General features: G+C 38.0%; 1 protein-coding gene and 1 long non-coding RNA gene across 4 annotated transcripts; one reads left to right on the top strand and one right to left on the bottom strand.

The window, feature by feature from the left end:
- Window positions 1–13,734: 13,734 nt before the first annotated feature.
- On the bottom strand, window positions 13,735–54,068 carry MKRN1 (makorin ring finger protein 1). 3 transcript variants are annotated; one of them, XM_074193553.1, is made up of 8 exons: window positions 53,744–54,068; window positions 26,316–26,444; window positions 17,711–17,940; window positions 17,010–17,233; window positions 16,183–16,397; window positions 15,255–15,365; window positions 14,529–14,667; window positions 13,735–14,184 (listed from the first exon to the last, which is right to left on the bottom strand). In XM_074193553.1, the coding sequence occupies exons 1-8, from the start codon at window positions 53,914–53,916 to the stop codon at window positions 13,972–13,974; spliced, it is 1,434 nt and encodes a 477-aa protein (XP_074049654.1). In that variant the 5' UTR covers window positions 53,917–54,068; the 3' UTR covers window positions 13,735–13,971. The 3 variants fall into 3 exon arrangements, with proteins under 3 accessions (XP_074049654.1, XP_074049655.1, XP_074049653.1); XM_074193554.1 differs by having other exon boundaries at window positions 13,735–14,057; window positions 17,010–17,236; window positions 53,744–54,067; XM_074193552.1 differs by having other exon boundaries at window positions 17,010–17,236; window positions 53,744–54,066.
- A 23-nt stretch (window positions 54,069–54,091) lies between these two features.
- LOC141492863 (uncharacterized) lies at window positions 54,092–56,332 on the top strand. The gene is made up of 2 exons (XR_012470066.1): window positions 54,092–54,698; window positions 56,169–56,332. It is a non-coding gene; the product is annotated as an uncharacterized LOC141492863 (long non-coding RNA).
- The last annotated feature ends 15,757 nt before the right edge of the window (window positions 56,333–72,089 follow it).

Raw genomic sequence — 72,089 nt, 5'->3', positions numbered from 1 at the left:
TGGCCTGCTTCTGTTTCCTGGATCTGGGCCACATGGCCACTGCTGCTTACTGAGTGCCCTGAGGGCTGGACTTCCTGGGCTTGTTCTGGCAGAGGTCCCCCGACTGATTCTCCAAGTTGTGCCCCGTGCTCCCAGGGATATAGGTCAGGAATCTGCCCCACAGCCATGAGCCATGGCTCCCAGGCACCCTGGGGTTGCCTCTGGGAGGTTGAAGTTCCTTCACTCTGGCAGGTCACCCCTCTAACCCTGTGGAGCAGAGCTTTTCCACTATTTTCCAGGTTACCTTGGTCTGGAGAATTGCCTCACTGGATCCTTCTGTGGGTTCAGTCTCTTGAAAATTTAGTTGAGTCATAATTTTATTATTTTTGACATATTATGGAGAGAACACCTAAGAGAGGCTCTTCTCCCATCACCATCTTGGCTCCACCCCCATGGGCTGGACATATTGTTAGAATGCCAGACATATACTTGCCAAAAACTATTTTACGGAGAACTCACACAGGGCAAGCACTCACAAGGGGGTCAGAAGAAGCACTACTGGGACAACCTGAAGGTCTCATTGAAGTACTTTAGAATTGATTATACAGCTTGGGAGACACTGGCACAGGACCACCCAAGCATGACGTGGCCTCACCAGTGAGGATGCTGCACTCTATGAGGAAGGCTGAACTGAAGTAGTTCAAAGGAAATATGACATTCGTAAATATAGAGTACCCACCCCAGGTGTTCCTATGGACTATTTGTGCCCAGCCTGTGGTAAAGCATTCTGAACTATATTGGTCAGATCAGTCACAGTTGTACACTGTAATTTGTCTCAAATATAGTGGTCATTTTGGTCTTCTTCAGTAATGAAGGACAAGAACCAGACATTGACACTTGTCCATGGCAAATTATTTACCTCTGAAAAAATTATCTACCAAAGAGCCTTTTTTTAAAAAAATGTTTTATTAATACCTCTTGTCTTTACATCACAGTCATTTTCTATCATTTCCCCCTCCCCATCAAAACCCTTCCTTGCAACAAGGAAAAACAATTAAGAAAAAATAATTCATACAATGGTCTGTCCTAATAGTCCCCATCCTGTCTAGAAGGTTGAAGTATGTTTCATTCTCTTCCCCAGAACCTTGTCTGGTTTTTTCTATTAGAGTTAAATTTTCTTTAAATAATATGTTCATTTATAAATACTATTTCATTTATATATTATTATAACTATTGAATCTATTGCTTTTTTATGATTTTGCTTATTTTAATTCCAGTGGTCATGTGATTTTTTCCATGTGTCAATATATTAAGATACACCCTGTTTTCCAAAGATAAAGCCCAGTACTAGAACTTAGTGTAACAGCAATCTTTTGTGCTTTCCCACTGGATGATCTCATTCTCTGGAAAAATAATGCAATTATTGTATTTCTTTGATCAGCTCAGATGAGCACTGGACAAGTACCCATGTTCTTGTCATGAAGCCCTTCTATGAATCAAATTTGCCTCATTGTTACTGTTACCTCTTGTTAATGGTTACAATTCACTTTGCAACCAATTGAGAATCTAAGAAGATTCTTAATACTTTGGTTTAAGTATTGAGAATCTCCACACTGTCTCAAGTCCCCCCCTTTGAGGTGGGGGCCCCAGCACATTTGTCTAGAACCCTTCTTGTATGCTAGCCATTTGCTTTACTTAGAAACCATACTTCTGCTTGATTCCTGACTCTCCTGTCTAGCTTGCTTTGTTCTGCTCTGATCATCCACAGGTTAGATGTTGATTTGGTCCAGGTGACACATTTCTCTGAATTCTACATATTCATTATTTTTATTGTGGAAGAATATTCCATTGCATTCATATACCATAGTTCTTCCAGACATTCCTCAGTTGATAGCACCACACTTTGTTTTACAGTTCTTTTCTACCTGCCACAAAGAAGGCTGATCTGAATTTTATTTAGATCTTTTCTTTTTTTACTGTCATTCATTTCCTTGGAATATTTGACCACTAATGATTGCTGGACGAAAAAGTTTAATAGCTTTTCTTGAGTGAGGGTAGGATTTATTGAATCAATCCCCCCCCCATTCACTTAAAAGTAAGTAAAAAGATACAGTAATACTTTAGCTAGGTGAGAATATCTTACTGAGTCAAATACTTTAGACTGTAAAAAATTCTTGAAAGTCATTGGATGAGCTAGGAAGACATTGTATATCAAAAAAGGTTTAGATTTGCTAAAGAAAATGGTCACACCCTATGGGTCACCTAGAAAATACCAAGCAAATTCAAGAATCAAAGGAACAGCAAAGTGGCAAGTCAGGAACCAAACAGTTTCAGTCAAACCATCAAGGAGTCAATTTAGTGAAAGGAGACTTCACCCTCTCTCCCTCCCCTCCCCCAATCAACTTCCTTGGCCAGAAAGATGTGAAGAAAGGCCCCTCTATTGCAATGCCATTGTAAACTTACATAAGTAGTCTAACCTGATGCCCATGCTTCCAAGACTGAGCTCTCATTGTCCAGTTCCCATTATATGAAAATAATTCCAAATTAAAATATAGAATTGATAGACCACTTCACAAATAGGGCATAATTGTGCCTATCCTACCATAACCCCTATCGAAACCCTTTCTACTCAAAGGAAAATCCAAAAAAAAAAAAAAAATGAACTGATTGCTCTTTTTCCTTACATCTAGATTTTCCTAGTTCCAATTTCCAGCTCTCATTGTCCCAATCCCTGATCCATTAACTGCTAAAAACTGCTCTACTGAGACTGTAGGAAGCAGAAAAGTCCAAAAGAGAAATTTTAGATATTACTGGTCCACAAATAGCTTGTTTTGGGAAACACTGCTAAAAATTTAAGTATTCTATCCAGACTATGGAGGAAAAGATAATTTTGAATTAGGGGGTGATAAGGATAAGGGTTGGCTTTATGAAAAAAGTAAAGTTTGATCTAGATCTTCTGAAATCGATAGGACTTACAAAAGATTGTATTTTTAAAATATATTTATTTTTTCATACATAATCTCTCCCTTCTACTACCCTCATTTAACTTAATAATAAATTTGAAAAGAAAAATTCCTCATAACAAAAATATAATTCAGCAAAACAAATTCCCACTTTGCCATTTCCTGTCTCTCTGTTTTAAGTTCCTCACCTCTCTTGAAAAAGATTAAGTGGAGGGGTGGCTTAGGTGGCATAATGGATAAAGCACCAGCCTTGGAGTCAGGAGTACCTGGGTTCAAATCTGGTCTCAGACACTTAATAATTACCTAGCTGTGTGGCCTTGGGCAAGCCACTTAACCCTATTTGCCTCGCAAAAAAAAAAAAAAAAAGATTAAGTGGCATATTTTATTCAGACTTTTGGATTTAATTGTTGCATTTATCAGAGTCTAAATTTAGTTTTTCAGCTTTTTTTTCTCTGTAAACATAGTATGAAACAGGTCTCCTAGTTCTGCTTGTCTTGCTTTGCATTATTTCATAATTATCTTTGTGACTTCTTGTGAAATATCCCATTTCATAATTTCCTATAAAACAATAATATTGCATTACATTTATTTATTTAGTCATTCACCGAAAGAAAACACTCTCTTGGTTTCGAATTTTTTGGCTACTACTGAAAGATCTAATTTATTTCTACAAAAATATATAAATTCATTACATATTTTATACAAGTCCTTTTCGTTATAGGCCTAGTAGGGATCAAATAGTATTCACAGCTCACAAACTTTAGGGGTAAAGTTCCAAATTACTTTCAAAATGGCCAGACCAATTCATAGCTCCACTAACAGTGCACTAGTGTCTGTTTCAGGATGAGTAAAATTTAAAAGACACATTTAAGATTCATAGAAATGTGTAGGTAAAGGCAGAGAAGTAGGGGAGTTTAAGAAATGTCTAGAAAATCAGGAATAGTAAAGTATAAAGTGTAAGTGGATGGCATTAGTATAAGATGAAGTTGGAAAAGTAATATGATGTCAAATTATGGATGGCCTTGGACAACAGACTAAAGATTTTAGACTGTATTTTATATAAAGGAAAGAGAGTCTTAAGTTAAGGAAGATCAAAATCAGATCTCTGAACAGTAACTTAATTTGGCAACAGCAGAAGGCTGGTTGAGGGAAAAGGGGGACTGGAGAATTTCAGACATGGCTGAAACAAAATCATTCTATTCTGGAGAATCACATGTAGAAGAACATTATTTTCCCAAAAAAGGTGCTGGGTCCAGAGAAAAGTGAAAACTTAAAAATGAATAGAGGATTGAAAAGTAAAATTTAGTGAGTCTCTAGGAATTCCATAACAAGAAGGCAATATGGAAGGGACATGGGACCTTTTGAATTTTGGTTCTGCCATTACTAATCACGTAAATTCATGTTCACTTAACTTCCCTGGGTTTGTTTCTTCAATTGTATAAGGAGTATAAGGAGTACTTGGATAAATTTTTAAAGAAGTGGTGCAGCCAGATATGGTGGCACATGTCTTTAGTCTCAGCTTCTGGGGAGACTGATGCTAGTAGATTTCTTGCATTCCAGAGTTCTGAGAAGTATTGGGTAGAATCAATAGGAAACAGGGGACTAGTTTAAGGAAGAGAGAACAGTACAAGTGGAAAATAAGTCATCTCATTGAAGATCAGAATGATCAGGCAATGAGTAGCCCCTGAACTTGCCTGAGTAAGATGGGGAGATCCAGGGTTTTTTTTAAAGTTTTTATATCTTTAAGGCAATGGGATTAAGTGACTTACCCAAGGACACACAGGCAATTATTAAGTGTCTGAGGCCAAATTTGAACTAAGGTCCTCCTGACTCCAGGGCCAGTGTTCTATCCATTGTGCCACCTAGTTGCCCCAGAGATTGTTTTAAAAAACAATTGGATAAATAGAAAAATAAATAAATAGATGAATGAATGGCTACATGGATAAATAACAAGCAAATAAATGAATGAATGTAAATTAAGAGACATGTTATAGAAAACTGAATTTGGATTGAGGAAGAATTGAATGCAAATTCTGCTTCTGACTCTGATATTATGAATGGGTAAGTCACCGAACCTAAATTCACATTTTCTCTGGAAAAAATGGAGATGATATTTTTCTTACACAGCTTACTGGACTGTTTTTAGGCTCAAAGGAGACAATATGGGCATAGCATTTTGCAAATCTTAAAAAGTTGTATAAATGTTGGTTATCACTATTGCTAAGCACAGACCTCAGATCAATCTTTGTGGGTCTACAGAACTGTCAACAGAGAGAAGTTTTGCTTGGCAGTTATAACCATCACATCAACTAGGATTTAGGATAGTGCTGAAGTCAGCAAGATTTGAGTTGGAAGCCCAATCCCAGACATAAAGTAGCTATGTGAACCTGGGAAAGTTACTTTAGTTTCCTTCATTGTAAAATAAGAGCAATATCTATCTTATAGAATTGCTGGGGGGAGGGGTATATGTGTGTCAAAAAACATAACATTTATAGAGCTCTGTGCAAACCTTAAAGGACTACCTAAATATTAGCTGATATGTTGTGTAATAAAATGAAACCTGAGATATCTTATTTTCTCCATGGAAATTTCAAGAATTTCAGGGCAACCATGTGTGAGTTAGGAGTAAGAATGCACATTTTGTATAGTGTTTGTATGTGTGAGAATTTTAGGTTTCCCTCCTTTCCCACTGCAATCCAAACCGGCCTTTTGCTGTTCCTCATACAAAGAACTCATGCTACCCCTTCAAACTGACCAACAAGAGACCACAGGCGCCATAACCTCACTCAGTAAAAATAAGAGCCTGGATAACCAGATCCTGAAGTCATAAGGTAAGGGAGTTTGTCAACTAAAAAACTGACGTTACTCTACATAACCAAATCAACAAGCATTTATTGAATAGTTATTAGGGGCCAGGCACTGCTTTGAACACGTGGGTTGGGAGAATACTACTGAGCTAGTAGTAGGTAACAGATATGGCAGCCACAATCTACCTGTTATCAGGAATACATCAGCCACTTGAGTTCATCCTAGCTGACAATGGGAAAAAGCCCTGGGGCACCATAGTACAAGTAACTGTTAAGAAGTGAAGCCATATCCAACATAAAATTAGAGTCAATGGAACCAGCCATTACAGTGAAGAATCCAAGACAAAGTTCGGTACAGTTGGAGTCATAGAGTCAACTGTCACTTTCTCCTCCATCCCTGAACTAGATAGATTTACCTGTTAAGAACTCACTGACATTTGGGATCAATTTGGATTTTGCAGAATAATGATCAAGAGTCATTCCAGAGCTGAGACACTTTGGCAGGACTTGTAAGACTTCCACTCTGGCTCCTGGGAATCCCTGTATCAGCTGGCCCTTTGTGTAAATTTGAGTATCCCTCTGGTTCATTGCTTTAAGCTTTAGCACAAGAGATAAATGCCCTTCCCTGTGTTTTCAGGAAATCAGGGACCTTAAGGGGGTCGGATTGCTAAATTCCATCTGTCTGCTGATCAGTGAATTAAAATCCTTGGATGTTACTGCCTTTCTTAAGGAAGTTGTAAGCTCATATGTGCCTGGTCTGTTAATCATTGAATTAAAGCCCTCAGGTATTAAATACTTGCCAAAAGTAAGTTGGACATCTGCAAACAAACCCCATCCTAACTTAACCAGAATCATAGGATCAAAGATTCAAAGCTTAAAGGGATCATTGACGTTTTACTCTTTCCAGTTTCCTCATTTTATAGATGATGGAACTCAGGCCCAAGAGAGGTTTGGTAACTCTCAAAATCACATGAGAAATAATTTGAAGAAACTGGGTTTGAACACAGGACCTGATTGTTAATCCAAATCCATTTCAACACACTGCCAGAATCCTGGAATTTCTATTTTCTCAACAATAAGAGGAAGGTACCACCATAGGGTGGCACAGTAAATAGAGAGTTGGTTTCAGAGTCTCTGGACACTAGTCTCAGGATGCCTCTTACATTCTGACTCCATACCCCCAATAGGGCCCTTAATCTCTTAGTGCCATAGTAATCTCTCTAAGATTATACACTGCAAAGAAGGTACTGCTCCCAAAGGTGGAAACTCCTTTGGGAGTTGCCACAGACAATAAAATCATAGGTTCAATCCCCCATTCCTTTGATAATAGGCTTGAGCTGGGAGCCTGCTGGCAAATTGTTAACTTTTCAGTGTAAGCATTTAGACCATGGAAATGGGCAAATCAGGGCTTGATTTATTGTTTATTGATTGTCTAAAGCAGTAGTGTGAAACTCAAATAGAAACAGAGCTGCTAATCCATATATAAGGATCCCTTTGGGCAGCATATTGACTTGGTTTTAAAATGTAATCTTATCTATATTTTATTGCATTTTTACTTATTTTGTCTAATAACTCCCAATTATATTTTAATCAGGTTTAGGTTAACCTTGAGTGTTAATAGCAGTATGAGGCCTGCAGGCCATGGGTTTGACACCTCTGGTCGAGACTAAAGAAAGTAATGGAGAAAATAAATAATTCAAATTTAACTATATAGTATATCTAAGTACATCCTCCCTACCCCCCCAAACCAGTTGTTAAATATTTACCAGTATATTATTAGACAGATACCACAGTTACATTCTTAGGTAAGGGACCATTTAGCTTCAGCTGAAGCAGGTTCTCATTCTCTACATCACCTTCAATAACCTGACCAATTCAGGCCAAATTGGCAGTTTTTCCCCACCTCAGCAGAGACAAAGGTTGATCTTTTTCTGAAAACAAGTTTAAGAGAAATAAGGTATGTGGTATGTGGAGGAGGGGACCTGGGAGAATAAAAAGAAATAAAGTTTTAACAAGGCAGCTAAGAACACCACCCTAAAACCAGACTAAATTTAAGCGCAGTTCTACAAGCTCTGACTAGAGTGGGGCAAAACTGCCTAGCATTTTGCACTCCAGAAAAGCCTTTCTGGTGTACAAAATCTTTAAGACATTGCCCAATCCATTAGTCTACTGTATATGAACTAACAGAATTGACTAATGGCCAACAGGCAGAAGATCTAAATTAAAATTCTGATAAGGGGAAAAGTTTCGGGGTATCTGAGTTTATCTGAGATTCAGGGTAGTCAGGAGACCTAAGGGAATCTAAAAAAGATTCTGTCTAGACAGAGGTGGGGGACTTTTTTCTATCCAAGGGCCATGTGGATAGTTGTAACATCATTTGTAGGCCATACAAAATTTTCAATGTAAAAATTAGCTTGATATATTTGGTCCAACATTTAATTAATCTCTAAAAAGCTCCTAGATTTACTGAATTTGGAGTCTGCCTGTGGCCGCCACGGCAGCATCAGATCCCAGACCCTGGTCTAGACAGAGGGTTAGGCTGAATCCAGAAGTGGAGTTATTCTTGCCTGTTAGTGCCTTACATTTGGAAGCCACTGGTAATTAGACGGCTCATGACTGGAGGCTCTAATAATAAGTATGAGCTATCCAAGAGCTCAGGATTAAGGATAAAGACCAGTGAAGATAGGGATACTAAGGGTACAGAACTGACTGAAAGTAATATTTAAAATGTCAGCACCATGCCAGCAATAACCAGGTTGCCTTACACGTTTCCAGGAATAATTAAGAGAAAGAATTGCAGATATAAAGCGAAAATAAGCATTGATGAAAATGCGCATTAATGGCTAGTATCCTCAACCTTTAATGTTGTATGCTTCAGGTAATCTAATTATTGGTTCTAGCATATGGATCTCTAATGTGGATGTCATGCCCAATGATTCTTCCTATGATCTACTACACTATTTCCCCTAGCTCCCCTCCTCCACAGACATACCTTATTTCTTTTCAACTCGCTTTCAAAAAGATTGACCTTTGTCTCTGATAAGGTGGGAAAAACTGTACTATCTATTCAGTACATTATGAGTTTTATGTATTTGCTTAGTCTATCCAAGATGCAACTTGCAGCTAGGTAGCACTCTGGATAGATTACTGGGCCCAGAGTTGAGAAGGCAAGTGTTTACATCCAGAATCAGACACTGGGCAAGTCAACTTAACCTCTTTCCTGCTTCCCAGGGTTCTGGTGAGGATCAAATAAGATATTTGTAAAATAGCTCAGTATTATAGCAGATACTTAATACTAAAGGATTGCTCCCTTCACTCCCACATTATGCACTGTTGGTAGCACACAGTCCTAATGAGAGGGATAAGGTACCATCAAGTGTACTGTTTATTTAGGAGAACTGTCTATTACTACTTTACATACTGGTGAATGTTTATGATCTATTTTTCAGTAGTGCCTGTGTATCCCGTATAATTTGCAGGGACTGGAACTCAGGTACTTCTGACTCCAAGGCCAGTGCTCTATCCACTGCGCCACCTAGCCGCCCCAACTGTTTGTTTTTAATTCGAGGGAGGTGGAAAAGAGGGGAGGTGAGAATCACATCCTCCATGAATATTCAACAGTTATTGCTGTCCTAGCATAGGTCATGGCTGGCTGAGTATATGCAGCATTCCTGATGGGAGACTAGAACATGGGAAGATCCAAGAGGATGTCAGGGAGGGCTCAAGATATTGACATTGTCCCCAAACTACTGCTGCCTGTGAGAAGACCAGGGTTTAGCCCATCATCTCTCCCCTCATCTAATTCTCAACAGGGACTAATATTCCCTAAAGGACAACAAAATTGTCTCACAATTTGACTTGAAGGATGTCTAAATACCTATGTGAGTTACCATGTCCAGCCTTGGTGGTAAGTAGTATTCTCATACAGACACATCTATAGGAACTGAATTTAAAAAGAACTCTAGCGCTAGCACATAAAGGTTGCAAAGCTCCTGCCAGCCTCCGCTCCAATTCTACAAGATTTCAGTGCATTGCAGAGCCAGGATGATGCCTTTTAGACTCTGAAGCTACGTTGAATCAGTGGCCAGATACCTTCCACCTTTTGACATCACATAAACTGTAGTGCTGATTCATGATAGAGCAGTTTGGTGGGTGTAAAATGTCTTCTTATTCTACCTTAACATGTCAAATTTCATACTCTTGGTGGAAGCAGGACCTATGTTCTTTCCAAGTATAAATGATAGTTTGGAAAATGGATGACCTGGGCAGCACTTGATTTCTCTTCCTTGCCATGCCTTGCAGGCAGTTGACATTGCCACCTCATATCACACTAGTAGATGATTGTTTCCAGTGGAAAAATGGGAATTTATAAATATGTGACATTAAAGAATTCAACTCTCAAAGTCCCTTAGTCTTTGCTAGTCTAGCTAACTATCCTTAGGCTGGTTCAATCTCTCCTTTTTCTGTCTTGGGGTGGGGTACCAACTTATCACTCTGCCTGATTTGCTGATGATTTTTGCACTTCTATTATTTAATTAGAACATGATGAAATTGGTTTGTACCTACCATAATACATACCCCCAAAATAACCTCAGGAAGAATGTTATTTCAATTCATACAGATATAGGAATTCTGGAGGAGGCATACAAACTGACAAGAATAAAGAAAGCAAAATTTGAACTGGGTATTGTAAATAGGCAGAAATGGAGGACTCTAATAATTTCTCATCCTCAGCCTCTAAACTCTGGATAAATTCCACAGTAACAGTACAACTGGCAACTTTCCTTTAAGAGGATTGCTGTGATACTTGTGCAATGAGACAAGACTTAACCAATCTCATGGACAATGTGTGTATGGAATCATTAAGGATAATTTCTCACCTAAAGTCACTAAGGGGTGAGTTGGGATTTATGTTCATGTCCTTTGAGGAGAATTGGTCTACGCCTTAGCTTAGGTATCTTAAGGAGAGAGGAAAACAAGGAAGGGTAGTACCTCTTCTTTTTGTTTTCTTTCTCCATTCTTTACTAGGCAGTAAGGTAGTACAGTAGAGAGTGCTGGATCTGATGTCTGGAAGACCCAAGGTTCAAATCTAGTGACAGATCCATACTAGTTAGCTGTCATAGCTTTGGACAAGTCAGTTAACCCCTATTTGTCTGTTTTCTAACTTGTAAAATGGAGCTAATAATAGCACCTACCTCCCAGGGTTGTTTGGAGAATACAACGAGATAATCTTTGTACTGGGCTTTGCAAACATTAAAGCGCCACATGCGATTTTAATTTTTATTATTATTATTATTCATAACAACAGTAGCTGCCAAGCTGTGGTAGATGGCTTTGGAGAAGGAAAAATTCACTTTCATTGCAGTTAGCAGAAATCAGAATGACCATGGAAGAGCAGCTTTCAGAATAAGAACCTAAGCATCCATTTAATTGTAAAGTCCTAAATAAAACTGCCCGTTTAAACTTGACAAACACTATCATTTCCCCACAAACCCAGAAATGCCAAGTGATGGCCAACAGGCTTTTTTCTAGGCCTAACTATGCAGCTTCTTTTCTCCTACAGACCTTTCTTTGGTTGCAAAGAGGCAATGTGGTACAGTGGGATGCATCCAGGACTTGGGAGTCAGAAGACCTGCATTCAAATCCCACCTGACATTTCATTTAAGGGCTGAGGGACCAAGGGTGAGTGGTCACTAGGCTTTTCTGAACCCATTTCCTTCTCTGTGACAAAGGTCATCTGATTTCCTATCAAATGAAGAAAGCGCCCTATAAACCTTCACAGCACAATGTAAACATGAAGACCTTACAGAAAGTAATAGAGGTTGAACCGTTTCATCCTGTCAATGGGATCGCCTTAGCTCTTCACCTCCCTTCGGAAGTGGGCTGGGAGTCCCAGCATGACTTGATGCCAGATTCTAGCAGCTGAGGGGCAGAGCTGTGTCTGCCAGGAAGGGGAATAAAGTCGTTCTGGCTATGTAAAATTCAGCGACATGCTGCATGGCTGGGCAAGAATGAACTATGAATATAGCCGCCACCACAAACACACTGGCTAGATAAGGAGGCTGTTATAACAGCATACATTTTTTCTACACGTTAAAGCAGTTACATTTTCACAAACATGCAATTAAAAAAGTGACCTGAATTCCTTCCATATGACTGGAGGAACATGGGAATGGAGTTTATTTTATTAAAATAGAATCTATGCATATACAGAGGAGCACAAAGCAGAATGTCAAAGTACAGCCTGTGGTTGGTGACCCACCTGAAAGTTAGTGAAGGACCGGAACCATGCTCATGCCACAAGCACACGCTAGCTAGCGTAAGGCGGGTTGGACCCGCAGCAGCCTAGGCCTTGGTTTCCAAAGGGGCGTGGCCTCTGCTTACACAGGGACCATCTTGCAACTTTTCAACCTGGAATAGTTTGGTGGTCTCAGCTGGCAGGGTCTTAAAAGTGTTTTCGTTCTCTCTATTTATATCTCATATACTTTCCTCAGAAAGCCAAATAAATTGTGAAAGGTGGCAGTTTTCTCAAAGAAGCCACATCAACAGGAATAGAATTAATTGATATAAGATCAAAGACTCAATGGCAATCAGGGAAGAAATGGGGGTACACTGAAATCTGTACACTTCAAACTGATTCATTAAAGAAAAAACAGACTACTAGTTTATTTTTTTCTGTTGTTTATTTGGGAAAAGTGCTTCTTACAAAAAGGCAGCTGCAAAATACAGAGACCTCTGCAACAATTACTTGTTTATCTTAAAGTGAAAGGACAGGTGGGTCCAAGGAACCAGAGCAGTAGGTGGACAGATCATGGGGCCTCCATGAATTATTTCAAGAAAAAGAGCAATAAATGACAAAGCTAAAATTCCTCCTTAAGGAATCTGTTAACAACTGACTTGAGCTCTTCTCATGGATTAGTCCCCTTAATGAAGGCTTAGTACTGCAAACTGATGTTTAGTTAGACTATGCTACCTGCACAGCTTAGGGGTGGAACAAGGCAAAGACCCACCAAAAAAAAACCCAACAACAAAAAACCCCAAACCTCTCAAACGAGAACAAAGATTTTTCCCAAAGTGCCTTATTTGGAGAGGCTCAAGATTGTATACAATACTAAATAAAGTGAGCCATGTAACTGAGTCCCAAACTGTGCTGTTCTTCTGGATAACCAGAGGGTGCCACTCGATGGCTAACCCCATTCCTCTATTTATATAGACAGAGAGAGCGAGCACTGCTATATTTGTGACTACCAAATATCAAGTTACCTCTGTGTCCTTTAGGATCAGTATCTGCCACAGACTGGGCTGAGACCACTAAACCAATTTTCCCATCTGACTGGAGGCTAGATTTCATGCACCTATACCAGGATGAAATATACCAATATAGGGATGAAAGCTTTCTTTCACACACATACACACACACACATACACACACAACCACACCCAGAGCCACCCAAGTCTCCCAGCCCTTGAGAGCCAATTTTGCAATTTATTCGATAATAAACTTCTCTCCTTACACATACAAACAGTTTTCCTTTCATGCTAAAAACACTAAAACCTGAACACATTCGCACCTGGTTCTGGTTACCCAGTAAGTAGTAAGTTATGTGCAAGTAAACAAGAGACCAAAACCACAATTGAACAAGTGCATGTGGTGGAATTACAGGATGGGGAACAGAGCTGAAAACAGCCAAATGTAGAGATCTGACCAGAAATCTGAAGTAACCACTCTTAAGTCAGGGAGTGACAAAAGACTACTTGGCCAATTTAGATTCCTTCCCCTATCCCACCGCCTCTACTCCTGCCCCATCCACCCATCCCCTTATCCCCCAGAATGGCCATTGCTCATGTTTGTATCTGGGCTCTTCAAAATGAGTGTGGAAGTTCTGTAAACACTAACCTGGAACTGTGTGAATCCCGTTGAAAACAGAGATGATGCAACAAACCCTAAGCTAACTGTCTGACAGTTAAATTCATTTTACAAAAACTAACTTTAAGATTTATTTCTTGTTATTTTTTTAACAGAGAAAACAACACACTCCTGGGGGAAGAAGGCAGGGAGTTGGGAAGGAAAGGGAGACAGACCCTGGGGGGTAAAAATTATTACAACAGCACCTGGAATTGATAGGCCTGCCTAGGAGAGAAACACAGGCACTGCCACAACACCACAGGAAATAGCTACTGTCTGAGGCTGAGCAGACAAGTCCAAACTCCAATGAAAGGTGCTATAGATCCAAGTCGTAATAATCTTCCAGCTCATCATGAAACAAGTCCCACTCGTCTTCAGAGTCCGTCAGGTCGTCGTCCCCACCTGCTGCCAAAAGCATAAGCAACATCTCGCCCAGCTCAAAGGTTACAACCTCATCTTCATCATTATCAAAGGGGTTGCTGCTCTCCCTCTCCTCAATAAGCTCCCAGAAGCGGTTCCTTCTTTGGGCCTGTAAGAGATATGGTGGACATGGTAGGGATGGCACTGCTGATCAATGTCTTCTAATCTATTTGTAAAGCAAAGTTCCCAGCATGCCAATGGGCACGTGGAAGCAAACTTCTCATATGGGGCTTCCATAATAATTACTCCCCTCTAACTTCTTGTTACTTAGAAAGCTAGGGGGAAAAAAATACTATATTCCTTTCCACGTCCCTTCCTTTTTCTAATAGGGCAGATATGCCTTATCTATATTCCCACATAATAGAAATCTTTCTCTATACGTCCCTGGTTCCAATATAAAAGCTTCTGATAATAAATATTGACATTTTCCCTCTTAAAAAAAAGATGATTTACCCGGTATCGGTTTGATGTTCCCACTTTTTGTCTCTGAGGCTCCTCTCTACGGCCATCAGGGTACGCATGCTTGTAAAAACAGTTTCCTCCAAATGGGCAGCTCCCACGTCCTTCATCGAAATACCTGCATGGTTTGTTGCTGGGGGAAAAAAATTGTACATCTTGTCTCAAAAAAAAATCAAACACAATCCTTAAATCTACAATCTAATGTATTAATCATCATTTAATTAATAATTATTATCTAATTTATTGTGGCTGATGGGACAGAATGTGATTCTCTGTATAACTTCACTATCCCATTCCTTCTATGATGTAAATGTGTACAGTATATGGGGAAAAAATGCTAGAAATAAGCTTTTTCAAAACTATATTAGTGATTTTAGCTCCTTAAATACAGGGAAGAAAAACTCTTTTTATATCAGAGGATGTCAGAACTGAAAGGGACCTTAAAAATCAACAGTCTAAGCTCTCTTACATCACTTCCTACACATACCTATTAAAAATAAATGCAGTTTCAGAAAAATAAAACAACTTCTCAACCTGCAATCCTAAAGCACAGTTTAGTAAACCAGTACTATTAGAAGAAATTTCCTTTGCCATGGACTCTGAGTTCTATAACAGAGTCTGATAGACAGAAATAAGACCAGCAATGTAAAAGGTTTAGAGGATGGCTTAGGAGGGATAGTGAAATAGTGTGAGGGTGAGGATATGAAAAGGCCTCCTAACCTCATTGCTTCCTTATACTTCTGAATGAGTTTCTGCTTCTCTTCTTTTTCTTCCACCCAGTATTCACTTGGAATGACAAAGTTTGATGTGATGCGGCATTCTGGGCAGGACCTAGGACACAAGAACAGATTACAATGTAAATGTAAAATTCTTTATTATGGACCCTTTCTCCTAGGAGACAGCCTGTGGGCCACATGAAGATTTTTTTTTTAATACATAACAGCATATTTATTGTTTCCAATTATATATATAGTCTTCAATATCCACTTTTGTAAGATTTTGAGTTCCAAATTGTTTTCTCTCTCCATTCCTTCCCTCTCCCAGACAGCAAGCAAACTGATACAGGTTATATACCAGGTGAAGATTTAAAGGATCACTGGAAGACACATGGGTAACTCTTCTGGACCATTTTGTTTCAGACAAGATGTAGTTTTAGGAATTCTATTCTGTGGCTAGACAGTGCAATTCAAAGTAATAGGAAAAATGACATTTCAAACAGATTCCTTTGTCTTTCATTTAAGTGAATTTATTTCTTGTATTTTTACTCTATGGGCTTCAATGAAAAAAGCTTCTAAACTGCAATAGATTATTAGTTATTTGGTGATAGGACCATTAGAGGGAAATGTTAAGAGGACACAAGGATCAGAACTATTGGATTCACTTTGCCTGAACTGACTATCAGTTACATAAAATCTACTCAATCTATAGATGCCCCACTGAATGTTACATAAAGCTCCCATAGCCAAATGAGAATGCATCTTGCCAACAAAGATATTAGTTGGAATGCAAGGAAAAAAATTTCCATCAGAATATTAATAGTTTTACAATACATTTTATTTAAACGTGGTCTTGCCCACTCTGTTTTAAGTTGGCACAAGATGCATGCGCTACGACCGCCCGCCTGGAGGAGAGTAGAAAAGAACCTCACTTTATGATCTTGCTCTCAAACTGCTTAGCACTTCTCCATTTGCGGATGCACTTTAGACAGTAGGTGTGGTTGCAGTTGGAGAGAATCCCAAAGCGGCGCTCACTAGGGTTGGCTTTCTCATAGACTACCTCCATGCAGATCCCACACACCATGTCCTTACTGCGCTGGACAGCAAATGAGAGTTCCATGTCCTTCTCATGAGCCTCAATGCAAGACTAGAAGAGAGGATAAGGGAGAAAAACCTAGCAATTCATTCGACTACTATGCATGAGCCATCCTGCTAGGGGATGTATATGAACTAAGGGAAGTATAAAATATGTAGAGATGTAGTCCTTAGCCTGGAGGAGTCTATGATCTTACTGGGGGTAGATATTCCCTATACAGACAACCAACACTAATTAATATTTGAGTATACACACCAATGGGAGGGGATAGTGAGAATAATGCCCAAACCACATATGCTTGTATTTAAAAATGTGTTTTTATTTTTCACATTTGAACAAAGGTAAAACTGATATTATGAGAATGGACAAAAAATCTGTATTTATATCATGAAGACTTGATTCCAGAGAAGTTGGAACCTACCCAATTTCCCCATTCTTCCTCTGTACCCTTTGTTCTCCGTATTTCACAAACAGGAAAGACAACAACTCTCAGAACAAGAGTCTAACAACAAAACTGAAGGTAGGACCAATGAAATATCTCTAACTTTATTTAAAAGATTAAACTGTTACGGGTTCACAAAATGAAAAAGAAACGATTATGCTGTGAAGCAGATTAAAAAGTGAGGGCTCCAACTAATGTATTAAGTCTCCTTGTTGACTTACTTTTATATGCTGTGATCTTTGGGCAGCATCCACTGGGTGCAGGACCTGCAAACCACACATGTCACAGGCATCCCCATGAAGATAAACACAATTCTCCCCATAACGGCATTCTCCTACAGCGGCGTAGGGGCAAAGCTGCTTCTTCATTTCCACATTGGTTTGTTGCTTTTGTAATTCTTCCTCGATCACCATGCCCTGCAGGGGTGCTTCAGTGCAGGAAGGGGCTGCTGGGAAACATTCAAGAAATGGTTAAGAGAATTTGAATTCATATTTGAATTTTATGCATTCTGGGCCTTGGTAATAAAATAATGCATCATTTTTAAAAAATGCAAACATCTTCCTGGCTAGTGAATGGGAATATAAAATAACTTTTATTTTAAAATTCATAATATTCTGTTAAAAAAAAACATTTTCTAACCTCAGAAATTAATGAAAAATAGACTTCTAATGCTGTTTTCTCAGCAGGGAAGACAGTATAAATTTCTAATTCTTGAACATATTAACTTCATCATTGATTTGATTTCCTTTTATCATTTTCACACTGCTTTGAACCAAATCTCTAAAAACTTGATTAGGCCCAAATATAGTCTATCTAGTCTGTAAACTAGAACAGATACTAGACTGTAGGAGGGATGTCACAACTCCTATAGCTGACATACTATTAAGCATCCAAAAGCTTTAATTTTATCTGAAATACTTACTACGTCCACAGTAGGGCTGCCCAGGAACAAACTCAATGGCATTTACCCAGTCTTCCCCACCTGCTCCTGCAGCTGCAAAATTTGAATTTTCTGATTCAGCTTCACCAGTACTGGCTTCAGCAAGTGGTTCAACCAGTGTTGGGAGGCTTGATGAGGCTGGCGGGTCAGGTTTTGCAGCTAGATTGGCAGCAGTCACTTCTTCTCGTATCAATGGCTTGGTATGTTCATATCTAACAAATTTTTAAAAAATTGCTAATCATTATCTAGTTGTAGTCAACATGTAGACAAACAGGAGACACTGGCAGACACTAAGCTAATTATTGGTAAAATTCAATTCTAAACAGGAAGAGTCAATTTCCATTAGTTTGAATCATGAAGCCATTCAACTGGATTTAACTGTGAAATATATTCACATAAGGCAATGCTATAATATTCAGCAATGCTAATGTGAAGTATCTTGCCTTGCTTCCACAAGCTAAAATTCTCCAGAAAAGAGCTAGCAAATATTTTCAATCTATGTGCAGATACCAGTAAGTACTTACCTTCTTTTATATTTCAATTCACATTTCTAACCTAACTTCTTCCTTTTCCCTCCTCTAAGAAAAAGACATTCTTGGGTTGTACAAGAGTCGCCAGATAACAGCAAGAAAAAAATTACCTTCTAAAAATCACAAAATATTTTATAACTAATTCTTGTGGTGAAGATGAAACAGATATGGAAGAGCTCTTTCCTGCCCCAAAAACGTCTTTATACTACTTAAGAAAGAAACCAGGAACATAAGACAGAGATCTCAGCTGTAAAATGAGAAGTTTTAGATAAAATAATATCTAAAGTTTTCTTTCAACTTTAGTTTTAAAATTCTTTGATTCTAAACAGTGCCAGGAAAACTTCTGGCTAAGCAAGGGCTAAGATGGTCAGAACACTCATTAAAAAAGAAAACCAATAGCTGTGACACACATGGGCTCTAGTAAGTCACCTACCTAGTCTCAGAACTGGGTGCCTTTCTTAACTATTTTTACATTTCCTTTTGCTAACTAACCTCATAGTTTGGAAACAGTCTGCTAACTTCCAAGAAATTAATTTAGCAAATGTTTACAATCATTCAAATTAAGTCTTAGAATGAGATTTGGGTGTTAAGATAGAAAGTTTTCTTAATTTTAGACTATTTTCTTTCAAAGAAAGAATGAGCTAAGTATCTTTAACCCAGCTTGGTCATTTGAACTGAACTGTTTTAATTTAAAAAATTCTATTTTTTTTTCAAAATAGGAGAAAAAGACTAGTTTCACCTCTAAGTAAGATACATGAAAGGCAAAAGCCTTGCAGTTTAATGACTATCCAGCCACTGCTGAGGTACCATTGCCATCTGGTGGCAGAACACTCTAATTAATAGAGAGGTAATAAACTTTTTTTAAATTGTGGCATGATTCTAATGGAAGTTAATCATGAATACCATAAATACAGAGAGGCATGGCAAAATTTATGTGATAGAGAAATAAACAGAACCAGGAAAACAATGCTAATAATGATCACAAGGAAGTATAGAGAAAGAACAAAACAAATGAAAATGAATGCTATAAAATTTTAATGACCAAACTTGATCCATAAATAAAGATGAGAATGAACTAACTTCCCTTTTACAAACCTAAAAAGTATGGCTATGGAGTACTGAATAAAATTTCAAACTCTGACATACTAATCGACAAGTTATATGCTCTAAGTCTCTAATCATGAGTATTTATGTCTGCAAACAGCAAGACTGGAAACTCTTAAAAGTCTACTCTATAAACCTAAACACATCCAATTATGGTACCAGATTGTTGTTAAAAAAGGTCTGAAATATTAGGCATCAGCCTGTCTAGTGGATTCCAGAATGTCCCATTATAAGATGAGATAGGGTGAAGGGGAAAATGTAATTAAATTACCTTCAATCTGTTTTCAGTGTTTGGATGCCCTGCTCTTAAATCTATAATCCAATGAAGGTTCTTAAGTGATGGGTGGGGAACCTTTTTTCTGCCAAGGGTCATTTGGATATTTGTAACATCATTGGCCTGCTATATCTGGTCAAACGCTGAATTAATTTATCCCTAAAAAGCTCCTAAATTTACTGAATTTACTGCCAGGGCAATGCCAGACCAAATTATTTCACATTCCGGAAGCTGAACATTCCCAGCCTGTTTTAAATGAACTAGTTTCTGAAGACAACCGAGTGATATGGCAGTCAAGAAAATCAGGAAGGGCTATAAAAATGTTATTGTGGTTCTTATCAATACATTTTGTTTTCAGTAAGATGAACTTTTCTTCTTTCCCTCATATATATTCACTTTCAAGGAAGCAGTCCCTCAATAAATATGCAGAAATTTTATTAAGACTAAAATAATAGTCATAAGTTTTGAAAATAATAATAGTCTTAAAAAATGAGAAGACACCTTCCTGCACTTTTACACAGAAATAGAAGGACAGGAGCAGCAAGGTGATGCAGTGGATAGAGCACGAGACCTGGAATCAGGAGGAGGACCTGAGTTCAAATTTGATCTCAGACACTTAATATTTACCTAGTTGTGTGATCCTGAGCAAGTCACTTAACCTCATTGCCTTGCAAAAATAAAATACAAAAAAAAGGAAGTTGATGGCACCTATTTTTTTTAAATGTATTGATTAGAAACTATCCTTTGCATATGTGATGATACCAGGATAGTGTTTTGCACATAGCAGGCATTTAATATGTTTATATAATAAATATATTTAATATAAATTTAAAGCTTAAAACTCTTAGGGTGATTACTGATTCATTTCTCTACATGATAAATTATAATTCTTTTTTTTTTTTTAGGTTTTTACAAAGCAAATGGGGTTAGGTTAAGTGGCTTGCCCAAGGCCACACAGCTAGGTAATTATTAAGTGTCTGAGACCGGATTTGAACCCAGGTACTCCTGACTCCAAGGCCTGTGCTTTATCCACTAAGCCACCTAGCCATCCCCTTTAATTCTTAACACTGGGATTCAATATCTGACCCCAATCTACCGTTCTAGCCTTATCTTATATATAATACTATCAATCTTCCAGTTCTATGACCTTGTTCTATCATATCCTTGGCCATACCATCAATCTATGATTGGATTTCCTTACCCTTTGTCCCTGAACTTATGCCACACCGAATCCCTCCCCCAATGATTTCTTCCATCTCAAAATTTTACTAAACACTTTAGACCTCTCCTTTGCATTTCTTTTATCACAATTTTTATGTGATATGTGTATGTCTTCTTCCCAATTTTATTTTAAGTTCCTAAGGGCAAGACCTGGATTCAAATCTTTGTTTTCCAAGAAAAATGTTTTGCAAATTTATAAATTAACAAGCCCATACTTTATCATAAATTCAAAATTAACTCTCAATATTAGCTTCTTTCTAATTTAATGTAATGATAGTATATGTGACTTTTATATATAGTCATGTAAAGTTGGAAAATAAACACGTTAATTTTTTATTATCCTCTAAGTTAGGTTAGAAGATAGTTGAGATTAGAATAATAAGGAGAATGAACAATAAGGTTCTATTTATGAAAACCAAATAATTCATTTAAGGAGAAAAAGTCAGAAATGTTAACTTAAAAGTCCAATGTTCTGTACTGGTTAACAAAAGGCTTCCCAGAATTCTCTGAAGTTATCATATATCATGTGGTATATGAAAGTAATGAAATATTATTGAGTAGTTAAGAAATGACAAAAATGAGGAATTTTGATCAACTCAGGAAAACTTTGTATGAATGAATACTTAAAATCTTTCTGAGATTAATCTAAACATGAAAGCATCCTTCATTATATTCTAAGAAGGGAATAGGGAGGTGTTCAGTTTTTTTTAGCAGATCCTTTTCTTCAGTGACATAGTGGGATGAAAAATATAAAGAATACAAGATCCTGCTATGTTTATTTTTTTGTAAACTATAAAGGATCCAACTGGATGACTTTAATGACTTATTAAGACCCAAATTCAAGTCTGACCTCAGACAGTTACTGTGTGTCTTCTAGGTCTGGTCTGTAGCCACTGTGCTATTTAGCTGCCTCTATGAGGAAGGTATTATTAGCATCTCCAGTCTAAAGGAGGTTTCATTAACTTTTCACTATCTGAGACAATAGTAAACACCCAGTGAGGAAATTTCCCATATCAATGCAGAAAAAAAGTGACTTATAAGTTGCCTGGGTTTAAGTGATTTGCCCAGGGTCACACAGCCAGAAGAGTCCAAGATTGTAATCTAATTCTAAGACTTCCTGAATGAGAGTCCAACTCTTTTATTAACTAAGCCACAGAGTTTCTTACAAAGGACTGCAATAAGAGAAGAAAAATATTTGTTATGAAAAAAGGATTTTAGGAAATAATACAATAGAAGGAACAATACATTATATAAAAATAAAAATATATAAAGGAGAAGATAGACAAAAGAATAAACAGAAAGGACAAAAGGGAAGAATTTAAATTGTTCTAAAGTTGTTTAAAGATAATTATGCAGTGGAGTCAAGATGGCGACAAGAGAAGAGCCTCTCTTAGGTGCTCTCTCACTATAATATTTCAAAATGTATAAAATAAAGACTCTAAGTTTTCAAGAGACAGAACCCACAGAGGGATCCAGTGAGGCAAGTCTCCAACCCAAGGTAACCTGGAAAATAGTGGAAAGGCTCCATGGGGTTAAAGGGGCTGCCTGCCAGAGTGAAAGAACTTCAGCCTCCCAGAGGGAGCCCCAGGGCACCTGGCAGCCATGGTTCATGGCAGTGAGGGCAGTTTCCTGACCTACACCCTGGGGAGCACCAGGCACAACTTGGAGAATCAGTGGGGGAACCGCTGCCAGAGCAAGTCCAGGAAGCCCAGCCCTCAGGGCACTCAGTAAGCAGCAGTGGCCACGTGGCCCAGATCCAGGGAACAGAAGCAGGCCAAGCCAGTAAGCAGGAGCCCCCAGGCAACTGAGCAACACAGCTCAGCCTACCAAAGGTAGGGAAGGTCTGTCCTCTGTACCCGGAACAGGACTCTGGGGCTCTGACTACATTGAGATCCTGACAACAGTCTAGGCCCCCCATAGAACAGCAGGGGCCCCCCACCTCAGCCCCGTGGCAGAGGGGGGCACTTGTGGTCATTCACAGACCAGGAGGAAGGACAGGGCCTCACACACTGAGATCCTTGTGGGGGGGGTACCAATAATACTCAAAAGCTCAGGAAGCACCCCAAAATCAGGTGCAAGCTAGGAAAATGAGTAAACAGAGAAAAAAAGAGGAACACCATTGAGAAATACATTGTCTATGATCCCAAGAAAGATCAAAATACTCAATCTGAAGATGAGGAAGTACAAGCTCCTGCACAGAAATTGGGTTCAGGCTGTGACAGAGTTTAAAAAGATTTTGAAAATCAAGTGAGGGAGACAGAAGAAAAATTGGGAAAAGAAATGAGAGAGATGCAGGAAAAACATGAAAAAGAAGTCAGCAGCTTAGTCAAGGAGATCCAAAAGAATGCTGAAGAAAATAACATGTTAAAAACCAGCATAGGTCAAATGGATAAAACAGTTGAAAAAGTTACTGAGGAGAAGAGTGCTTTAAAAAGCAGAATTGTCCAGATGGAAAAAGAGATAAGAAAATTCTCAGAGGAAAACAAATCCTTCAGAAGTAGAATGGAACTAAAGGAAGCTGCTGACCATTTTTAAAGAATTCCTGCAAGAAAATTGCCAGATAACCTAGACGCACTGGGCAAAATAGAAATCGAGAGAATCCATCATTCTCCCCCAGAAAGAGATTCAAAAAAAAAAGAAAAAAACAACCCCCAGGAATATTATAGCCAAGTTCCAGAACTCCCAAGTCAAAGAGAAAAGATTACAAGCAGCCAGAAGGACACAATTCAAATATCATGGAGCTGCAGTCTGGATCACACAGGACTTAGTAGCAACTACATTAAAGGCTCATAGGGCTTGGAATATAATATTCTGGAAGGCAAAGAGCTCAGAATGCAACCGAAAATCAACTACTCAGCAAACTGAATGTTCTCTTCCAGGGAAAAAAAATGGACTTTCAATGAATCAAAGGAATTTCAATTGTTCCTGTTGAAACAACCAGAGCTGAACAGAAAGTTTGACCTTCAAATACAGGACTCAGGTGGAGCATAGAGAGTAGAGAATGGTAAATTTTGAGGGATTTAATGATGATGAACTACATGTATTCCTGCATAGAAAACAATACTGATAATACTCATATGAACCTTCTTATTTAATAGAGCAGATAGAAGGAACTTTTATAGATGAAGCACAGGAGAAAACTGAATTTGAAGATATATTTTAAAAATGGAGTCAATGGCTAAAAGGGAAATGTAATGGGAATAAGAGAAAGGAGAGGTGGAATAGGCTAAGATATTTCATATAATAACTTTTTTTTATTACAATGAGCTATTCCAATGATATGGAAGGGGGAAAGCGAGGGGGAATGAGGGAAACTTCTCATCAGAGGTGGCTTGGAGAGGAAACAGCATATATACTTAATGAGGTATAGACATCTAGAGTAAGGAGAAAAGGGGGACAGGGGAAGGGGGGGGATATGAGTGATGGAAGAGAGGGTAGACCATGGGGGAGAGTGGTCAGATATAACACATTTTCTTTTTTACTTCTTACAAGGGGCTGGGATTCAATGGCCTGTCCAGGACCACAGGGCTGGGTGGTTGCTGGGCCTTAGGGGTGGTATGCGGGCTTGGGGCCTCTTGGTCCCAGGGCCAGTGATCAGTCTGCTGTGCCACTCAGCTACCCTACAGCACATTTAAGAAGAGGGTCAGAGCGAAAAGAAAGAGAAGTAGGAATTAAGAAGGAGGGAGTTGTGATCAGCAATAGCAACAGTGGAAAAATATGGAAGTAGCTTTTGTGATGGACTTATCCTAAAGAATCTGATCCATCCACGACAGAGCTGGTGGTGTTGGGACACAGACTAAAGCACATTTACTATTTTCATTATTATTATTATTATTATTGTCTTTTGGGGGGTTGCAGGATAGATGGGGTTGGGTGGCTTGCCCAGGGCCACATGTCTGGGTGATTGTTGGATGTCTGAGGCCACATTTGAATCCGGGTGCTCCTGACTCCAGGGCCAGTGCTCTATCCACTGCCCCACCTGGTCACCCCTATTATCATTTTTTGGTTTTTTGGGTTTTTTTTGGCAGAGCAATGGGGTTAGGGATGGCTTGCCCAGGGTCGCACAGCTGGGTGATTTTGGGTGTCTGTGGCTGGATTTGGGCTCAGGTGCTCCTGACTCCAGGGCCGGTGTTCCATCCACTGTGCCACTGAGCTGCCCCTATTATTATTTTTTTTAATTTTAATTTTTTTTCTCATGAGGGTCTATAGTTTTTTAGGGAGAGGGGGCCTTATGTTTACTCTTAAACAAGAATATTTTAGTAATGTATAAAAAAATCATTTGTCCAAAAATAAAATAAATATAATAAAAAAAGATAATTATGCAACAAAATTACTTGAAATAAGTTTAAAGCCTCAGGAAGGATGGAGAGGGAATCACATGTCTAGGAGGAGCTGTTTTTAACTTGGGATAAAGAAAGTCAAATTTATAATTGATGATCATCCTGTGCTGATATACCCTAAGTAAAGTTATTGTTTTCTCCTTGATATTCAAGGTAACAAACTCTGTAAACTTACTTTAACCCCCCCAAAAAATAAACCATAGAAAAATTCTAAAATATAAGTCACTAAAACAATGGAAAAGATAAAATTACTTTCAAGATTTAAAAATAAGATTTCCTGTAATTAAAAAAAACCAGGATACAAAACATGTACCTAGAAAATGGGAAATGGTTTAAATTATGTCACAGAATGCAATGGAACAGTAAAGAATGAAAGATGGGAGGAAGTCTGAGAACCATGAAAGGATTTTAACAAAGTGATCCAGAGAATAATATAGGGTCTACAACAATGCAAATAAAGCTAACATTAAAAGGTAACAAAACTCTGGACCAATGACTATAAATTTAAGACTACATTACAAAAGTCAACAGACACATAACTCTCTTTTCTATTAAAAACTAATAAAATAACTTTTAGAGAAATGTATTTGTGGGGGGAGTTTGGATATTCATTGTAAAGTGTTTGCAGCGTCAGAACAAAATCTATCAACAAATTTCAGAAGGAAAATTGAATTACTACCTGGTTCAAAATAATACTTTTTTCCTCATGTGGGCTTCCCAAGACAAAAGTTAAATTAATGACTATTTTCTTTCTATTTTGTATCAAATTAGGGAATCATCTGTAGGCTCACAAGTGAGACTTGGATCAAAGTCACTGTAATCATATTTAAGTAATACATCAAAAAAATCTATGTATTTATTAAAAATTGGGAAAGTACCTGTTATTTGCTACTGAGTAATTTCCTCTCATCAAAAGTGCATGTTGGCACCTTACAATCCTAGAGTTGCCCAGAGGTGGGCAACCCAGTTCTTCCTGGCTTGAAGGTCATTTACTATTCACTATACCACATTGCCTCTAATTTATTAATACATTGCCACAAAACCCAATCCCCCCCCTTCCCCTTTTCTTTCCTTTTCTACTAAAACCAAAAAGGCAAAATTGAATAGTAGGCCCTCACCTGCAGCGGTCTCCATAAGCACAGCACCCTCGCTGATAATATCTGCACACCATGGCAGACTGACTAGTGGAGAGGTCATGGGAGTAGCGGCAATTGTTTCCTTCCTTGCAAACCCCATGCATGAAATATCTGTAAGATGGACAAAAAACGAAATATGGATCTCATATGTACAAATATCAATAAAGATTAGTTTACTTAAGCAATTCATTTCCCATCATACTAATGATACTAAACACACCCACACAAAAACAGAGGAAAGAGACGGACCATCAGACAAAACCAAACCACCCAGGAGAGAAGTTTGGCTGGACTGAAAAAAGAACTCTGTATTAATTTTACTGATGTTTGTCCATTATTCTCGAAGAAGACCACGACAAGCACTTCATTGAGGGGGTGCTGTGCTGTTACCAGTCTCACTTTTTCTGGGAGTGGCCAGAAATGAATCAGGTCTACTGGAGATGGGCCCTGGATGTGAGGCAATCAGTATTAAGTGACTCACCCAAGGTCACACAGCTATTAAGTGCCTGAATTTGAACCCAGATCCTTCTGACTCCAAGACCAGCACTCTCCATACACTGCACCACCTAGCTGTTCCTTTTTAATCACTTTCCAAACAATAGAACCATTTTTCTTCTGATTATCACCAACATCAAAGAACAAGTAATAGATTTCATTGCCTCACATCCAGGAGGACCATCTGCTGTCGACCTGATTCACATCTGGCTACTGAACCCAAGATGGTTCTGAAGGACAAAGTGAGACTGGTGACTTAGCATACAGTACTGCTTCACTCAAATCTAATCCATGGGTTTGTCATGACATCACCTCCCTGACTGTTATAGTCTTTTTTTTTTTTGGTTTTTGCAAGGCAATGGGGTTAAGTGGCTTGCCTAAGGCCACACAGCTAGGTAATCATTAAGTGTCTGAGGCTGGATTTGAACTCAGGTACTCCTGACTCCAGGGCCAGTGCTCTATCCACTGAACCACCTAGCTGGCCCTTGTTATAGTCTTCTTCAAGAACAAAGGACAAACATCATTGAACTCACCTCTAAACTCTCACCTCCTTGTTGGACAAATTAACTATATTTTCACCAATAAAATGAGGATGGTACAAAGGCATAAAAGAGTTGACTTCTTATTCCCCAGTAAAGCCAACTTTAGCCCTACTGCCTCTATAAAGTGGGGGGGGGGGAAGAAGAATCAAGACACAACCCAGAAAATATGGATTTTGAAGTTTCACTCTTCACTTTAAGAGAATTAAAAACACATTGGAGTAAAACATTCAGTCAAAATAAGAAGGAAAAGTTGAGAATGATTAATAATGACTACTAAAAACTGAGTAAGATTAATGCAGGCTAAGGACTATGGAAAGACAGGAACTGGGAAGACCAGAACATTAAGACAAAGTTCATAGAGTTTTGAACCAGTTTACCCCTTTCAGAAAATAATTTGGAATTACGCTAGTAAAGGCACTAAAATGTTTATAACTTTGACCCAACAAATGCATTATTGGGCACACACCCTAAAGGTCAATGAAAGAAAGGTTCAACTTTATTTTATCAAGTAATAAAAATACTTTGCAGTAGCAAAACAAATAAAAAAAAAACACCAAGGAACCATGAGGGTATCCAAAAATTAGGAAAGAGCTTAACAAACTGAGGTATTTAACAGCAATAATAGCAACAAGCACTTAATTAGCACTTGAAGGTTTGCAAAGCACTTTTACAAGTATGACTTACTTTAATCCCATACATTTAGTTCTGAGAGGTAGGTACTAGAAATCATTTTATAAATGAGAAAACTGAGGCAAACAGGGTAACTGATTTATCTAGGTCTAAGGTGATCCCACAGCTTCTGTCTGAGGTAGAATTTGAATTCAAGCCTTCCTGACTCTGGGTCCAGGTTCCTGACTCCAATGAGCTATTATTCTACCATAGGAAATGAGGAATTCAGAATGTGAAGACTGCTTGGCAATGCTACTTAGAATGAAAGCAGAACTTAAGGAAAATTAGACATAATGGCTAGCAGTAGTTCTAAGTCAGGTCAACTTGGACTAAATGCATTCAACAATCTTGGTTCAAGAAAACAGTACTGGTGTGACATGCTGCCTTTGTTGTTTGACTTGGTTCCTTGCTCATCTTGATTCACTCACACTACATTTCCTGGTTAAAAGGGAAGCTTCAATTGGATACATTAACAGCAACATCGACATCAGGGAAAAAACTATGGAGTCTGAATGAAGACCAAAGCACAACAATTCACTTTTTAAAAAGTCTTTTATGTTGTTTCTCTCTTATGATTTTTCCCTCCTCCTTAGTTCTACATTCTTCTTTCACAACCTAACATGGAAATTTGAAGACGTTCATACATGGGGTGGCTAGGTGGTGCAGTGGATAGAGCACCGACTCGAGTCAGGAGTACCTGGGGTTCAAATCCAGCCTCAGACACTTAATAATTACCTAGCTGTGTGGCTAGGTAATTAGGGCAAGCCACTTAACCCCACTGCCTTGCAAAAACCTAAAAAAATGCATTCATACATGTACAACCTATACTACATTACTCACTACCAGTAGCCGAGAAGGTGACAGAAGAGGCTCTCCTAGATATTCTCTCCATAATATTTCAAAAAAATCTTAAAATTATGAAAACTAAATTTTCAAGAGACAGAACCCACAGAAAGATCCAGTGAGGCAACTCTTCAGACCAAGGTAACCTGGAAAATAGTGGAAAAACTCTGCTCCATGATGTGAAAGTGGCAGCCACACACCAGAGTGAGCTCAAAGCCCAGGTCCTCAGGGCCCTCAGTGCAGCCCAGAACCAGGACACCAAAGGTATGGGAGAGAGATTTTGTATGGCTGTCCTCTGTACTTGGAACAGGACTCTGGGGCTCTGACTACATTTAGAACCTAATCACAGTCTAGGCTCTCCATAGAACAGGATGTCCCCCCCAACCACCTCAGCCCCGTGGCAGAGGGGTGCGCTTGTGGTCATTCACAGCCAAGGAGAGCAGTCAGAGCTTCACACACTGAAATCCTTGGGGGGGGGGGGGCACTGAAACTCAAAAGCTCAGAAAGCACCCCCAAAACCAGGCGCAGGCTGAGGAAATGAGCAAAAAGAGAAAAAAAAGAACACCATTGAAAAAATACTTTGTCTATGATCCCAAGAAGGATCAAAATACTCAATCTGAAGATGAGGAAAGGGCAGCTAGGTAGCACAGTGGACAGAGCACTGGCCCTGGAGTCACAAGTACCTGAGTTCAAATCTGATCTCAGACACTTAATAATTACCTAGTTGGGTGGCCTTGGGCAACCCATCTAACCCCATTGCCTTGCAAAAACCTTAAAAAAAAAAAAAAAAGATGAGGGAAAGTTTTGGGCCTCCCTATCTTAATAATTACCCAGCTGCATGGCCCTAGTCAACCCACTTAATCCCATTTCCCCTGCAAAAACCTTAAAAACAACAACTACTACTACAAAAACCCTGAAGATGAGGAAGTATAAGCTCCTGCATCTAAAGACTCCAAGAACAATGGAAGTTGGGCTCAGGCTAAGACAGCTCAAAAAAGATTTTGAAAATCAAGTGAGGGAGATAGAAGAAAAATTGGGACAAGAAATGAGAGAGATGCAGGAAAAACATGAAAAAGAAGTCAGCAGCTTAGTCAAGGAGATCCAAAAGAATGCTAAAGAAAATAACATGTTAAAAACCAGCATAGGTCAAATGGATAAAACAGTTCAAAAAGTGTGCTTTATAAGAGTGCTTTATAAGGGGGGGCTAGGTGGTGTAGTGGATAAAGCACTGGCTTTGGAGTCAGGAGTACCTGAGTTCAAATCTAGTCTCAGACACTTAATTACCTAGCTGTGTGGCCTTGGGCAAGCCACTTAACCCCATTTGCCTTGCAAAAACCTAAAAAAAGAAAAAAAAAAGAATGCTTTATAAAGCAGAATTAGACAGGTGGAAAAGGAGATAAGAAAGCTCTCTAAAGGAAAACACATCCTTCAGACATAGAATGGAGCAAAGGGAAGCTGATGACTATGAGAAGTAAAGACACAACACTTCAACACCAAAAGAATGAAAAATTAGAAGAAAATGTGATGCATCTCACTGAAAAAACAACTGATTTAGAAAACAGATCAAGAAAGGTAATTTAAAAATTATTGAGATATCTGAAAGGCATGATCAGGAAAAGGCCCTTGACATTTTTAAAGAATTCCTACAGGAAAATTGCCCAGAGGATAAAACAGAAATTGAGAGAATCCACCATTCTCCCCTGGAAAGAGATACACACACACACACACACACACACACACACACACACACACACACACAAAATCAACCCAGGAATATTATAGCCAAGTTCCAGAACTCCCAAGTCAAAGAGAAAATATTACAAGCAGCCAGAAGGACAGAATTCAAATATCGTGGAGCTGCAGTCAGGATCACACAGGACTTAGCGGCAACTACACTAAGGGCTCCTAGAGCTTGAAATATAATATTCTGGAATGCAAAAGAGCTCAGAATCCAACCAAGAATCAACTACCCAGCAAAACTGAACATCATTTTCCAGGGGAAAAGATGGACTTTCAATGAACCAGGGGAATTTCAATTGTTTCTGGAAGTAAGTTTGACCTTCAAATACAGGACTCAGGTGAAGCATAGAGAGTAGAGAAGGGTAAAATATGAGGGACTTAATGATGAGCTGCATGTATTCCTGCATAGAAAAATGATACTGATAACTCATATGAAGCTTCTCATTTAATATATTTTAAAAATGGAGTCAATGGCTAAAAGGGAAATATACTGGGAGTAAGTGAAAGGAGATGTAGAATAGGCTAAGATATTTCATATAAAAGATATAGATTTTGCAATGAGCTATTCCAATGATTTGGAAGGGGGGAAGATGAGGGGGAATGGGGGAACCTTTACTCTCATACTCTCATCAGAAATAGCTCAGAGAGGAAACGGCATATACGTATATATACTCACTAGGGTATAGACATCTAGAGTAAAACGGAGGGGGCATGTGGGTGATAAGAGAAGAGGGCAGTTCACAGGAGAGAATAGTCAGCTATAACATTTTCTTTTTTTTACTTCTTTCAAGGGACTGGGATTGGGTGGCTTGTCTGGGGTGCTTGCTGGGTCTCAGGGGTTGGTATGTGGGCTCAGGGTCTCTTGGCCCCAGGGCCAGCGCTCTGTCCACTGCACCACTCGGCTACCCTACAGCACATTTTAGAAGAGGGACAGAGTGAAAGGAGAGAGAAAATATAATTTATGGTAGTGGGGAGGTATGGATGGAGGGAATTACAATCAGCAACAGCAACTGTGGAAAAATATGGAAGTAACTTTTGTGATGGATTTATCATAAAGAATGTGATGGGGCAGCTAGGTGGCATAGTGGATAAAGCACCGGCCTTAGAGTCAGGAGTACCTGGGTTCAAATCCAGTGTCAGACACTTAATAATTACCTAGCTGTGTGGCCTTGGGCAAGCCACTTAACCTCATTTGCCTTGCAAAAAACTCAAAAAAAAAAAAATGTGATCCCCCCTAGACAGAGCTGATGGTATCAGAACACTGACTGAAAACACATTTTTTTCTTTCTTTTACTTTATTTCTCAAGAGGGTCTATATTTTTTTGGGGGGGTATTATATTTACTCTTAAACAAGAATAGTTTAGTAATGTATTAAAAAACACTTGTACAATAATAATAACAACAACAATAATAAAAAAATTTAGCACATTACTCACTGCTACTGGGAGGGGGAAAGAAGAGAGGCTGGTTCAAAAGGCAACAAAAATATTCATAGCAGCCCTGTTTGTGGTAGCAAAGAATTGGAAATCAAGTAAATGTCCTTCAAATGGGGAATGGCTTGGCAAACTGTGGTATATGTATGTCATGGAATACTATTGTTCTATAGCAACCAGGAGGAATGGGAATTCAGGGAAGCCTGGAGGGATTTGCATGAACTGATGCTGAGTGAGATGAGCAGAATCAGAAAAACACTGTACACACTAACAGCAACATGGGGGCAATGATCAACCTTGATGGACTTGCTCATCCCCTCAATGCAACAATCAGGGACAATTTGGGGCTGTCTTCGATGGAGAATACCATCTGCATCCAAAGCAAGAACTGTGGAGTTTGAACAAAGACCAAGGACTACCTTTAATTACCTTTAATTTAGAAAAAAAAAACCTGATATCTTATTGTCTGATCTTGCTATCTCTTATACTTTATGTTTCTTCCTTAAGGATATGATTTCTCACTCATCACATTCAATTTGGATCAATGTATACCATGGAAACAATGTAAAGACTGGCAAATTATCTTCTGTGGGAGGTGGGGGAAGGGAAGTAAGATTAGGGGGAAAATTGTGAAACTCAAAATAAAATCTTTATAATTTAAAAAAAAGAGAAGGCAATAGAAAAATGAGAAATTCAAAAGCTTGCAAAAGGATGAACATTGAAAACTATCTTTGCATGTAATTGGAAAAAATTTTTTAAAAAAGGAAAAAATAAAAGGGAAGGCTCAATTGGGAGGCAGAGGAGAGTATCCTGGAAATTATTTAAGTGTTAAAGACAAAAGAACTGAATAAAAAGCAATGGGGGGGGGGGGATCACTAGTACAACAATACCCATAAAACCCCAACCTTCAAGGGAAGAAGAGCAATGGTAACAGGGAGAGCAGGGGACAGCAGCTTAGTTAATTTCACTGGCTATCTCAATATCTGAATGTTGGAAAAACACTAAAAAAATATTACTATTCTTTTGTTCTTAAAAAAAAATCAAGAAAGCTTGTTCAGATAATTATGATCTTTGTTCTTCATTTCTGGCAAAAAATCTTGCCTGAATTCTTCTGTATTTCATTTAATATGCACACAAGCTACTAATGAGTCAAATAAAAGTGTGGATATGTAATTTCTGCACCAAAATCCTATGCTAATATGCAGGTGCTGATTTAAAGAACTGAACTAAAATAGAAAACAATAGGTAGTTTTTAGAACATCAACTCAATTGCATTTCACTCTGTCAATCAGTAAGTTTTACTCTTATTTGACAGTTAATAGTCATAGACTTGGAAAGAATTTTTAAGTCAGGGCAGCTAGGTGGCATAGTGGATAAAGCACTGGCCCTGGAGTCAGGAGTACCTGGGTTCAAATCAGGTCTCAAGACACTAAATAATTACCTAGCTGTGTGGCCTTCGGCAAGCCACTTAACCCCATTTGCCTTGCAAAAACCTGAAAAAAAATTTTTTTTAAAGTCATCTAATCTAATATACTTCACAATCCATACCCATTAATTATAATAACAGATTACTGAAGGTAGGGAGTTTGCTTTGTATCTTTCTCACCACTTAAGTACAATAAACACATTCCCCACACAGTAGAATAAATGTTTATAGAACTGAATTTACCCTGGGGGTAGTGAAGAATCACAGGTTTTTGAGTCACATAGTAAAAAGCTGAAAATTATATTCTAAGAGCCATCTGATAGTAAAAAAGTGAATGGAAAAAGATGGAAGCAAAATAAATCTACTGAGATACCAATAGATATGGATCTGGATCAACCCAGCAGGAATTAGTTTAGTTGGCCTTTTCTTTTTTAAAATTTTATTTCTTTAAGGCAATGGGGTTAAGTGACTTGCCCAAGGTCACACGGCTAGGCAATTAAGTGTCTGAGGCCAAATTTGACCCCCAGAACTCCAGACTATGAGGAACAGTGCTCTATTCACTGCACCTAGCTGCCCCAGGAATTTGTTTGGAAAGGTACTAAGTGGGGAATGATACAGCTTTTTGAGGTAGGTGATAGGTTAAAAAGCTTCTCACACTGAGCACTAAAGACTTTTGACTGAATATGAAGGGCAAAACAAAAGTGAGAGAATAGACAAAATTGATTAAAAGGTTTTCACTATGGTGTCACTGAAAGAAATAAAAGTTGGGCAGCTAGGTGGCACAGTGGATAGAGCACCGGCCTTGGAGTAAGGACTAACTGGGTTCAAATCCAACCTCAGACAATTAATAAATTACCCAGCCGTGTGGCCTTGGGCAAGCCACTTAACCCCACTGCCTTGAAAAAAAAACACCTAAAAATAAATTAATAAATAAAAATGAAAGAAATAAAAGTTGGAAGAAGATAACAAATTTAGTTTTCAACATACTGAGTAGGAAGTAAAAGTGGCATAGAAGAATGAAGACCACATGGAAGTATCTAGCAAAAAAACCTAAGAATAGAGATTGTTAGTCAACTGCAAAGATAGTTGAAGTCATGATGCTAAAAGTCATTATTTCCAAAACACAAGATTTGACCGCTCAAAAAATTCATCAGTGGTTTACTACTGCCTTTTTATGACTTGAGCTTGGCACACTGCCTTATTCTGCCCTTATTTTACATTATTCCCCTTTCAAGGGCTCTACAGTCTATTACTAGTTACTACTTACTAGCTATTCCCCAGACTCAAAATCCTGTTTTCTTCAAAATACACAGGTTGTCCTCTGACTTCCATTCTTGGAACACATCTTTTCTCATAACTCTCTCAAAATGTCAAACTTTCATCAATTTAGCAACTGTCCTGTTCTAGATCTCTGCCCATTAAGTGTATTCTCCCTTCTCAAATTATCTTGTATAAACTTATCTGAATACAAAGTATATCAACACCTCTCCACACCCAACAAACTATAAACTGCTTATGAGGGCAAAAAATTTTTATATTATTTGTTTCTGCATCCCAAAGATTTTTTTTCAACTGATATTTTATTTTTTCAATTACATGATATAAAAGTTTTTCAACAAACATCCACATGCATAATTTCCTTCCACCCTCCTATGTCAAAGGTTTTAATGTTTCCAGAAGGCTATAAGATCTAGGAAAGTGCTCTTTAAGATTGCAATTTAGATAAGGGTAGGAATAAAAAAATCTTGCAAGTCTCCAGGGAATTGTTGGTAAGGAAATAGCTATAGTTATATGCTTTAAGTTTTATTTTCATATTATCTCAATCTAAGAATCTGACATTAAAAAAATAGCCTGGTGAAATCCAGGAAGTGCTAAGGATAAGAAATTCACACAAATGTTAGTACTGACAAGGATCTTTTAAAGATCATCCAATCCAAGCCCTCATTTAAATCATGAAGAAACTGAGGTCTATATGTTATATGACTTGTCCAAATAACAGAACTCCAACTTTTACTGCTTCATTCCCTTTCAGTTCTTTCTTCCTCCACTATTTGGAGACTGCTTTTTTACAATGCACTTCTTAAAAAGTATTAAGGGTTTCAGACAGGACAAATTTTAGAAGGATGACAGAATGATGAAGAGAAACTGATGTCCAAGTATGGAGGACTGGTACAACACAAGAAATAACTGAACTCTTCCACTAAAGAAATTCAATACACCCTAAAGGAAGATCATTCCATACTCTATAGCAGTGGTTCTCAGGGGTCTGAAAGTCAAAACTATTTTCATAATACTAAGAATTTAATTTCAAACCCAGTAAACATCAATAGATGTAAATGACATAAACACAAGTTCCTTGGGGGGAGTAGTCAATTTTTAAGACTATGATGGACTCTCAAGGCCAAAGAGTTTGGGAACCACTGTTCTAAAGAACTATGAAGATAGCTATCTGAACATAGGCAGCTAAGAGGAATCTTTGTTACTAATGTACAGGTGGCCAACTCCTTCTTCCTAAGCAAACTGTGGAATGGTCAAAGGCAGACCTGAAAATTGGGGGTTATATCTAATCTTCCTTGAATGTATTATCTAAAACAGTGTATTCATTCAAAAAATATCTGTCCAACTCCTGTGGTCAAAAGTACTGTGCAGATTAAAAAACACAGGTCTAGTGTGTTATATAAATATATATACAGCTATACAATACATATGAAATATATATATAAATATATATAGTTATATATAACTATATATATATAAACATATGTAGTTATATAAATAACTATAACACAAGCTACAAATCATTAGAAATGCATAAGCATTTCCAAAAAAAGAGGGTTATTTCAGATTGGAATGGCAGAAACAATGCTGGCAGGACTTTCATTTAGAAGGCTGGGCAGATGAGGAGGATGCTAGTGAAAATAGGAGAGGGGCCACTAGGTGGCACAGTGGATAAAGCACTGGTCCTGGAGTCAGGAGTACCTGGGTTCAAATCCGGTCTCAGACACTTAATAATTACCTAGCTGTGTGGCCTTAGGCAAGCCACTTAACCCCATTTGCCTTGCAAAAACCTAAAAAAAAAAAAATAATAATAATAATAGAAGAGGAAATTCAAGAGAAAAGCAGACAAAACTGAAGACTAGAGCAAGATGAGGTCAGAATGGCCAATATTAAGTTAAAGTGTAGGCACTGTGTTAGTTGAGAAAGCTGATGACAGTCAAGATACACTAACAAATTATCTTAAAAGGTTCCTTTTCCAAGATGACCGCAGAAGAGCCTCTCCTAGGTGCTCTCTCCAAAGTATTTCAAAAATCTTTAAATTTTGACTCTTGAATAAATTTTCACAAGACAGAACCTACAGAAAGATCCAGTGGGGCAATTCTCCAGCCCAAGGTAACCTGGAAAATAGTGGGAAAAGTGTTCCAGGGCTTTAGAAGTGTGGCCCCTTCAGAATGAAGAAACTTCAGCCTCTTGGGAATAGCCTCAGGGTGCATGGGATCAATGCCTCCCAGTAGCAGAAGCAGTTTCTTGACCTGAAGCCTGGGGAGCACCTGGCAGAACTTGGAGAATCAGCGGGAAGACCACTGCCAGAGCAAGGGTGAAGCCCAGGTGCTGGGGGGTGGGTGGCACCCAGTTTGTTAGCTGCAGCAAGTAGCAGCACGGATCCAGCAAACAGAAGCAGGAGGCTGCAAGCAGCTGTGCCCTGGGTGCTCAGCCTACTGGAGGTAGGGAAGTGGAGGGAGACTTCTGAGGTCTGTCCCTGGAACAAGACTCTGGGGCTCTGACCACATTCAGATCCTGATTATAGTCTAGCCCCCCCCCCCCCCCGAACAGGGGGTTGGCCCAGGTCCATGGCAGAGGGGTGTGCTTGTGGTCATTCACAGACCAGGAGAGCAGTTAGCGCCTCAAAATGTTCAATCTGAAGACGAGGAAGTACAAGGTCCTGCATCTAAAGACTCCAAGAAAAATGGAAGTTGAGCTCCGGCTATGACAGAACTCAAAAAAAGATTTTTGAAACTGAAATAAGGGAGCTAGAAGAAAAGAAATGAGATGCAGGAAAAACACGAAAAAGAAGTCAGCAACTTAATCAAGGAGATCCAAAAAATGATGAAGAAAATAACATGTTGAAAAACCAGCTTAGGCCAGATGCATAAAACAGTTCAAAAAGTTATTGAGGAGAAGAATGCTTTAAAAAGCAGAATTGGCCAGATGGAAAAGGAGATAAATCCTTCAGACGTAGAATGGAGCTGAAGAAAGCTGATGACTACAAGAAATCAATGCATAATACTTAAACACCAAAAGAATGAAAAATTAGAAGAAAATGTGAAACAGCTCATTGAAAAAACAACCAAACTAACCTTGATGGACCTGCTCATTCAATCAGTGCAACAATCAGGGACAATTTGGGGCTGTCTGCAGTGGAAAATACCATCTGAATCCAGACAAAGAACTGTGGAGTTTGAACAAAGACCAAAGGACTATTACCTTTAATTTAGAGGGAAAAAAACCTGATATCTCATTGTCTGACCTTGTTATCTTTTACTTTATGTTTCTTCCTTAAGGATATGATTTCTCTCATCACATTCAATTTGGATCAATGTAGACAACAGAAACAATATAAAGACTGGCAAATTGCCTTCTGTGGGGGGTGGGGGTGGGGGAGGGAAGTAAGATTGGGGAAAAATTGTAAAACTCAAAATAAATAAAATCTTAAAAAAAAAACAACTGATCTGGAAAACAGATCCAGGAAAGATAATTTAAAAATTATTGGGATACCTGAAAGTCATGATCAGGAAAAGAGCCTTGACCTCATTTTTAAAGAATTCCTTTGGAAAAATTGTCCTGTAAATTAAAGCTTCTCTGAGGTACCACCTCACACCTCTCAGACTAGCCAATATGACTAGAAAGGATAACGATCATTGTTGGAAGGGTTGTGGGAAATCTGGGACACTATTACATTGTTGATGGAGCCTGAACTCATCCAACCTTTCTGGAAAGGAATTTGGAACTTTGCCCATAGGGCAACAAAAATGTGCATACCCTTTGATCCAACAATACCACTACTGAGTCTATACCCTAAGAGATGATGAAAAGGGTTAAAAACAATACTTGTACAAAAATATTCATAGCAGCCCTGTTTGTGGTAGCAAAGAATTGGAAATCAAGTAAATGTCCTTCAACTGGGGAATGGCTTAGCAAACTGTGGTATATATATGTCATGGAACACTATTGTTCTATTAGAAACCAAGAGGGATGGGAATTCAGGGAAACCTAGAGGGATTTGCATGAACTGATGCTGAGTGAGATGAGCAGAACCAGAAAAACATTGTACACCCTAACAGCAACATGGGGGTGAATGCTCATTTCATCAGTGCAACAATCAGGGACAATTTGGGGCTGTCTGCAATGGAGAATAAATACCATCTGTATCCAGAGAAAGAACCATGGATTTTGAACAAAGTTCAAGGACTATTCCCTTTAATTTAGAAAAAAAAATATCTTATTGTCTGATCTTGCTATCTCTTATACTTTATGTTTCTTCCTTAAGGATATGATTTCTCTCTCATCACACTCAATATGGATCAATGTTACAGTATGGAAACAATGTAGAGACTGACAAATTGCTTTCTGTGGGGGATGGGAGGAGGGAAGTTAAGATTGGGGGGGGATTGTAATACTCAAAATAAAAAATCTTTAATAAAAAAAAAGAAAGAAAATTGCCCTGATATCCTAGAAGCAGAGGGTAAAATAGAAATTGAGAGAATCCACCAATCTCCCCGGGAAAGAGATCCAAAAAACCCCCCCCCAGGAATATTATAGCCAAGTTCCAGAACTCCCAAGTCAAAGAGAAAATATTACAAGCAACCAGAAGGGCACAATTCAAATATCGTGGAGCTGCAGTCAGGATCATACAGGATTTAGCAGCAACTACATTAAGGGCTCGTGCGGCTTGGAATACAATATTCTGGAAGGCAAAAGAGCTCGGAATGCAATTGAGAATCACCCAGAAAAATTGAACATCCTCTTCCAGGGGGAAAAGATGGACTTTCAATGAACCAGGGGAATTCCAATTGTTTCTGTTGAAACAACCAGAGCTGAACAGGAAGTTTGACCTTCAAATACAGGACTCAGGTGGAGCATAGAGTGGAGAAGGGTGAATTTTGAGGAACTTAATGATGATGAACTGCATGTATTCCTGCATAGACAAATGATACTGATGATAATACTCATATGAACCTTTTCATGTAATAGAGCAGGTAGAAGGAGCCTTTATAGATGAAGCACAGGAGAGAGCTGCATTTGAAGATATAATACATTGTAAAAATGGAGTCAATGGCTAAAAGACAAATGTACTGGGAGTAGGAGAAAGGAGAGGTAGAATAGGCTAAGACACTTCATATAAAAGATTTTTTTTTTGCAATGATATGGAAGGGGGGAAGGCAAGGGGGAATGAGGGAACCTTCACTCTCATCAGAACTGGCTCAGAGAGGAAACAGCATATACACTCAATAGGGTATAGACATCTAGAGTAAATAGGAGCGAAGGGAGAATGGGGGAAGGGCAGGGGATATGGGTAATAGAGGAGAGGGTAGCTCACAGGAGAGAATAGTCAGATATAACACATTATCTTTTTTATTTTTTGCAAGGTGCTGAGATTTGGTGGCCTGTCTGGGACCATGGGGCCAGGTACTTGCTGGGTCTCTGGGGTGGTATATGGGCTTGGGGGTCTCTTGGCCCCAGGGCCAGTGCTGTCCACTGAGCCACTCAACTACCCTATAGCACATTTTAGAAAAGGGACAGAGTGAAAGGAGAGAGAAAATATAATATATGGTAGTAGGGAGGAATGAATGGAGGGAATTAGTCAGCAATAGCAACTGTGGAAAAATACGGAATTAACTTCTGTGATGGACTTATGATAAAGAATGTGATCCACCCAAGACAGAGCTGATGGTATCAGAACATAGACTGAAACATATTTTTATTCTCTTTCTTTTACTTTATTTCTCATGAGGTTATATTTTTTGTGGGGGGGTATTAGGTTTACTCTTAAACAACAACAATATTTTAATAATGCATAAAGTATTGTGGAGTTTGAACAAAGCAAAGACTATTACCTCTAATTTATTTAAAAAAAAACAATCGTTATCTTATTATGCAATTTTGCTATCTCTCATACTTTATTTTTCTTCCTTAAGGATATGATTTCTCTCATCACATTCAACTTAGATCAATGTATACCATGAAAACAATGTAAAGACTAAGACTTCCTTCTGTGGGGGGTGAGGGGAGGGAAGCAAGATTAGGGGGAAAAATTGTAAAATACAAAAACAAAAAAGTTTCCTTTTCCAAGGGTGAACAAATTTGATCCAGTCTGAACAGCACTAAAGACTAAAATTACAATCACTGGATGAAAACTAAGGAAGATTTTGGTCAACATAATGAGGAACAACTAGAAGTATCCTACAATGGAACAAACTGCTATCCCCCAGCACTTGGATGAAGCAGAGAAAGGTCTACATTTGGTAAAAAGTTAGACTAGATCTTTTCGGTTATTTACAACTCTAAGAGTTAGTGATTGTTAAAAGGTGACTATAGAGAATCCCTTCCTTATAGAAAAGAAATAACTTACTTTGTATGACTCTAGGAGTCATTGGGAGGGGAGTGAAAAAGTTCTAACCATATGATATTGTCAATCATTAGATCAGAAAATGAGGGAGTCAAATCCCAGAATAATAAGTTTATTATATAAAATCAAGGAATTCCTCAGAACTGAAATATAAGTACAATATATTCCCTATATTGATGGTATTTTATTCCTTCAAAAATAGTTATTAAATGGTTACTATGTATAATTCTACAAACTCTATGAGGGTAAGGTCCAGGTATAATTATCTCAAATAATATAAGTAACTATGATACAAAAGAATTAGCAAATATCATAAAAAGGAACCACCAAAATACCAAACTAAATCTACCAGAAAAGATTTCTGTTCAGAAGTGTTTCTTTTTTTCTTATTGATATTTTATTTTATTTTTTCAATTACAGGGTATGAGTTTTTCAACATTCATTCACATTTATAAGTTATACATTTTTCTTCCACCTCCCCCTTCTCAGTGGCAGTCTATGAACACTGAACATGTATATTTGTGTTCAACATGTTTACATATTAGTCATTTTCTATATGAAGAACTAGGACTAAGGTAAAGAAAATCAAGAAAGCCATAGGATAGAAGGGAAAACATAAGAGAAATTTTTAAAAAGTAAACATAATGTTCTTTCAGATTCCATAATTTTGTTTTTTTGTTTTGCTTTTTCTTCATCTGGATGTGGATGGCAAGAGGTGTTATTTCTGCCATGAAAGAAGTGGTATTTGAATGGGATGTTTAAAAATGGGCAAGGGTTTTGATAAGCAGTGCTTGGGTGGAAAAGAACATCACAGGCAAGGAAAACAGATAAAACATAGCAAGGCATAATCTGGGGGCAGAGAGCTGAATTTGTCTTAAAATACAGGATTTCTATACTTCAGGAGATCTTTTTTTTTTTGTATTTGTATTCCCAGTCCCGGCAAAAACTAGTCACTTAATCAATAAACATTTATTAAGCACCTACTACATGCCAGCACTGGGGTAAGGGCTTAGTAAATGTATGTTGACTTTACAAAGTATCAACCAGAAAGGAAGAGAAGAGGAATGCCATTTACGGTATGAACACAATTTAGATCTCAAGATCAGAAATCAGGTGTCCAAGCAACTAAAGGTTAAAATAATTAATTTCCTGAATTCTAAAAGCCTGGTGATTTACATGTTGGAAACTTCAAGTATACAAACACCCCCTAAATTCTATCAAGAATGTTCTGTAACTTAAATCTTAACAAGATGCCTGGAACACTGGATCAATGTCCTGCCTATGACCACACAGCTAATATGCATTAGAGATGGATCCCAAAGCAAAGCCTCAATTATCTCCTGAGGTCATCAATTACCTAGAAGTCATTCTCACCTTCATTCTGAGGTCAGTCTATGAACATCCTCCTCCCCATCTGTCCTCTGTCCTGAGATGGGCATCATCCTAATCCAGGCCCTTCCTAGCTCCACGATTGTAAAAAATTCCTAGTTCTTCTAAGAGCATATTTATATAGTATTTTAAAGTTCTGTGTTTTGCAAATATTTTCTCTATATCCACAAAGCAGGTGCTTCTGTTAAGAGATGAGAAAACTGGGGCGGCTAGGTGGCATAGTGGATAAAGCACTGGCCCTGGAGTCAGGAGTACCTGGGTTCAAATCCGGTCTCAGACACTTAATAATTGCCTAGCTGTGTGGCCTTGGGTAAGTCACTTAACCCCGTTTGCCTTGCCAAAAAAAAAAAAAAAAAGATGAGAAAAACTAAGATAGGTTAGAGTCAAAGAATTACACCATTACCAAAGGTCCAAGACTGGATTTGAACTTGGGTCTTCTTGACTTCAGGGCCAGCTCTGTCCATCGTGTCATCTAGCTGCTTAATTGGTATGCACCTAGCTTCTTGTCTCTACAAATTATCTTCCATAAAGTTGTTGATATCTGAAAACACAAGTCTCCATCCCTCTTAAATTCACAAAGCTACAGTGGCTCCTCACAGCCTGACATTTCAGGTCTTTCCCAATCTGGCTCCAGGACTTGTTCTTCCCAGCTGATGACAATCCAAGATCCAACCAAACTGCTTCCCTGAACCCCATGATGCCACTTTCTTTTCTCTGTCACAGGTTTTACAATGCTTGACTCTTAGAACCTCCTAGGCTCCCCAAGGACACCTTACCTTTCCAAGGCCTCTTCCCTTCTAATCACTGGGTATTTTTAATATACTGCCATTTACTTAGTTGAACAAATGTTGGATTCACCTGCTGAAAGTTTCTTGCTGTCAGGAGCAATGCAGGTTGTATCTTTATCTTAGACACCTAGCACTTTACCTGATACACTGGAGGTATTTCATAAACTCTTGATTGACTTATGAACTCCTACTTTTAAAAAGGCATATAAAAACATGGGGCAAGGGGGCAGCTAGGTGGCACAGTAGATAGAGCACCAGCCCTGGATTCAGGAGGACCTGAGCTCAAATCCGGCCTCAGACACTTAATACTTACTTAGTTGTGTGACTATGGGGAAGTTACTTAACTCTGTTGTCTTGCAAAAAGCAAAACAAATAAAAAAGATGGGGCATGTAACAAATACCAAAATACATATATATATATATATATATATATATATATATATATATATATATAAAAACCTGCAAGAAAAAACAAAAGCCTAGTATAACCTGAGGCTTGCAAAGAATTAATTTTAAAGTTGTTTTCAGAACAAAGGTGACAGCACCACTGATAAGGAAGATGACATTGCTAACCAGATGATGGGAAAATAGAGAACTTGTTGCTTCCTATTTTCATCTTCAACAAGCAGACTGATCTTCACACAGGAAATAATAGAACAGACAATTAAAATAGCACTATACTTCAAAACAGGTGAAGACAGGAAAATAACACCAACTACTTTAAATATGTTCAAGTCTTCAAGCCTCTGATTTTTCCCTTATAATAATGGCTAAAATAACTTGCAGAAATAATCTCAGAATCACTGACTTGCCAATAACCTCTAAGGAACTATAAAATGCCAGAAGATTTGCACAATTGGGACTTGCAATGGGGTTAAGTGACTTGCCTAAGGTCACAGAGCTAGGCAACTATTAAGTGTCTGAGGCCAGATTTGAATTCAGGTACTCCTGATTCCAGGGCTGCTGCTCTATTTACTGAACCACTTAAGTACCCCACCAATTGGGACTTAATGATATAGAGGGGGAAAAGAAGATCCCCAAAAGTACAGGTTAGCTTGATATTGATCTCTAAAAAAATAATTTTTTTAGGTTTTTTTTTTTTGCAAGGCAAATGAGGTTAAGTGGCTTGCCCAAGGCCACACAGCTAGGTAATTATTAAGTGTCTGAGGCCGGATTTGAACTCAGGTACTCCTGACTCCAGGGCCGGTGCTCTATCCACTGCGCTACCTAGCTGCCCCTAAAAAAAAATAATTTTTAATGGATCATTTAGGTAACGATTTATAAGCATTTGGAAACTAAGTAGATCACTACTTGCCAACATAAGTTTGCAAGCCAAATCAGGTCAAGATAATAACACATTAACTGAATTATCTACTTTTCCTTTTCTAATAAGATTACTAGCTTAACAGGCAAATGGCACATTGTAAATCTAGTGCAGACAAGTATTTTAAGAGTCTTTCAAAAAGCCTAGTTGATAAATAATTTAAAGCATCCCTAAAAGATTAATTTGAATCTTAATAATTCCATCTAAGTATTTGATTAATGGCTGTCAACAAAGCGATATGGATGTAGACATATTTATCAAATTTTTAGATTACAGAAAACTGGGTTAAAATATAAGATGACAGAATTAATTCAAAATGATCAACAAACTAGCAACATATTGCTCATGATAGAGGCATAATCGAGGGTAACAGACTAAAATAAATTGTAGTAACCCAATGGTAAATAAACAAAATGAGAAAAGAGGGGACCTTAAAAAACTCCATTGCGGTTACATCAAGATGACATTTTAACAAGGATAAATGTAAAAGCTCTATTATATTTGGTTGTGTGACTTTAATGACTGAACTTGGATCAGATAGAACTGAAAAAAAAATGTGACCTCCTCCCTTCACTACAGTCAAACACATAATTGTTTTGTGTTAGTTTTACTGAAATGATTCCCCCCACACCTTTGTTATATGGGATGGTCTACTGATCAGGGAAGGGAAGAGATTTTTGCAAATAAATATAGTTTAAAAATTATCCATCAAAATAAAGAACTCAGGTGGGTGCTCCTGACTCCAGGGTGGGTACTCTATCCACTGCACCACCTAGTTGCCCCATCCACTTCTACATTTAAACAACAACAACAACAACAACAAAAAATTCAACTGAACAACTGAAGGATCAGGTAGCTCTAACTAGGCAACCATACCAGGAAGACACTGGGGAGGTTGCTTTTCAAAAACATAGATATGCACTAACTATTTCACTCTGCTTGCTACCTCACCCAAACTGCAAAGACAGACAAAAAATGCTTGCACCCCTGAAGGGGAAGAGGAAAAGGGAGAGGAAAGCATCATAAGAAAGGAGGCCCACTAGACACTGGATGGCTAGAGCAAAGGAACATAATTTGATAGGCTAGCTTCCTCCCCTCTCCAAAAGGAAGCAGTTCAAAGGAGAATCTACTGTATTTGGATATAATTCTTTCTGCCTGTCAAGCATCCCTTCTTTTGGTCCACATGTCCCATCTTGGCTAAATAAGAGCAGCTTAAGCCTAAGAGCTGTATCCCTGTTATAGGCATTAATTCCAATATAAAGACTGTGCCTGATAATTTCACAGCAAAAGAGCAAACATGGCAGATTTAGTTAATTCTTTTTAAAGTGTACAGAAATGGCAGTTACATTTCTCTGGTTTTGTTGTATGTGTGTGTGTGTGTGTGTGTGTGTGTGTGTGTATAAGGAAAAAAAAAACTTGGGGGAGTTTTAGTTGGCTGCAGGTTAAATGAGTCAACAGTATAACTGGGCTGCTAAAACTAACATAACCTTAGGCAGGATTAAAAAAAAATATAGTATCCAGATCATGGAAAGTAATAAGTCCCACTGTACTCTGTGCTACTCGGTCTACACAGAGGAGTACTGTGTTCATTTTAGAGTGCCACGTCTTAACACAGTCACTTAAAAACCAGAATATGCTCAGAAAATACCATAGATGTGAGGTCTGAAGTGATCATAGATGTTAAGTCTAGAAAAAGACTACAGGGAGATATATATGAAGGGAAGTCATAAAAAAGAGAAAATCTTCCTGTTCTATTCCATCTAGATCAGAAGGTAACAGGAGGAAAAATTAGTATAGTGTTACAAAAAGACAGATTCTGACTCAGTAAGTTAACTTTTTCATAATGGAATGAATTTAAGTTGCAGTGGACACTTGAAGAAGTTGGCTAATCCTAAACTTGGATTCAATTTTAGGAAAACTTAAGCATTTTTCTATACAGGTCATTCTTAGGGACTGGAAACGCTAAAAAAGCTAAGCAAAATATGCTTCCTAGCTCCAGGAGTTTATAACCCAGCAAAAGAGATGCAGTAGACAAATACCAAAGAAAAGACAGGAGTCAGAAGATGTCAGTTTGGATTCTAGGTCTGTCTTGGATTCTCAGTTTCCTCCATGGTAAAATATATAAAGCTACTCATCTCACAGAACTGTTTATAATATCACTTGAGAAGACATAGAAACTACTTTATAAGACATTAAGCTCTATAAAACATATCAAACTATTACAATTAAAAGACCCTAAGTACTTAAGAGAGACAATGTGTGTGTGTGTGTGGGAGAGAGGGAGAGAGAGAGAGAGAGAGAGAGAGAGAGAGAGAGATTACTTGTACCTAGAGAAGATCAAGAAAGATTTCATAGAAAAGAGACATTCAAAGGATAGTTAGGATTTAAATAAGAGAAGATGAGGAGGTTGTGTCCAATCCTGTGTGACCCATTTGGCATTTTTCTTGGTAGATACTGGATGGACATTTCCTTTTCCAGCCTATTTTACAGATAAGTAAACTGAGGCAACAGGGTTAAATGATTTGCCTGGGGCCACACAATAGTTAAGTATCTGGGGCTAGAGTTCAGGCTGATTCCAAGCCCAGCATGAAAGAGAAAATACTGAGTACAAGAACTGAAAGGGTCATAGAATCATACATTTAAATCTGAATCCCCTGTGTTCAACCTTGTTTTACGGATGAAGAGTTACAAAGAGACTAAGTGATTTGTCAAAGATCAAACAGAGAGTGAGGATTTTAATCCAGTTTCCTAATTCCAAGTTCAGTCCTCTATTTACTACTCCATGCTGCCTCTTTAAACATGGGTTGGAGCCAAATCATCGAAGGCCTCAAATGCCAGGGCTGTAGTCTATTTTACAGACAAATGAAAGTCAATGAATATTTTTAGACATATTTCAAGTTTAGAGGAGCTGTGTTAGAAGCTTTACCAGGCAGCAATATCTAGAATTAACTAAAACAGGAAAGATCTGTGGCAGGAAAATCAAGAAGTAATTCAGACCTGATGGTGGCATTTGTTCACAGGATATTCTGAAGGAAGAAGAGATAAGTTATTAGATAAGTTAGAGATAAATTGTTATTATTATCTCCTGCCTCCATATCCAAATGGGACCCTATGTCTACCATGCAACCCCATCTTTTTTTTTTTAGGTTTTTGCAAGGCAAATGGGGCCAAGTGGCTTGCCCAAGGCCACACAGCGAAAATAATTATTAAGTTTCTGAGACCAGATTTGAACCCAGGTACTCCTGACTCCAAGGCCGGTGCTTTATCTACTATGCCACCTAGCCACCCCCCCCCCCCTAATCTTAATCTTATTGTTCACAGAACAGTTTAGGTGCCTCCTCTGAGAGGAGACCTGATTCCTCTAGATATTCTTGCCACCCTCTTGGATTTGGATTGATTTTTTTTATTTATATACATTTGTATAGTTTGTATCTCCCAAATAGAACGCCTACCAAAGGTAGGGACAGTTTCATTTCTGTCTTTGTAGGCTCTACACCTAGCAGAATATCTTACAAAATTAGAGTTCAATATAATCCCCTTATTGAATTTAACTGGGAAAGGTGGAGGAAGGACCAGACTAAAGGATTAACCAAGTAATTCTTATCTTGGTGGACAAAGGCCAGATTAGAAAAACCTGATTCCCTCAAACTTTTAGGACTTTCTAGCTTTTTGGACTACACACTTTTTCTTGGTTATTTCTCCTTTAATAATAATTTCTATACATATGATTTTCTAATCTTTATCTCCAGTACCAATTTCTCCTCTAAGTACCGCTTACAGTACATCTCCTGGATCAAATTCAAAAACGCCCAAAGGTGAATTTATTGTCCCTTCCCAAAAACTTGCCCACTTAATATAATTTCCATTTCAGCATTTTCCATAGTCCGAAATAAAATATCCAAGTATAAAAAAGTCAGGATATTTACTACTTTCCTTTCTTTAAAATCCAGTCAGCTGCCAATCTCAGTTCTGTTCATTCTAACTCACCATTTCCTAAATTTGTCTTTCTCCTTTTCATTGCCATTATTTTAGATTAGGCTCTCAGTACTTCACTGAGTACTACAATAGTTTTAGTTACCTCCCTAACTCAAAGTCCATCAACAGTAGTCTAATCTTAAAGTTCAGAATTCTGATCACAACACTTCCTTCCTCAAGAATGTACATTTGGCCTAATGCACACTCCTTGAACTCATTCGACACTAATTTATCACTATGTTCATAAGGACAGAACCTATTCCTTATTTCACCTGTGTATCCCCAGCATTTTGTACAGAGTAGGTACTTAATAAATATTTGAATTGAATCTCTTGGAAATTTGAACATTGTGGCCAGATGGAACTCATCCGGAGCTTTTGAAACTTTCATGGATTCAGTCAGTATGCTTATAAGCATTAATTACAATTCCCTAGAGATTTAAGAATACAACTTTATTTTTGTTGATTAATTTAATGTTTAATCATGAAATCTTTTATACTGTAACTTAATTCTTATTGGTACAAGTCTGTCACTAGATGCAGAATCTCTCATGGCACAGTGACAGTTCTATTTTCTTGTCTTCCCCACTGTGCCTATCACAGATATTTGTCTTTGAAATTCTGTTACTACTTAGTTGATTTTATTGGATCAATTAATTTTATTAATAGTTTTTATTAGTGAGATTTTTTTTAAAAAATAAAACAAGGGTGGCTAGGTGGCACAGTGGATGGAGCACTGGCCTTGGAGTCAGGAATACCTGGGTTCAAGTCCAACCTCAGACACTTAATTACCTAGCTGTGTGGCCTTGGGCAAGCCACTTAACCCCACTGCCTTGAAAAATCTAAAATAAATAAAACAAACACAAAAGTCATCCCAAATAGTTTTCAGGTTAAAAAAACTGAGTAATAGATCAAAACACATGTCATTTCCAGCAAGAGATTTTCATCTTAGAAGTTATTTTAATGGAAGATATGAATAAAAAAGAGATTCTAACTGAAACTGCTCAATAATATGTGTCCAGATGAAATACAAACATAAATATACAGCAAGTATTTATGGACCAGTTTTAATTTAACCTTTAATGAAAGAGAATTTAAGATGAGGGCAATCATTTTTTAAAAATTCTGATGAGTAAAATTATGACACTGATTAGGTTGATGAAACAAGATTTCCTTTATTTGCTATAAATATCATTCAACAGAACACTTACCTAAATATTGCAGAATCACACTAGTGAATGAAATTATAATTTACAGAGTATACTATCTTGCCCTGAGCAAGTCATTTGAAATTCTCAGACTCCCATATAAATCAGGTACAAAGTCCTGTCATTTTGACCTTCATATCACCTCTCTTAAATGTCTCCCCCCCCATCTGATATTGCTAGGACCTTGATAGTCAAACTTTAGGTGATTTTCCTGAAGTACACATCTGACCATGTCACCTTAATAAATCACAGTGGTTCTCCATTACATAAGGTTCAACCTGGATCTAGTCTTATAGGTACACCTTTTCTTCCCCTCACATACTCTCCAGTGGTGCATAGTAAGTGCTTAATAAATGTTTGCTAAATGACTTCATTTCCTTATGGGTCTCTAAGGAATGCACTTCAAATACTACATAAATATGAATTATGATTAAGCCTTTAATTGTTTTAACCCCACCCATTTTTCCTTAGAGATGCTACCTTAAAATCTTACGATTTCATTCTGATTCTCAAATAAAAGGGATGGAAATATTAACAGAATCATGAAATGTTAAAATCGAGGAGTAGAAAAAAATATGATGAGAAATAACAACAGAACATCAGATACAATCCATAAAAATAAGTACCCTCCAATAAAAAAGGCTGAACAAGTTTTGTGTTTTTGGATAGACAGGAGAAGAAGCTTTGGCCAGCTTCTAGAAGGCATTATACCTTTTGTGAAGGCAGCATTGGACAAATGCCTAGATCTGTGGATGATATGTGGTAAAGAAACATGTACACTGTAGCCTCATTGTAACACCAACTGTATAACACAGGACCCCCTTGGATTCTTTCCAAAAGGGTTTAGTTACAAGAAATACTGGAAGAAGTTATTTATAACTTAGTCTTACCTATAATGTCATTCTACATCATTCTACATGCATTTCAGAGAGGATCTGGTTTAATTCCAAGAGACATGATTTGTAATATGCCTCGTCATTCTTGCTTCTTTCCCTGCCCTCCCAATTTCATAGTTTCTGTTTTCTTTTGTTTAAATGATAGTCAAGTAATTAAAAATCCTATTCCTCTATTCAGGAAAGGAAGGATGATCAATTCATAGAGATAACAGTTGCAACTGGAAGTGGGAGTCTACTGAAAATAACTGGAAATAATGATTACATTTTGATGAAAATTTCCATAAGCCTAGTAAACTCATACTTGTTATTAGATACTTTGCTATATAAGATCAAAGTTGATTATGTGTGTGTGTGTGTATGTGTGTAAAAAATATACATCTGTATGTCAAGACTCATGTTTTTGCTGGTGGTGTAAAGTTCTGGTGAAGAAACTCCAATCACAAATGTATATCAACAACCAACTCTTCTGGAACTTGTAGCTTAAAAGACCCGTCTCCTGTGCCTTGAAGATAGGTAACTTCACCAATGTCACATTAATATTTTTCAGTACTAGGATTTGAATGGAGGTCTTTCAGTATTTCAAAGCTAATTTTTTAATTTACCTCTTTGATCTCTCTTCTCTCTGCTTTAAATCTTCAAAAACAAAATATTAGGATTAGAGCAGCATATAAATCTTTTATAAACAAGGCAGGTAGGTCAAAGAAGGCTCTGAACTATAAAATTCCTGTCCATAAGAAAAGGATTCCCATATTGGATTAGTAACAATTTCTAAGCTAGTTCAGAGACAAGTTCTGATTCAATTACATTGCTGAAGAAAAACCAAGAATTCGAGGAATGACTGATCAGGGAAAATCAGTAAAGCTTAAGAGAATAGATGAGTTTTACATAGGTGATGTTGCACACAAATTGGAAGAAACAAGGTCCTCTCCAAGGATAATCTACACACACACACACACACACACACACACAAACAAACCTTTTAAAGGATATTAGATCTGGAAGATTGAAAATATTAATTTGAAGATTAGATTTCTGGGCTAAGGATACCTAAATTGACTAGCTCAAGCTCATATAATAAATTGAGACCAGAATCCAAGAATCCAATTTTCCTTTTTCTACAGCAATTCTGGTATTATAAGAGATGGCCAAGAATAGAGGGTCAAAGGAAGGTAATAAAAACAGATGTTTGTAAAAATCGAGCTGATGCTAAGTTTTGATTATAAGGCTAAATTATAAGAAGCTTGCAAAGTATTTTTACATTTTCTCTCATTTGACTTTTACCCTGTGAGGTGGGGTATCTTTATTTTAGAGAGGAGAAAATTAAAGCTGAAATATCTTAGGGAGACCTGTCCAGCCACATAGGTACTAGATCTGAAAAGCAGATGTTTATGAGGCTAAGTCCAAAGGTCTGTCTACTAGTAGCGATTATTAATTACTGGGCAAAAATAAAAATTTCTGAAACGATTCAATTTCATTTCAAACAATTGGATAGGGAAAACCATAGACTGGAATAAAAAAAAACTGGTTTACCCAGAAGGCAATGGACTCCAAGAATGAAATAACCTGAATCTTTTATTCCACTATCCTGGTTAAAAGGAGACTCATATTATTGAATTCTAAACTGTCCACAGAGTACAGCAAAAATAAATGGAAATCAAATGTGGTTTCAGTAAAAGGAAATTTTGGGTGAATTTTCCCTTCAAACCAGCATTCTTCCTATGTCTGAAATGTAAAATATTTCGTTAAGTCCCTTTATTAAAAGGGAGTCTTTTAAGTCTTGATAACTTAAAATAAATAACGAAGAGGACCTGAGGGGGCAGGTTAGATAGTGCAGTGGATAGAGGCCCGGGAGTCAGGAGTAGCTGAGTTCAAATCCAGCCTCAGATATTTAATAATTACCTAGCTGTGTGGCCTTGGGCAAGCCACTTAACCCCATTGCCTGGCAAAAACCTAAAAAATAAATAAACAAATGAAAGGAAATCAACAGTAGTTTCATTAAAAGGAATTTTGGGTGAATTTCCCCTTCAATCTAGCATTCTTCCCACATCTGAAATGTAAAATAAGTCCAATTTCCTTTAGTCCCTTTATTAAAAGGAAGTCTTTTAAGTCTAGATAACTTAAAACACTTGCATTAACGACAAAAAGGACTTGAGGGGACCAGCTAGGTGGCGCAGTGGATAGAGCAGCGGCCTTGGGAGTCAGGAGTAACTGGGTTCAAATCCAACCTCAGACACTTAATAATTACCTAGCTGTGTGGCCTTGGGCAAGCCACTTAACCCCATTTACCTTGCTAAAACCTAAAATAAAGACAAACAGAAGTTCAAATGTGGCTTCATTAAAAGGAATTTGGGGACAATTTTCCCTTCAATCTAGCATTCTTCCTACATTTGAAATGTAAAATAGGTCCAATTTCGTTTTTATACTTAAGTCCCTTTATTAAAAGGAAGCTTTGAACCCTCGAGAACTCAAAATACTTGCATTAACGACGAAAAGGACCTGAAATGAATCCTAAAAAAAAATCAACTTCACGCCTACCCCATGAAAAATGCATAGATAGCGCTTTTAAAAACCGGATAAACACCCTGCGATTGTCCCCCCTTCCGATGCCGGGCGGGATCGCGATTTTTAATTCATCGCTGTCACCGCCTCAAGGCCGGCTGAGCGATCCGGGGGGCTGCAGCGGAGCCTGCCCTCGGGCGGCTGCGGCCCGGGCGGGGAGGCGGCTGCCGGGCACGGCCCCTCTCCGCGGGGGAGAGGGACGGGTGGCGGCCGGCACCCCGGGGCGGCTCGCGGGGCCCCGAGGAGAACGACGGCCCCAACCCCCACTCCCGCCCCGGGCGCCGGGCTTGGGGGTCAGGCTCCAGGGCCGGCCGCCCCGCGCCGGCGTCCCCGAGTCCCGGCCTGCGGGGCCCTGAGCGAACACGAGGAGAGGCCGGCGGGGCCCGGCGGGCCGCGGGGCCGGGGAGGGCAAACCGCCGGGCGCCCGGGCACGGCCGCGGCGGCGGCTCGGGCGACGCCGGCTCCGTCCCCCCGCCCCCACCGCCTCTCAGCCGCTTTACCTGCAGGTGACCTGTTTGGTCCAGCCACCGCCGCTGCCTCCCCCTCCTCCTCCCGCCGCCGGGGACTGGGAAGCGACTGTGGGGGTGAGGGTGGGGGAGGCCGCTGCCACCGCCGCCGCCGCTGCCGCTCCTGATGTTGTGGCTGTTGTTCCGGGAGCTGCAGCCTCCGCCATTACTGTTTATCCCACACAGCAATGGCACCGGAACTTCCGGGATCACATACTTCCGGTCAGGCGGCGGGGGAGGAGGAGGAGAGACTGGGCCGGCCTCCGCGTCCTCCTCGCCGCCTCCCCCCGCCGGCGCGCCACCCCTCCCATCCCCCCATCCTGCGGCCCGCGCCGAACAAAGGGGGCGGGGGCGGGCCAAAGCGCCTCTGCCCGCCCACACGGCTCCGCTGCTGCCTCTGATTGGTGCAGCGCCGTGTCCCGGCCGCCGGAGGGGCCGGACGGCCGCGCTCCCCCTCCAATCGCGAGCGCCGGAGGCGGCCTGACGGTTGAGAATGTGAATGCCTGCGGCCGGCTACTCGGTGCCTCCGGGGGCCCCCACCTGCGGGCCCCCCAGCTAACCCTCAGCGGATACCCTTTGACCCAGCAATACCGGGTCTATACCCTGAAGAGATGATGGAAAACAGTAAAAGCATCACTTGTGCAAAAACATTCCTAGCAGCCCCGTTTTTGGTGGCAAAGAATTGGAAATCCAGTAAATATCCTTCAATGGGGGAACGGCTTAGCAAACTGGTCTCTGTACGTCATGGAACACGGCTGTTCTATTAGAAACCAGGAGGGACGGGAATTCAGGGAAGCCTGGAGGGATCTGCATGGACTGATGCTGAGCGAGAGGAGCAGAGCCAGAAAACACGGCACCCCCTAACAGCTACATGGGGGTGACGACCAACCTGGATGGACTCTCAAAACAATCAGGGGCAATTTGGATCAATGTATACCATGGAAACAATGTAAAGACTGGCAAATTGCCTTCTGGGTGGGGGTGGGGGAGGGGGGTAAGATTAGGGGAAAAATTGTACAACTCAAAATAAATAAAATCTTTATAAAAAAGAATAATTATCTAGCTGCATAGTCTTGGGCAAGCTACTTAACCCCATTTGCCTAGGAAAAAAAAAAAGTAAATCAGGGGTCAGTTAGGTGGTGCAGGGGATGGAGCACTGGCCTGAGTTCAAATCCAACCTCGGGCACTTAATAATCACCTAGCTATGTGGCCTTGGGCAAGCCACCTAACCCCATTTGTCTTGCAAAAAAACTAAAAAAAAAGCTTAAAAAATCTATTCCAGGGACTTGCCTGGTGGTAATGTTTGTACTTTTATATACATTTATATGCACTGATATGCATTTATATAGATATGTGTACACAGCTGCATAATTATGCTCATTAACATCACCCTTGCCTTACCTATGGGCTTTGTGACTAACAGAAGCTTTGTTTAAATTGTGAGACAATCAGCAAGCCTTCCTTAAGCAGCTTACTTCCTGCCAGGCAAGTTCTGGGCTAAGTCCTGGGCTTACAAGAAAGGCAAAAGACAACCCCTGCTTTCAAGGACTTTACAATCCAATTTGGAAGGTGATAACATGCAAACAGCTATGGACAGACTAGATATATACAGGAGTAATTGGGGATCACAAACACTAGCATGAAGAGGGGTTACAAAAGATTTCTTAGGGAAGATGAGATATTTGGCTAAGGAACCTTGAAGTTACAGAATTATAATGAATAATTATCTAAGAATGTATATGAATAATGATTATAATTAAGTAAACCTGACAAATTACTGTTAGTATAAATATTAATTTATATGTAACATTGAAAATCAATCTGTTATAGAATTAGAATTAATACATTTTATAACAACATACAACATATATAACATAACATTTTATATATATTTGTATAATGTATAATAAGTTAAAGAAGAGGTAGTTTACAATGATTGTAATTGATTATAGAATTATAATAAAAACCCTTAAAGATTTCAATTTGGAGGGGCAGCTAGGTGGCACAGTGGGTAAAGGCACCAGCCCTGGAGTCAAGAGTACCTGAGTTCAAATCCGACCTCAGACACTTAAGAATTACCTAGCTGTGTGGCCTTGGGCAAGCCACTTAACCCCATTGCCTTGCAAAAAAAAAAAAAAGGAGTGGATGTTAATGAGTAAATGAAATTCTACTTATATACTACTATTCAGAAATGTCCCTTATACTGGAAAGAAGGTAATCTACTCCCATAATTAAGTTTCCTCTTAATCTTCCAATCATCTGTCATCTGTGGGGGGGGGGCTCTATTTTCCTTGTTAAAGTCAGAACTTGCTAGTACCAATATAACTGAAGGCCTGAATGAAAAAATTTAAGTCTATCTCATGAGATAGATTGGGTTGCTATGACCTGAGCTTTAAAACCCTTCTGATTTTCTTCTCAGGCTGTCACTCTGGACTTCTTCTACCATGACCCAGTTCTTCATCCTGAAAACCTACTCCAACCCTAGAATGGACACGTTGAAAAAAACCCTCCAACCCTGTGACCTCTCCCTCAGATTGTATGACTTCTCCCAGAATCTCCATATAAAGAGAGCATTCAGACTAACTGTGTTCCAGACTTTCTCTACCATGCCCTCTCAAAGGGTGTGGTTTCCTTCCTTTTCCCTTTTCCAGGTACCTTTTTTAAATGTGTAGTCTTCTCTATTTCAAATGTAAGCTCCTTGAATGCAAGAATTGTTCTTTTTATGTGTATTTGTATTCTTAGAACCTCTAAGCCCATAGTAAGCACTAAAATGCTCCATTAACTTCTGATCTACCTGTGGATGGACTCCAGAAATCCCTACTTAGACACCCTGAGTTCTCAGTCTTCCCAGAATGTCATAGAATGCTGCAGCTGGAAAGTGCCTTAGAGACCCTTCAACTTCACATCTTCAGATTCCTTATTTCTAAAATAAAGGAAGTTGAACTAGATGGTGCCTATGACTCTTTTAAGCTGTAAGAATCTTTGAAGCTGTGACAGAAAATAAGGAGAAGACTTCACTGCAATCCTATTTTAGCTTAGAGTTTAGCTAAGGGGAGAAGATCAATGTAATCTGAAACAATTAGGAAAAAAATTGTAAAAGAAAATTCAGTTGTCAGTTAAGCAAAATGTATTACAAAGTATAGTGGTGGTCTCTGCCCAGACTTTCCAGTCTGGGTGTGAGCAATCACTGAAGACAATGACTAAGATCATCTTGGTTATGTGGTTATAATCAAAACCTGGTATTTTGTTTTCTTGTGAAGAAGGAATTAGAGACATTTAAGGAAAGACACCAGAGTTACTTAAATAAGAACCCTGAATTCCCAAGGAATCTATGGGTTGATTTGGGATTCATGAAACTGGATTAAAAAAAATTAAAATTTCATTTTCACCAACCTTTAGCTGAAAATTAATATTTCTTTCAATTATAAATTTTTTGGGGGGGTTGGGGGGAGGCAGTGGGGCTAAGTGACTTGCCCAGGGTCACACAGCTAAGTAATTTGTAATGTCTGAGATCAGATTTGAACTCAGGTCCTCTTGACTCCAGGGCCGGTGCTCTATCCACTGCACCACCCAGCTGCCCCTTCAATTATAAATTTTAAAAATCCCAAATAATCCATAATTCTTTGATTCATAGGCTTTACTAATCACTTAAAGGGATCTAAAACACAAAAAAAGTTAAGAATTCCTTCCCTAGATCAGGTCAATCAACTAACACTCATTTATTAAATGTCTATTATGTGCCAATTCAGTGTCAGACACTAAAGAAACAAAGTCAGTAGCAAAACAGTTACCTGATCTTGAGTTTGCAATATTGCTATGGGATATAAGATAGTATGTTGTAAATAGAATATTGTGGGAAAGGTACTAGCAGCTGGGTGGGGAATCTGGAAAGGCTTCCATGTGGTGTTTGAGTTGAGTCTTGAAGGAAGCTAACTATTCTACCAGATAAAGGTGAGGAAAGAATATAAGCCAGGTAAGGGGAAAAAGAACTAATTCAAAAGTCAGAAGGTGATGAGGGGGGCGGCTAGGTGGTGTAGTGGATAGAGCACCGGCCCTGGAGTCAGGAGTACCTGGGTTCAAATCTGATCTCAGACACTTAATAATTACCTAGCTGTGTGGCCTTGGGCAAGCCACTTAACCCCATTTGCCTTTCAAAAAAAAAAAAAAACCCAACAACGACGACAACAACAACGACAAAAAACAGGTGATGTGCAGAACAGTAACTTACTGTGTAATGGTATGGTATGTTATGGTATAGTATGGAAGAAAGGAAGTAATATGTAGTAAGTCTGGAAAAGTTGAGGTGGGGCCTGGGTGCAAAGGAACCAAGGGTTTAAAGTTTGATCCTATGGACAATAGGGAACCATTCTTGTTCATTGAACGAGAGAATTACATGATCAGATCTATACATGATATAAAGAGAGAGGAGAAGAGAGCCCAAGAGAGTAGGATCAGCCAACCAAAGGAACTTAGAAGGAGAGATAGGCCCTCCCAATCAAAATTCCAAAAAATTACTTTAATGAATTAGAAAAAATTGTGAGTAAATTCATATGGAGAAATAAAAAGTCAAGAATTTCCAGGAATTTAATGAAAAAAAGTGCAAAAGAAGGGGGCTTAGCCCTACCTGATCTAAAATTATATTATAGAGCATCAGTTATCAAAACTGTTTGGTATTGGCTAAGAAATAGAGTGGTGGACCAGTGGAATAGACTAGGTGCAAAAGCAGGAGACAATTATAGTAATCTACTGTTTGATAAGCCCAAAGAGTCCAGCTGTTGGAATAAAAACTCTTTCTTTCATAAAAACTGCTGGGAAAATTGGAAGTTAATATGGAAGAAACTTAAATTAGACCAACACCTCACACCCTTTACCAAGATAGGATCCAAATGGTTACAGGATTTAGACATAAAAACAATACTATATAAGCAAATTAGAAGATCAAGGACTAGTTTACCTGTCAGATCTATGGAAAGGGGAGCAGTTTATGACTAAGGAAGAGTTGGAGAACATCCCCAAAAACAATCTAGATGATTTCGATTACATTAAATTAAAAAGCTTTTGCACAGATAAAACCACTGTAACCAAGATTAGAAGGAATGTAGTAAATTGGGAAACGATCTTTACAACTAATGATTCTGAAAAAGGACTCATTTCTAAAATATACAGAGAACTGTCATTTTTTTTTAAAAAAAAAGTCATTCCCCAATTGACAAATGGTCAAAGGATATGCAAAGGCAATTTACAGATGAGATCAAAGCAATCCATAGCCATATGAAAAATTGCTCTAAATCATTATTAGAGAAATGAAAATCAAAGCTTCTCTGAGGTACCACCTCACACCTCTCAGACTGGCCAATATGACCAGAAAGGATAATGATCATTGTTGGAAGGGTTGTGGGAAATCTGGGACACTATTACACTGTTGGTGAGCTGTGAACTCATCCAACCTTTCTGGAGAGCAGTCTGGAACTATGCCCAAAGGGCAACAAAAATGAGCATCCTCTTTGATCCAGCAATACCACTACTGGATCTATACCCTGAAGAGATGATGAAAAAGGGTAAAAACATCACTTGTACAAAAATATTCCTAGCAGCCCTGTTTGTGGTGGCAAAGAATTGGAAATCAAGTAAATGTCCTTCAATTGGGGGATGGCTTAGCAAACAGGTATATGTATGTCATGGAACACTATTGTTCTATTAGAAACCAGGAAGGATGGGAATTCAGGGAAACCTGAAGGGATTTGCATGAACTGATGCTGAGTAGGATGAGCAGAACCAGAAAAACACTGTACACCCTAACAGCAAAATGGGGGCGATGTTCAACCTGGATGGACTTGCTCGTTCCATCAGCGCAACAACCAGGGACAATTTTGGGCTGTCTGCAATGGAGAATACCACCTGTATCCAGATAAAGAGCCGTGGAGTTTGAACAAATTTCAAGGAATATTCCCTTTAATTTAGGGGAAAAAAAAACCATATTGTCTGATCTTATCTCTTATACTTTTTGTTTCTTCCTTAAGGATGTGATTTCTTTCTTATCACACTCAGTTTGGATCAATGTACAACATGGAAACAAAATAAAGACTGACAGATTGCTTTCTGTGGGGAGAGGGAAGTAAGATTGGGAGAAAAATTGTAAAACTCAAAATTCAAATGAAATCTTTAAAAAAAAGAGGGGGGAGGCTAGGTGGCTCAGTGGATAGAGCACAGGCCTTGGAGTCAGTAGTTCCTGAGTTCAAATGTGGCTTCAGACACTTAATAATTACCTAGCTGTGTGGCCTTGGGCAAGCCACTTAACCCCATTGCCTTGCAAAAAAAAAAAAACACCTAAAAAAAAAAGAGGTAGGCTAGGTCAGAGAACAAAGTATTAAAAACACAGAATGAAGAGGCTATTCAGAAGGAAAAGATAGTCCACATAAATTCAAACAATCAGGGTATTGTTGGTAGCAGGTATCTAAAAAATGTGTCATAAGATACTAGACATTGTCTTTCCAACCATCTCCTTTTAAACAAAGGGAAACTGGGGACCAGAATGGTGGTTAAGCAAATTTGAGGATCAAGGTCACACAGACATTGACCAGTTGCAAGGGCTCATTTCATGTGTAGCTTCTCTCTTAGGTAGGATACAATTGCCTAAGGAATGGGAGAATATATCAAGGATGGAGAATATATATATATATATATATATATATATATATGTATATATGTATATATATATACATATATACATATATATATATATATATTATGAGCATATGTTTGGGTTAAAAAATGGGTATGGGTAAGAAATGGCAAAACCGACAATTTCAGAAAAATCTATGAAAACTTGTATAAGTGGATGCAGATGAAACAAGAAACAGTAGTACAATTTATACAATAAAAACAAGAATATAAAGAAGAATTTTGAAAGATTTAAACACTCCGATCATGATGATGATCAAAGAGAACCCATATTATAGCTATCTACCTCCTGACAGAGATAGCTTTGTTAAAGGAAAAATAATAATTAATATTAATCCTGTGCTTTGCATTTCGGCACTGGTCTGTTGGAAAGAGTTTTATTTAGTATAATATTCTATATTCAAGTCATTTCTAGCTTGTAGAGAGAAGTAGCCAAAGTGGAAAAATCTCCCATACTTTCTGACATAACTATCTTCCCTAAGACAATTTTAGGTAACATTTATAAGGAATATTGAAGAAATGATATCTTAAATTCAAATTTACTGTCTCTGAGAATCCCACATTTACAGTGGCATTTCCAGAATCCAGGTCAATAACAATAATACAGAAAAGGTACATTCTTGCTTTGTATCTTTATTTATTGTGAACACTTCTACTGTTTTCTTGTTGCATATAATGTTATAATATAAAATATTTTTAGACTGCTTTTATTATATTTTTTAAAAACCTCTGTCTTTAAAAGAATAAATTATTTTTAAATGCTTTTTTAAAAGAATAAATATTTTGTAAAAGACTTGTTTTGGTATCTTGAAATAATCATGTCATATGGAATATTTTTTATTTTAATATGATTGTAATTATTTTCCTAATATTGAAACATATCTATATCCTGAAGGATATATATATATATTATATTATCCATATATATCTATATATCAGTATAAATCCAACTTGGTCATGATAATTTTTTAAATTTACATATTTTTGAATTTCCTTTAAAAATCAATTTTATTTTTATTTCTGACCCTCATTTTTTCCTTCCCCCATTCAGAAGGCAAGAAAAATAAAACCTATTACAAAAATGTATAGCCTTGCAAAACAAATACTTAAAGTAGATTTTTTAAAATTACTATAATTTTCCCCTAGATTTTATTTAAAAATTTTGCATTGATATTCATCATCTTTCCTCAATTAGGTATTAAAATTTTGTTTGTCTCATAGAAAGGATTTGGCATAGGATGGATTTTATATTCTTTAAAAGTTTTATAGAATTTTCCTGTAAATCCATTTGGAATAAGGTATTTTTCTTTGGTAATTCACTTACAGATAGTTCAATTTCCTTTTCTGCTATTAGATTATTTGAGAACTCAATTTCTGATCTGTTAATTTGAGTATTTTATAGTTTTGTTACTAATGATCTTTTTTTTAATTCTTACCTTTTGGGGGGATATAAATTATCAAATAGATTATGCTCATTAGTTTGCTGTGATTTCATCTTCCTTTTTAATTTTCTCTCTATCAGATTGGTTTAAAGTTTTTTGATTGTTAGTCTTTTTTAAAGAATTGATTTTTATTTTTACTTGTTAATTCTAAAGACTTTTTGATTTCCAATGATTCTATTTCTCTAATTTTTCAAGATTTTTCTCTTTTAAATTTATTTTGGGTTTTTTTATTTGTTGGCTTTTTATTTTTAAAATTGTCAAGTTCAGTTCATTGATACCTTTTTTTTTCCTACTTTTATAAATATAATTATTTTGGTATGTTACCCATTAACCAATGTTTAATTTCCAATGTCTATCTCAGAGTTCTAGTAACAGTGCTCTTGGTTTTTTTCCTCCTTCTTCTGGCTACTTCTCAGTTTCCTTTGCTTGATCATCATCCCTAGATAGATGTGGATAAAATCCCATGGCTCTTGTTTAGGTCATTTTTTCCTCTCTTCCTCCTCCTCTTCCCCCCCTCCTCTTCTCTCCCCCTCCCCCCCCTCTTCCCTCCTATCCTCTTCTCTTCTCTCTCCTCTCTTCTCTCTTCTGTATTTAATTAGAATTTCTATTCATAAGATGTTTAATTCTATGTATCCAGCCCAATCTGAGCTCCTGTCCCACACTAGAGATTGCCTATTGGACATTTTTTTCACTGGATGTCCTATAGAAAGAAAAGGCAGAATTGTGTAGCAGCTAGAGGGTTGAAGTCAGGAAGACATGAATTCATGTCTGACACATACTACTACCTACCCAAACTTGTGTAAATTATTTTTCAGTGATCTGGGCAACTCTCTGAGATTACAAGTGGCAGAGGAGTTGACTTGCACTGGTCAAGGAGCTTCCTCACCCAGTAAAATCCTCTGCACCAGTAAAATCTCAGGTGCAATCTCTATACCTCTCCTCTAAGAATCATGAATGCTACATATCCAACACAAAACTCATTACTTTTCCCTCTAAACTAACCCTTATTCCTAACTTCCTTGTATTAGGTGTAGCCATTCCCACAAACTCTCAGATTTGAATTCCTCAGTATTATCACAGTTCTTCATTCTTCCTAATCCCCAAATTACCAGTCACCAAATCTTGACATTTCTATCTCCTCAGAGTTCTCATGATCATCCTCTTCCATTTACTTGCAATGTTCCTCTCCTTTGAATTCTTATCCCTATCTCTGTTCTCTCCTCTCCCCAGGCTATTCTGCACACAGCTGCCAAAGTAATATTCCTAAGAGAAAGGCCTGACTACCAATCCATCAGATGCCTATGACCTCTAGGATGAGATACAAACTCCTTCCCAGTCTGACTCCAACCTACCTCTCTGGGCTAATTTCATATTTGGCTCCTTCCTTCACTATTTCATTTATTCAAGTTGTCCTGCTTTCTTTTCCTCTATTCATCATTGCATCTGCCACCCCCAAGTGGTTCCCCATACCTCAAATACACTTACACCTCATCTCCATCCCTCATAGTGCCACCTTCCCTCTGAGACCTTTTGTGATCCCCTTTCTAGCTGCTAGTATCACTTTCCTATATATATACATATATGTTGGGTTTACATACATGTTGTTCCCTGGATAATAGGTTCCTTGAGGGAAGGACTGTTTCATAGTTAGGTGGTGTAGTGGATAGAGCACTGGCCTTGGAGTCAGGAGGACAGGAGTTCGAATCCAGACTCAGACTTACTAGCTGTGTGAACTTGAACAAGTCACTTAACCCTGATTGCCTCACATGCAGGGTCATCTCCAGTCATCTTGATTTATATCTGGTCCCTGGACTCAGATGACTCCAGAGGAGAAAGTGAGGTGGTAACTTAGCATAACTTCCTTGTCCTCAAATTCATTTCAGGCCCTTGTCATAGAATCACCTCCACGATGTTGAGAATGAAGGACAAATAACAATAACAACTTACCTTCCCAGTCTTTAACAGTACTCTGTAGCTTCTTAATCAAAAAAGACAACCCTTGATCCCCATTCCTGGTTCTAGTGTGTTTGTTCCAACTATCAGTTAGTTAAGTAACATTTATATATTACTCTAGGCACTGTGCTAAGCACATCAACGTTCTCTTCAAGACCCAACTGCAAGTGCTACCTCCCCCCCAAAAATCCTGATATTCTTTAGCCCATTTTACATTCCCTCAACCCCTCTTAACCTTATTTTTCAGATAAAGTGACCTCTTCAACCTAAAATTTCTCATAGACATTGCTCATTCATGCCTTTTGAGCTTGCAAGTCTTTTCCATATGATATGTTTACTTGTACATAGGTCATTATTTCACTCCCTCTCCCCATTTGATGTTAATTTTCTTGAGAAAAGATTTTAGGGTTTACTTTTGAGTACAGTGTCTAGCCCTTGGCAGGCACTTAATGAATATTTGTTGGAACTAAGTTGAAATTGTACCTCATCCATATTTACAAACATATTTTAGTAGCTCTTTTTGTGGTAGTGAAGAACTAGAAATTCAACTATGCCCATCAACTGGGGAATACCTCAATAAATGATGATTAATTAATTTAATGGAATATAATTGTTTTATAAGAAATAACAAAAGGGAAAGTATGAACTGATGCTGCCCGAAGTAAACAGAAGCAGGAGAACCATTTATACAGTAAGAACATCATAGTAAAGAAAGACTTTAAAAGATAAGATATTTGAGCCATACAATAACCAACCATAATTTCAGAATACTGAGGATGAAGAAAGTTACCCACAACCTGGAAGAGAGATAATGGATTCAATATGCAGAAAGAGAAATACATTTTTGGATAAAGTCAAGGTAGGAATTTGTTTCACTTAGCTATACATATTTATTACAAGGGATTTGGTTTTTTTCTCTTTTTTTTTCCCCTAGTAAGGGAAACAATTGGGAGGGCTAGAATAATAATAATAATGATAATAGTTAGCATTTATATAGTACCTACTATGTGTTAGGCAATGTGCTAAGTGATATTCAAATATATCATTTGATCAAATAATTGCTTGATAATTGAGAAATAATTAAGAAAATAATTGCTTCTTAATTGAAAAAAATAAAATTTAATTAAAAAAAGAGAGCACCTTGTCTTCCATTCCATAAATGACTAGTGAATATGCTATCATTAACTCTGACCTGAAAAGTAATCCCTTCATGGATTTGAGTTAATTTCTTTGAGTCATATCTGAAGGAGGTTGGCAATCAGGTATTCAGCTCTATTGGCAAAAGAGGGACCCAGGAGAAAATGCCATGCTCAGGAATAGTGTTGATGGAACAGGCTGAAGTTAAGTCTTGTACTTTCTCTCTCAAGAACTAGGGCAAGGGCAGAGGGACCAGTGACAGGAAAAACCACAGCTATCTTTGTCTATTCTTCTCTCTCCATGGAGAAATTCTAATCTCAGGCCTTTTAGGATGGTCTTCCAACAACAGTCTCATCACAGCACTTCCTAAATCTGACTACCTGGGACAGACAGAATTCTCATTAGAATTAGAACATTTTCTAAGCCTAGATTTCATTGATTCAGAAATTGTTTTTTCAAACTAATACCTAAAATTCTGAGATGATGCCAGCCTTGGTCAGATGTAGGCAATAAAGTTTGGGAGTAACTAACTATGGGTGAGGAAGTCAGTGTTTACAAAAAAAAAATGAAATGAAATTAAAATGTCTTCTCAGAGAATGCCATGGTACTTCAAAGTAACTCTGAGGAAAGGGAACACAGTAACAGGATATGTACCTCCAGTATCAAATCCACTGAGAGAAATAAAAAAATCCTAACAGAAAAAAAAGACAATGCTAAAGACATAGTGGACAATATAAATTGAGCTACCTAAATCTTAAATGTGAATTGGTTTATCTAATAAAATGAAACTGAGTGACAGATCAGATAAGAAAACAAAACCCCACAATCTATTACGAGGAAAATACCTAAAAATCAAAGATATACATAAAATAAAAATGATACTTTTAAACAAAATGTATTATTTTTCATGTAGATCCAAAAAAGTAGAAATTGTAACAATACTTCAGAAAAAGTAAAAACCAAAACTCACAATATATACAGATCAATAAGGAAATTACATGTACTTAAAGAGATCGTGGGCAACAAGCCAGTAATAATATTAAATTTATATGCTCCAAATGGTATAACATCAAAATTCATAATGGAAAAATTAACTGAATTACAAAAAGACATGGATAGTAGCACAATAATAATAGGAGACTTTAGTGTTCTTTTCTCAGAGCTGAACAAATCTAATGGAAAGATAAACAAAGGGAATATTTTAGTAGAATCAATTTTTTATTTTTTTTCAGTTATATATATTATGAAAGTTTTTCAACATTCATTGACTTGCATATTATAAGTTATACAATTTTTCTACCACTCTCCCTTCCCATACCCCTCTCCTCACCTGCAAACAGTCTAGTAAAAGTTGGTCATTTACATTTTTATTTAACATGTTTACATTTTAGTCACTTTGTTTATGAGGAGTTAGGACTAAGGGAAAAGAAGGAAAAACCATGGGATAGGAAGGAAAAAGTATAAGAGAAGTTTTTTTTTTTAAAAAAATGAACATAGTATCCTGATAGGAACTGTTGCGTGTGGGAGTGCTGTGAACCTTTATCACCTGGTGTCCTTGAGTACCAGAGCCTTATTTCACTAAGTGCCATGGGAGTGGGAGTGGATTAAGGGACTGGGAAGGATATTTAAGCACTGGTATTTGGTTCAAAGAACAGAGACCTTGGAGACCTTGGAGTACTTGGGGATCTTGGAGAACTTGTCATCCTTATCTTCCTTGTTTCCCTTGTCTCCCACCCCTTTGCCTGGGAAAAGGATAAGGAGTCCAGAAAGGGACTCAACATATGACATCCGAACAGGGACTTAGCAGTATCCATAAAGATTCTGTGTTTTTTGTTTCTTTGTTTGGAAAACTTGTATTTCTAAAACCATGCATTAGAAGCAAAAATCTCAAAATTAGCTCAAAAAAAGAAAATTAGAGGAGGAATAATTAATTCTAAATCAAACCCACACATATACATATATAACATCTATATATCTCTATAAAACATATATGAATATATATTTATAGATAAGCACTAGGCACTAGAGTCAAGTTATCTGTATTTCTGATATTGCTCTCTCTTGAGCATCCTCCTACTTGTCTGACTGCCCCATTTCCAGTCTTTTTTACTATTTTCATCATGCATATCACACTTCCTAATTGAAGATGAATCCCTATGTCCTTAGATTTGGGATTTTTATTCTTTTCTCCCTTGGCAACTTCATTAGCTTCCATGTTTTTTAATTATCATCTCTATGCAGATGACTCCCAGATTTGCATATTCAGCCCTAGTTTCCTCCCAAGTTTCAGTCCTGTGTTACCAACTGCTGATTGAATTTTTTCAAACTGATCGTTCCCTAAATGTTTCAGACTCACAATGTCCAAAACATAGAATTCATTACTTCCCCTCCCACCCAATCTTTCTCCTTTCCTAGGTTATCAATATCTACTGAAGTCCTCCTTATAAAAACATAGGTCAGAACATGGCGCTACCAAACTCAATAAAGGCCAGGTGCTCCCTTTGCCTCCAGGATACAAACTCCTCTGACTGGCATTAAGTCCTTCACAACCTGACCCCAACCTATCTTTCCAGACTTCTATTTCCCTTCACTCACATTCTGGTCCAGTCAAACTGGGCTCTTCCTTAACTCTTGCCTCCATGCCTTTGGACTGGTTTTCCCTTATTTCTCCTCATGCCCTCTACTTAACCTCATCTATAAAATGGGGTTAATAATAGTATCTGCCACCTAGGGTCATTGTGAGGTGAAAATGAGTGAATAAAGCACTTTTAAAAACTTAAATCACTATATAAATGCTAGCTATTACTTAACAAGTGCTTGTTGATTTATTAAAATCCTGATTCTGACCATTGAACTTTCATAACTTGGGGTAGCTAGGTGGCACAGTAGAGAGAGCATAGACCCTGAAGTCAGGAGGACCTGAGTTCAAATTTGAACTCAGACATTTAATAATCACCTAGCTGTGTGACCTTGGGCAAGCCGCTTAACCTCATTGCTTTGCAAAAAACAAACAAACTTTCTGACTTAAAAACAAATGACTTAACCTCTCTGATTCTCATTTTCCTTATCTTTAAAACAGGGTTAAATAGTATTTATACTACCTACTTAATAAGTACTAATGTACTTAATGTATAGCCATCTTAAAAAATAAATAAGTGCTTAGTGGGTGAGAGGGAGTTATGGATTAGACATGTAGCTGGGAGGTTGGAGGTGAAGAGAAAAGAAAAAATTATAAAATCATATAAAAATCCTATTTGAAAAACAAAAAAACAAATTTTAAAAGTGAAAAAAAGGATGCTTTGATCTGCATTCATATTCCATAGTTCTTTCTCTGGATATGGATGGCATTTTCCATTAAAGATCTTTTAGAATTGTCTTTGATCACTGTATTGCTATGAAAAGCCAAGTCTAGCTACCCCAAGTTATGGTTGATCATAGCACAATGTTGCTATTAAAAATGTATAATGTCCTGATTCTGCTCACTTCACTCAGCATCAGTTTGTACAAATCATTCCAGGTTTTTCTAAAATCTTGTTACTCATCATTTTTTTTTTAAGGTTTTTGCAAGGCAAACAGGGTTAACTGGCTTGCCCAAAGCCACACAGCTAGGTAATTATTAAGTGTCTGAGACCAGATTTGAACCCAGGTACTCCTGACTCCAGGGACGGTGCACCACCTAGCTGCCCCTCATCATTTCTTACAAAACAATAATATTCCATTACATTCATAAACCAGAACTAGCTCAGCCATTCCCCAATTGATTGGCATCCCCTTAGTTTCCAGTTCTTCGCCATTACAAAAAGAGCTGCTAAAAATATTCTTGTACATGAGAGTCTTTTCCCCTTTTTTGGGATGCAGGCCTAATAATGGTATTTCCGGATCACAGGATATGCACAGTTTTATTGCCCTTTGGGCAGAGCATAACTTCATTTCTATTGATGCCTTTGCCAACCTTCCATTCAACAAGATTTATATCCATGGAGTCATCTTTCATTTCTTCTAACTCATCTCCCAAATCCTCTCAGCACCTTCACAACATTTTTTAATTTTTTTTTTTTTTTTTTTAGTTTTTGCAAGGCAATGGGGTCAAGTGGCTTGCCCAAGGCCACACGGCTAGGTAATTATTGTGTCTGAGGCCGGATTTGAACTCAGGTACTCCTGACTCCAAGGCCAGTGCTCTATCCACTACGCCACCTAGCCGCCCCTCATTTTTTAATTTCTATCCCTTTCTCTGTAAACTTTACTCTAGGTTAGACTTTCATAACCTTTGATCTGAATTATTGCAATAGTGACCTAACTATATCTCTCTAGGCCTTTCTCTCTCCAAGTCATTCAAAATGTGGTGGAATTGCTATTGTTAAAATATAAATCTTTCTGTTTTACTTCTCCCCATTCAAAAATTGTCAGTGACTCTTTATTCTCTTGGATAAAGCTCAAAATGATTTTCCAATATTTTAAGTCCTTTATAATCTGGAACCCAACTACCTTTTTAATCTTTTTCTTTTCTGCTTTTACTTCATTTACAAATTATCAGTTCCAGTCTTACTGGCCTTGATATTTCCTTGTGCAAGATGTCCATTGTCCTTCCTTACCTCCTTGTCTTTGCACAAGTGGCTCATCATATCTGGAATGTTCTCCCAAGTCCATTTTGAATCCTAAAATCTGCCTGCCTTCTTTCAAAGCATAACTCAGTGTCATCTCCAAAAGGAGGCCTTTGCCTACCAACATTAGTGTTTTCTTCCTCTTTGAATTACTTTACATATAGTTTATATTTAAAGTTTTAAGTATCTCTGCACTTTCATCTTCCATTCAGCTGGCAAAGTGAGTCAACTCAATAAATTCCATTGTTTCCCTAATTTGATACATCCCCTAAAATGCTATCATTATTAATAAAATGATTACTTATCAAGAAATTATGTCTCTTGAATTTTGTAAATTTCATAAGACACTCCATCTCTCAGCTCCTGGCATTTTCTCCATTTCTCCATGGCTCCTCCCCATGCCTGCCTCTCTATTCTTCACTATTCATTGGCTTCTCTGGCTTCCCTTAAGTTCCAACTAAAATCTGATCTTCTACAAGAAGCCTTTCCCAACTCCTCTTCATTCCAATGCCATCTTTCTGTTAACTATTTTTTATTTATCCTTCATAGAGCTTGTTTTTCATACTTATTTGCTTTTTTTTATGACCCCCATTAGATTGTGAACTCTTTGAGAGCAAAGAATGTATTTATTTCTTTTGTACCCTCAACATTTAGACAGTGGGTGCTTAATGATGATAATGATGTTTGTCCTTCATTCTTGAAGAAGACCATGACATCAAGGAGATGATGTCATGAACTGGATTTGAGTGAGTGCCTACTGTGCTAAGTTATCAGTCTCACTTTCTCCTTTGGAACCTTTTGGGTCCAGTGACCAGATATGAATCAGGATGACTGGAGATGGCCCTGAATATGAGGGTAATCAGAATTAAATGACTTGCCCAAGGTCACTCAGCTAGTAAGTTTCAAGAGTCTGAGCTCAAATTTGAACTTCAGTCCTCCTGACTACAGGGCTGGCGTCTTATACACTGAGCTACTTAAGTGCCCTTAGTAAATGTGTACTGACTTACTGAATTGAATATATACATGCACACATACATGCATACATATATATATATATATATATATCCATATAGATAGATATAGATATATGACTTATGTCTTAGTAAAATAGGAGCTTTTTGAGTTCAGGATATTTTTTTGGGGGGTGGGGTTCTGATTACCTCCACAAAGTTCTACAGCTTTATTGAATTGAGTGAATTAATGAGATGCTAAACACATTTCGTCTCATAGTTGTCGATCTATAATTAAAACATATAGAGAATGAAACTATGTTCAAGACTTTGCAGTATAAAGGACATCTTTATTCAAGGAACTAAAAATTGAATAGATCTCTACTGCAAAGGATCCCTTCACATGCAATCAGCTCCAACTTCTTGGTAGGATAGTGGAATTCTAATGCTAATGGTGAAGGATTAACAACCACCATCATATATGGATCTTAGACATTGTTTTCTTACACAATTCTCTCCTACTTCAGGGAAACTATACTTTTCAAAGGAAATAGCTTGCATTTAATCAAGGCAGCAAAAGACAGCACAGAATTTCAGAATCTTTAAGTGGACCACCAAAATCTAGATTTGCTGATTGAACTTTCATTCCTTTAATTTCCTACTTAGCAAGAATAACTGGTTAAAAAATCAATTTCCCTTAGGGGCATGGCTGTACTCTATGTTGACTTAGGGTCTCTGGCTTGATCATCTCTACTCCCTCCCTTCAGAATTTGTCTTGGATTCTTTCTGAAGTCTACCCAGACTTAGAAATTGCTAGTTAAAGTGACAAAAAAAAAAATGTTGATTTTAAAGTAATTTTAGGAGTACCTGAGCTCTCTGTTAAAAAACAGATTCTGAAAATGTATCCATCAATCAATCAATCAACAAGCATTTTTTAAATGTTAACTATGTTCTAGAACCTGTGCTAGTAGCTACCCATATAAAAACAAAAATGGAGAACTTCCTGTCCTTGAGCTAGCTAATAACTAAGGAGGAGCTAACATCTAGCTAGAGAAAAACAGCATATACAGATTTAGATATTCCCCAAATAGATACCAGATAGTTCTTTTTGGGGGGAGGATACTAGTTGGGGATGATCAGGAAAGATTTCATGTAGAAATAGAACTGGTATATATATTTTGATTATAAAGATTTTATTTATTTTGTTTATTTTTGTTTATTTTATTTATTTATTTTGTTTATTTTGAGTTTTACAATTTTTTACAATTTTTCCCCTAATCTTACTTCCCTGCCCCCACCCCCACAGAAGGCAATCTGCCAGTCCTTACATTGTTTCCACCGTATACAATGAGCCAAATTAAATGTGATGAGAAAGGAAGAAACATAAAGTATAAGAGATAGCAAGATCAGACAATAAGATATCAGGTTTTTGTTCTAAATTAAAGGTAATTAAAGGTGGTCCTGGGTCTTTGTTCAAACTCCACAGTTGTTTCTCTGGATACATATGGTATTCTCCATCACAGATAACTCCAAATTGTCCCTGATTGTTGTACTGATAGAATGAGCAAATCCAACA

Source organism: Macrotis lagotis, chromosome 7, assembly GCF_037893015.1.
Source record: "Macrotis lagotis isolate mMagLag1 chromosome 7, bilby.v1.9.chrom.fasta, whole genome shotgun sequence".
In the NCBI taxonomy this organism is placed as follows: domain Eukaryota; kingdom Metazoa; phylum Chordata; class Mammalia; order Peramelemorphia; family Peramelidae; genus Macrotis; species Macrotis lagotis.
Note: the sequence above shows the minus strand (reverse complement) of the source record. Positions and strands in the feature narration are given on the sequence as shown.

Excerpts from the sequence above, each read along its gene's own strand:
- MKRN1 (XM_074193552.1), bottom strand. The coding sequence starts at position 53,916 with ATGGCGGAGGCTGCAGCTCCCGGAACAACAGCCACAACATCAGGAGCG. Across the intron at positions 17,941-26,315 it reads GCTTATGGAGACCGCTGCAG|ATATGAACATACCAAGCCAT; the intron begins GTGAGGGCCTAC and ends AAAATTTGTTAG. Across the intron at positions 14,668-15,254 it reads AAGTATAAGGAAGCAATGAG|CAACAAACCATGCAGGTATT; the intron begins GTTAGGAGGCCT and ends TTTTTCCCCCAG.